Here is a 60948-nt window from a genome sequence, read left to right on the forward strand (position 1 = left end):
AGAAAACTCTTTGAGGCAAATCTTTAGATCTCCTTTCCCAATCAACATTACAGTCAATTTCCCCTGCCCCACCAAGTAGACATCTGGATAGTTAGTCTCTGGAGGGGGAATTGGGAAGAGGGAAGTAAGACAGAGGCCAGCCATGTGGCAAGAGGTTGAAGCTTTAAAGAAAGCTGGTCAGTGCGGAAGTCTCAGGAATTTAAAGTAGCCTTGGGGAACACCTGAGAAAGCTGATGCATGTTTTACAGAACTCTCTATTTTCCTTTATTTAATTTTATTTTTTAATAAACTTTTTTTAAATGGAAGTATAATATACAGACTGACAACTCTTAAGTTATGTGAAAGACTGTGAAATGGACCAAAAGGATTATTTGGTGTCTACAGGAGAAAACTATGTGTCTAGAGCATGCCCTTCCAGGTTATCTGATTCTATAAGGTATGAACATTTCATTATCTTTGAGCTATTTTAAAAGTTTGTAAGTTTAAATATCAGTAGACAGCTGAAAACAATACAAATTATTCTTTTCTGTACACTGGCAAATAAATTGTCTGGTGGAGCGACAACTGATTTCCCTCCAGCCCCCCGCCCCACACACACAAAAAAACCAGTTCTGTATCTGTTTATAAATTCATTTCACGTCTTTTGCATCGTTTGTAACTTTTTGTTTGTTCCCTCACTAGTTAACTTAAAATCTGTTCATTTTATACCTATATGACAGTCATAATTTTACCTTAAAAAAAGAAGCCCTATTCTTTAATAGCATACTGCTTAATGGGTCATCACAAGTTAACACTGCTATATAACTGTAACCAAGCAGGACCCTATGGAACCTTCCTGGGACAGACCCCTCCCCTATATCCTCTGCTGTAGCTCCTCTCTGAAGTACCTCTATAATAGTATCTGATGCACATTTCCTGAGTTGTTTTGCAAATGCTAAAACCCCTCCAAATGGAAGAAATTAACTACCTGATGACCATGAGCATGTTGCCACCAGGCCTACTGGCGGCTGAGGATTGGTAACGTTAACCCCAGTGATACCACCCTGTTACCTCACCATCAACCAATCAGAAAATTGTGCATGAACTGATCACAGACCTGGGACTCCTCCTCCCTCACCTTGCCTTTAAAAATGTTTTGCTGAAACCCATCCGGGAGTTTGGGCTTTTTGAGCACTAGCTGTCCCAGACTCCTTGTCTGGTGCCTTACAGTAGACGCCGCACTTTCCTTCACCACAACCCAGTAGAGCAGATTGGTTTACTGCCTGCAGGCTAGCAGACCAAAGTTTGATTCCATAACACAACCACCACGCAGCTATATAACTGCCATCCAGGGAAATAGAATGTTTTCAGTACTCCAAATACTCCCCCCATGCCCTCCCAACAACTACCTCATCCCTTCTACCCAAAGGTAACTGTTACTAGACACTATTGGTCCCTCCTTGGGGTGCATAGCCAATGAACACACCAAGTACTTTCCATTAAAACAGAGGCATTTATTACTTTTGACAAGTAAGGAGACAGGGACATAACTCTCCATGAACAGCTGGACAGGGGAAGTTTTAAGCCTGGGGGTATCACACATATTCATGAAAGGGTAGGCATGATCATTATAATGAGGCAAAGGTTACGCTAGGTTGCCAAAAACTGCAAGCAAGCAGGTTCTTGGTTGTTCGTTAGCACTGTGGTATCTTGACTGGAATGCACTGTAACCTTTTTGGAACATGGTGTGTTTCTGCCATTTAACTGATAGTTTCTGCAAAACAAATCACACTCTGGTTTAACTCTATCCTTTCCCTACTGCTGCCTAGCTAACATGACCACTATCTTGACTTCTAACACTGTAGATTATTTTTGCATTTTAAAAACTTTAAATAACTACAGTATACAGTATATATTCTCTTGTGTCTGGCTTCTTTCATTCAACATTATATTTGGAGATAAACTCATATTGTTGTATATTGCAGCCCATTACTCTGTTATGTGAATACATCATAATTTATTTATCCCTTCAAACATTTGGGTTGTTTCCAGTTGTTGGATATTAAGAAGAATGCCGCTATGAATATTCTTTCACTTGCCTTTTTGTGTATATATATATAAAATAAAACTTGATCCTTTCCTTATCTTATTCACAAACTTAATAGTGTTGTTGAACCCTAGTTAGTGTACTCAAAACACAATAAGCCCAAACCAAAACATCGGAGTTTGGAGCAGAGAAAGGTTTACTGTAAGGGCCAAGCAAGGAGAACAAGTGACTTGTGCTCAAAAAGATCAAACTCCCCAATAGTTTTCAAGGAAGAGTTTTTACAAGAAAAAGTTGAGGGAAGGGCTGCAGGGTGTGTAACCCTCCTGATTTGGTTGGTGGTGAGGTAACGGGGTGGGGTTCCAAGAATCTCAATCATCAGCCTCCTGGTTCCTACCAGTCTGGGCCCAGGTGCTTGTGCTCAGCCTGAAGTTACCATCCTCCACCTGGTGGTGGGGAGGCTAGTTCCTGTAGAAGAACGCAGAGACATATTGTTATGTATATTCCTTGAGGAGGAACCAGGACCCTGCCCCATGCTGTACTCCCGTTTCTTTCTGTATTCTTTCATTGCCCTAATTAGTAACTATTTGATAATGCTCTTTGGAACTCAGGTAAGGTCTAGGAGGCTGAAAACCTTTTTCCTACAAACCAGAAACAGGGGACACAAAGAGTCTTTTGGGCCCAAGAGGGCCCCACAGGGGCCTGCTCAGTTTCAACCCCCGCCCCCCACCTTTTCTTTGATACTCTTCAATCTTGAGGGGAACAGGTGTTGAAAAAGAAAAAGAATAACATTTTGGATAGAGAGGTTAATCATAAATTTGTCAGCGGAACTCGATTTTAGGAGGACTCAGTTTCAATAGTATGTGGATTATAGATCTAAAGGTGAATGGTAAAGAAATGTAGATTCTAAATCAGTGCTGTTCAATAAAACTTTCTGTAATAGACATATCTTACACCTGCACTTGTTACCGAGTCCAAGCTTGCTCTGCTCGCCGCAGACAGGCCAATGAATCGGAGACGAGGTGTCGATGTTGCCGAAATATCGGCTTCCCTGTGCACCGATGCCGAACAGAAACACGGAGGCAGAGATTTTGGAGGAAGAGAGAGGTGGCTTTATTTTTCTGCCAGGCAGAAGGGAAGACACAGCAGGCTAGCGCCGCAAGAACTGTGCCCTCCTGTCCTGGGGAATCACAGGGTGTCTTATAGGTGGAACTCGCAGTCCAGGATAAGTGATAAGGATCAAAGAGGTGAAGGTCTTGCATTCTTCTTCTTCTTGCAGTATTTTAAAACAGTCACTGCTGGCATCAGGCAACCTGGTAATTGGGTCCGTTTATCTCTGGGTTATGGCCTGAGTAAACAGTTACAAGGGGTGATTTGCTAAGAGAATGCAGCTAGGGTAAATGCTAGAGGCAGGGAACAATTCATATGGAATCAGAGTAATTAGCTTTGTTTAGCTTTGTGAAGTACAAGTCTAGTTACAAGTGTTCATTAGTAGTAACAGCTAAAGAATAACCAAGATTGCTTAACTCTTTCAGGCCTGTTTATGCGGTTTTCCCAGCCTGTTCACTGTTGCTTGTTTTCCTTGTTTATCAGAAAAGTCTCATTTCTATTTTTGCTGCAACAAATTCCCCACTGCTAGTTCATTCCCTCCATATCAATGGAGGAAGGGAAACGGGCGCCCTTCTTGTCTGACTGAGGACAAAACTTCAGTTTTGCTCCATTTGACAAACACCAGCTGTCCAGCCCAGAGGCCAATCTATCTTCCATTTCAAATCCCCCCTGAGACATGAACCCCAAGAAATCTTTATTGGGAGGATGAGGGACTACGGTCTGTCTTCTGTAGCTTCATCAGGCTGGCAAGGGGCTCATAGACCCCACCTAGTCGGGGTCATGGAGCTCTTGCCCTGTTTTATAAAGGGGCCCCACAGTGACTTCTGCTGTTATTTTGGCAGGATCTGTTTTTAGAAATAGCTGGAATCTTTGCATCATCATTATCTTGATGTGAACCTGTTGTACTCTGGAGGAGACAGAATTTAACAAGTAGTTCAAAAAAAAAAAACAGGCCAAAGATTAGTAAAAGAATTATTGTAACCAGGGGCCCAAGCAAGCCTAAGAGCCACGTTTCGTTTGGTAGTAATTTTGATCCTAGTCCAGATAAAGTCAGCACTTGTGTTACCCTGTCCAAAGGAATGGAGCCATTTGGCATGGTCATGTACATTTTTTTTTTTTTTTTTTTTTTTTTTGCAGTACGCGGGCCTCTCACTGTTGTGGCCTCTCCCGTTGTGGAGCACAGGCTCCGGACGCGCAGGTTCAGCAGCCATGGCTCACGGGCCCAGCCGCTCCACGGCATGTGGGATCTTCCCGGACCGGGGCACGAACCCGTGTCCCCTGCATTGGCAGGCGGACTCTCAACCACTGCGCCACCAGGGAAGCCCTTGAGCGTTGTTTTAAGGTGATTTTGAGGTCAGCCATTCTCTCTGATAAGGGTCCTTTCATCCAGGTTGGAGATAGTCCTTTAAATTGTGTCTTTTCCAGTATGTCTTTTCCAGTATGTATAATCCCCTGGTTGTAAGTCATAGGGCATCCGATCTTCATCTAAAGACTACTGAGATAAGCTTTACAAACAAACTTAAGAGTTTCCTTTAATAATCTAATTAAACTTTTAGCAATATAACATAACAGCAAGGAACTATCTGGGAAGTGAGTCTTGGTAAACACAGACGTTAATTAACAAAACTAGAATTTAATATTTAGTGAAACATAATTTTTTTTCCATTGTGAGGGCATTAATCTTGTAGCCAGGGAAGGCTTTATTCTATCAAGTAAAATGAGATTTATCAGGGAGACAGAAAAAGCCAAGTGGCCATCTTGGATTTTCCATAGCCCTGACTGTTTAATTTACAGCTATTGTTTACCCATTTTAAACTTTCTGACTTAGGATAGACCGTTGCCATGCTACAAAGACATCAGGATAGCAAAAGTCTGACAATGAGGGGTTAATTTGTGTAGAAGCCAAATGAACTTTACGTGTGTCAAAATCTTCATAGATCATTGTGAAATAATACTTATTAACCAAAATAACGAGAGATTTTAAAAGCACATACAAATCACTTGAAGGCAAAGAAATTTACATAGTCTGTTATTAAAAGCAACACTCCAAGAAAACTTTGTTCTCTTAACAGAGAGAGAGAACCAAATTTCAGTCTGGTCTCAACAAACTTGGCCTGATGATTTATATAACTGTAATTGATCATATAGGCTTTTTTGCTTGCTGAAATTTTTATAAGGGGTCTCAGAGTGAACTTTTAAAAGACCTCTCAGGAAAGTCACACCAAGGGCTTGTCACAGATTTTGCTTACCAGATCTAGGTGAATTCCTCCCTTTTCAAGTTCTCCGAAATACCTTGAGGTTTCTGTACCTGTGAGATAGCTTTCCTAATTTATCTGATAAAGCTGCTGGGGACCTAAGAGTTTCCAATCTCTGGAGGGAGCAGATAGAGAGAAAAGATAAATGCTTTAATTTTACACACAGATGTAAATTACCAAATTATTGTAAATCATAAGTAGCTTGAGGAGAAGAGCTTCTTTATATCCAGTTTATCATTATGGTCTGAAAGTCAGAAACTTGTGTTTATGCAAAAGTCCTTTTTATAAATCTTCTTGAAGAGGAAGCATTTTTGCAAAGGCATCAGAGTAAAACTGTGTAAGTGTCTATAATGACAAAAGACTTAAGGCACGTTTAAAATCTGATTACAATGTAATTAACAAGGTAACTTGGTTACTGTTGAGACATATGACACTTAACGATAATAACTAGAATTATAACTGATAACATTTTACCACGACATATCAGAGTTTTTTGAAATTCCATATATAATTTCTAGAATATCTGTATTAGTAACAATTACCATACAATATAACCTAAGAAGATTTATTACACATTTGACAATACTTCCCATGTACTTTTAAAATACCAAATGAACCTAATTAGTGTAATATCTCTCTTTGGGATGTTTCAGGGGCCCTTTGAAGCATCCCAAAGTTAGCTAGAGGTCAAAGAAACTCCACTACAGTTTGGTTTGGGAAGTTTTATCAAAAAAACAAAAGGGTTTAGAACACTCAGTCAGATAAGATCATATGTCACTGTGAAACAACAGTTATTCACTTAGCCAAAGTAACAGTAAAAGATTTTAAAGGTAAATATAGACCTGATCACTTAAAAGGTAAAGAATTAAAATCTGTCATCCAAGGCAGTTCAACATCTTAAGAAAACTTGTACCATGCACAAAACTCTTTTCTTGGGGTCCACTTTCCACAAACTTTTTAAATCACTTTCTGTATCCATCACTTTATTTTCCCATTCAGAAACAGCCACCTGTAAGTTAGTCCTACTTCCTTTTTCCTTAATAAAATGCAATTCCATTCCTCATACCTTTTTTAAAAATAAATTTATTTATTTTTGGCTACATTGGGTCTTCGCTGCTGCACTTGGGCTTTCTCTAGTTGTGGCGAACTGGAGGGTTGCAGTAAGCAGGCTTCTCATTGCGGTGGCTTCTCTTGTTGCAGAGCACGGGCTCTAGGTGCGCGGGCTTCAGTAGTTGTAGCTCGCTGGCTTCAGTAGTTGTAGCTCACGGGCTTCAGTAGTTGTGGATCGCGGGCTCCAGAGCGCAGGCTCAGTACTTGTGGCGCACGGGCTTAGTTGCTCCGCGGCATGTGGGATCTTCCCGAACCAGGGCTCGAACCCGTGTCACCTTCATTGGTAGCGGATTCTTAACCACTGTGCCACCAGGGAAGCCCCCTCATACCTTTTTTACTAAAAACATACATCCTACTTTCCTTAAGCAACCATGAACTATCCTTTATATCACCACTCTGTAGGTTGGTAAATATACATCCAAATAATAATTTTTGAAGAATGTGCTTTCTTATAGAAAACATCTCAGTGTGGCACCAAACACATTTTTTAATAGTTCTAAACCTTTTGTTTCTCTGTAAAAGGAAGCCAATGTTCAGTAATTACAGTTTCAGTATCTTATTTTATTTGGAAATGGACTAGTTATTTAATAAACTTCCATCCTTCAACTTAATTTAGCACAACTCTAAATGTTTTAAGTTGTCTTATATCTAGAGAGATTATTCTTAAGTAGACGTTCCTAAAGCATAATTATTCCTAAAAAGTTCACCCAAGGCTCTTATCTTATTTGCATTTTTTTGTCTTGGAAGTTTCTTCATATCGAGTTATTTTCATTGTTGACAAATTAGTAACAGATATAATAAGATCTTATTTAGTTTATATTAAACCTAGGCACAATAAAAGTATTATACTTAATGTTGCTGGCTCTAAAGACATGTCTATATTGATTAGATCAACAAACTTAAACATTAATACCAGGTATTAATTTAATATTGAATATCTCCCAGGTCACATGAACCTGAAATTTATTTAGCCTAATTTTTCTTGTATTTAGAATTGTTTACTTTTCTTTTAAGCCAATTAAATAGAGCTCATTTACAAATTAACCTCAGCAATATTATCCAAAGACAAAAACACACACTGAGACATACACATATATCCAGACAGAGAGAGCTCTCATAGTTTTCACCTGAGATTTAAAATGTCTCTTTGCCTCTTTTTTTTTTTTTCTTCTTGGCTTGAAGTTCTACTAATTAACCCAAGGCTGAAGTCTCAGGTAAGTGGGCTGTGTTTGTAGCTCAAGGACATGATAAGAGTTAACTTCAAGCTTTGTCCTAGGTATATTTTTGTTCTCTCAGGGTCAGAATTTTGAAGAGAAGTAGTTTAACAAGGTAGCTTTTTCTAATTGCACATGCCAAAAGGACTGGTTTTTGCAATTTTAAGAAAAAATTTATTTTAACCAATTTTCTCTGGAGTCTAAACAATATTGTGGCCATACTGTCGAAAATCATCTTTCTCTTTCTGTGGTCATGGTTTCATAGCTAAAAGTTAAACCAGATAGTGCTCAAATTGGCTCTGATAACAGGGGCAGACTGGTTGATAAAATGTTGTCCCAGCAGGGATTTTCCCTCTGGGGAGGTGGGGTCTTAGTTTGATCAGAAGAATCTGAAGGAGTAAGGGAACTTGTAGGAGTGGGGGAAGCTTGGTTCCCCCATCCTGAGAGTTGGGAGAAGTTAGAAGGGGATCATTTAGAATGTCAGGAGAGTTGGGTTTTTTTTCCCTCAGGCTTTTGATTATGCAGCCACCCAGAGCAGGATTATAATAAAAGGGACATAAATTCCTGAACATAAGGGAAACTCAGTCCATTTTCCCATCCTGTGGCAATAGAGATTTAATTGTAGGAGACCCATTTTCAGGTCATTTTTCTTTGTCATTGGATCATAGCTATAGGTCGACCAGTCATTTAAAATTTTCCCCAAGCGTTCCCATGTTGGGGTGGAACCTTAGGGGAAGCGCTTCCTGTTTTGGCTCGAGCAGTTGGTAACAGACGTTAGATGTTAGCGCGCTCAAATCAAAACATAAACCTTCACCTCGTCAGCTGGAAGTCGCACATAAAACATAAACCGTAAAAGGAAACAGCAAAGGGATGCTCAAAAACAAAAAGGAGAAACATATGGCGGAGACGCACCCAAACGTGACTTCCGAGTCCCACTCAACCTGGAGCGTTGCCCCAAAGCGGCGCCTTACATCAGAATCTCCCTTTGCAAGGAGAATTCCACATCAGAATTTTCCCTTTGCAGGGAGAATTCCACATCAGAATTTTCCCTTTGCAGGGAGAATTCCACATAAGGATTTCCCCTTGCAGGGAAATTCCCAAATTGGAACCGAAGTTCCCGTACGGGGACAGTCAAAGGTCATGGAGTGCACTCCGGGAGACTCACCGTAGGTGCTGACAGGTGCGTCTCGACTTCCAAACGCCCTCTTTCTGATCCTCCAATATTTAGTGTGTTCTTGGAGTGGAAGTCCAGGCCGACGCGGGCATGAGAAGAGAAGGTGTCCTCAAGGCAAAAGGAGCCTCGGCAGCTGCTAGGTTAGCCTCTCCCCCATTCTACGCCGCAGCCTCGGAGTTCCACAGCCGAGTCGGCGGGCGGGGTGTGACCCGGGCACAGCCCTGTGGCAGGGAGTCCCTGGCAATCTGGACTCAGAGATATTCTCCGACCCTCTGCTCTCCTGAAGGAGGCTGGCGTAGACAGAGATCCCCGAGCTTCCGATCAAGCCCAGCGGCCCTGTGGGGCAACCTGCCCGTGAGCAGATCCCCATGTTACCCTGTCCGAGCTCGCTCTGCTCGCTGCACGACAGGCCAATGAATCGGAGAGGAGGTGATGAGGCAAGGAATACGACTTTATGCGGAATGCCGGCAGACCGAGAAGATAGCAGATTACTGTCTCTGAAAAACCGTCTTCTCAGGGTTTGGATGCCAGTTTCTTTTATAGCACAGAGAAGGGGAGGAGATGAGGAAGTAAAGTAAAAAGGCCATAAGTTTTGCAAATATCTCCTGGATGGCCAGCCTCGGTGAGGGGATGTGTAAATTTCTTCTTTCTTGCAGCCATCCACAGGTGGGCGGGGTCAGATTGTCTTCCGGTGATCTGAACAGAGGCACTTTAGTTTAACATTCAGGCAGAGGGGCAGGGTTCCCTGAGGCCGGCCATTATGTATGATTATAATAACAAAAGCAACGAAAAGCAAAGGTTAAAGTGAAAGAAACAGATCACATAGAGTCCAATTTAGCTCTTCCTTGTTACAATTCCCCACAGTCAATGTCCAATCCACAATCTTGTGGAAAAAGGGGTGACAACGCTTTAACTGCTCAGTAAGATGGATCTTCCTGGGAGTGTTTGCCATTGGTGTCAGAGTTCCAAATGTTGAGATTTGTCTTTTGTTCCGCTTTGGAAGAGTCTACTTTACACCTGTAGACTTAAAAATATTTACAGCCTAAAAGTTGAGAGTTAACAGAAATTTTGAGGGCTTCTAGCTTAGGAGGCCACATCTCAAGTTAAGGAATTTAGCATTTTTCTATGTATGGGAAGATGCAAGAGTCTGGGCTCAATGAAATCATTCCTTTGATATATACCACAGCTATCTGGGACCTGTATCCTGTATTTTCATATCCTGAGTTTCCTCAGGACTCACCATAGGGAGTGGTTGCAGTCTGATGGCTGCTAGATGGCAGGTATTCTTCTCCTTCCTGAGTTTTCTCAGGCTTCACTGGCTCACGTTGGAGGGCTGCAATCCCTGATAATTGATCTTCTCCTCTTGGTCAGGAATTTGACCAATATTTGGGAGACATTTTATGACCAAATTTTGTCCCACAGTGCTGGGAGGCTTATCCGAGGTCAGGTGAAAATTCTTGATATGCTACTCCAGGTGATAATTTTCGGATTAGGCCCTATTGATAATTAAAGAGTCTCTGGATCCTCTGTCTAATTATGATCCAGAAGACATTTTCCCTTGTTGCTTCTTCCCATACCTAGAATCACATTATTACAATTATTTTATGTTATAAATGTGATCTATTTCCTTAAGATGTTTAGCCATAGAAGAAGTTTTGTTGGAGGCCTGGTTACACACTAGGTACTACAAGAGGCAACAATCTTATAAAATAGACAGGATATAAGTAATGTAGCTAGTAATATTGACAAAGACATAGTGCAGCAGGGAGACACAAAGCACAAACAATTTGGAAACAAAGAACAAATTAAAACAATAATTAGCATAATATTAAGTCCACAGGAGAGCCAGCTAGAGACAACAAATTCTGGCAGGATCAAGTAGAGAGAAAAAAAAGGTTTCATCTTTGTTTACAAAGGCATACTTTATCAACTTGTAGGTCATAGCATAAGAGAAAAGGTTTTTCCGAAAAACAAAGATTAAAGCCAGTATATTTCCCAAAGTCATAAAGTTATAAATCATATTTACCAGTTCATTCAGTGCCATGTAATTAATTCCCATTGATCTGGATGAAATAATCAGGTTTCCCATTAGTCTTGTCATTTGTTACCCAGTCCAGTGATATTATCTAAAGGCTAACAGAAACTTATATTTGTTTAAAAGTTCATTTTTTATCAGCCTTCTTGAAAATCTTCATTTTGTAAAAGCATCAGGACAAAACTTAAAATAGCATAGTTAAAGATTGGAGTACAATGCAATTAGCAGGAAACTTGGGTATACCATTTTAGAATAACTAGTATTATGGTTGATAACATATCAGGATATATCAGATGTTAGGGATTCCATATAAATTTTGGAATATCTATATAAATGACATTTATCCATACACTATAACCTAAGATTCATCTCCAATCACTTGACAATGTTTTTGAAGTAGTTTAACATACCAAATAAACCTAGTTTGACATTTCTCTCTGAGATGTCTCAGAGATGTTCTTTCGAAGTATCCCATAGTCAGCTGGAGGCTAAAAAGCTTAGATTTGATATTTGGGAAGTTTGTTAAAAATATCAAAACAGTTTTAAAACACAACAGGTCACTGTGAAACAATACTTATTCATTTAACTAAAGTCACAAAACGATTAAAAGAAAACAAATACGCATCACCTAAGGGCACAGAAACTTACATAATCTGTTATCAAAAAGAGCACGTCTAACAGAGAGAAATCAAATTCCAGGCTTGTATTAGCTTACTTAAAAAAAAATCCACTTACTTAGTTAACTTCAATCTAAATTTAGTTAATCCTGACCAGGTACAAAACTTTCTCAGCAAAATGTAATTCCATTTCTCATACCATCTTAATGGAAAACACACATTCTACCATACTGAAATATTTTATTATTTTCAGTAGCTTTAATTATGTATTTAAATTAGAATCCCCTACTCTTAAAAACCTTGATTTCTAGTGACAACCAAGAGGCAAGTAATAGTTACTAAAATCTATGTCCATTGATTTTAGTGTTTTTCTAGATATGAGAAGATGCAAGAAATTGGGCTCATAAAATCTTCTCCTGAAAATATCTAACTATCTGAAGGCTTATTCTGCCGGTTTTTTCCCAGAGCACAGAGTGACTTATTCCTGATCTCCACCCTGAACTCTTTTCAGAGTGTATTGAAGGTCAGTGACTGCAGTGGCTAATGACCCAATTCTTGTAGAGGCAGATGGCAAGTGACAATTTTTAGTTGGCACCACCATGCGTTCAAATTAGAATTTTCTGTTTATCAAAAGATAGTTAAGGTAATTCAAATGCAAGACACACAATGGGAAGAGATATTTGTAGCACACTTAACTGACAAAGGACACATCCAGAATATATGAAAAGCTCCTAAAAATAAATGAGAAAAAAAGCAGAAAATCCAATTTAAAAAGAACAAGTAATTTGAACAGAAAGATATCAAAATGGCCAATAAACTTTTTTAATTATCAGGGAAATGCGAATTTAAATCACAACACAATATTACTACATCCCCAGCAGAATGGGAAACATTAAGACTAACAATATCTAGTGTTCATGAGGATGTGCAGTAGCTGGCTGGATACAAAATGTGTATTGTACAACTTCTTTGGAAAACTGTTTAGCTGTAACTACTCAAATTGAACATTTACATCCTTATGAGCCAGCAATTCCATTAAGATGTCCATAAGATTCTTTGATTTTTAATAGTTTGAGTCTGTCACCAAGGGTATGCTCATTTTTGTTTGCCCTCAGAAAGTCAGTTTGTGAATCTGAAAGAGAACTGGACTCAAATCTGGAAATGCAGTTAGAAGCTGCCTCTAAGAAGGGCCTTCAACAACAACTAGCATCCCTTCACCAGAAGTCCTCCAAAAGGTAACCTAATTAGTACTTGAGGAAGTGGGCAGACAACTAAGATAATGAGAGGCAGGCAGTTGAGTGGAGAAGATATTTGTAATACTTAAATATCTACAAAGACTTGAATTCATGAAATATAAAGGACTCCTAGAAATCAGTAAAACAACAGACAACCCAATAGAAAGATGGGCATGAAACATGAATACACAAGAAGGATATCAAAATGGAAAAAAAAAGTAGGATATCCAAATAACCAATAAACATAGGGAAAGATGCTCAACTTGATTAGACACCAGGAAATCATAAAATAAAATCACAATGAGGTACCAATACACACCCACCAGATCCATTACAATAATAGATAGGCAACACCTTGTTTGCAATGATAAGGGAAATATAAATTGGTACAGTCACATTATAAAATTGTTTGGCAGTATTTATTAAATATTAAAGCTGACACATGTCTACCCTACTATTCAGCAATTTCACTCCTATTTCCAACAGATATGGATACCTATACTCTCCAAAACACATGCAGAAAAGTGTTTTGTAGATCTAGTCCTTTTATTTTCTAGGAGGATAGTAATTAATCCTCAGTTAACATCAATTGATATTGGGCTTTGATAAATACTAATGCATGTGGTGCATTTGTAGGCTAATCACTAGAATAAAAATGACAGTAACTTCTGCTTGGAAGAGAGAAAAAAGATAGAATGATTAAAAGTTATTAATCCAAAAGAATTCAAGGATGGGGCTTGCCTGGTGGCGCAGTGATTGAGAGTCTGCCTGCCAATGCAGGGGACACGGGTTCGTGCCCCGGTCCGGGAAGATCCCACATGCCGCGGAGTGCCTGGGCCCGTGAGCCATGGCCGCTGAGCCTGCGCGTCTGGAGCCTGTGCTCTGCAATGGGAGACGCCACAACAGTGAGGGGCCCGTGTACCGCAAAAAAAAAAAAAAAGAATTCAAGGATGGAGAAAAGAGAGGGGACACAGAACAGATGGAACAAATGGAAAGCACAAAGTAATATGGCCTATTTAAATATAAACGTATCGGTACTTATGTTCAATGTAAGTGTGTAAGTGGACCAAATCTTCCAGTTAAATGACTTATTAGAGTGGAAAAAGTAAACAATATTTAATTATATGCATTTTATAAGCAAAACATCTAAAACAAGAAATAAAAGTTGAAGTTGAAAAGAGATTTGAGGGACTTCTCTGGTGGCACAGCAGTTAAGTATCTGCCTGCCAATGCAGGGGACACGGGTTTGAGCCCTGGTCTGGGAAGATCTCACATCCCACGGAGCAACTAAGCCCGTGTGCCACAACTACAGAGCCTGTGCTCTAGAGCCCGCAAGCCACAACTACTGAGCCCGTGTGCCACAACTACTGAAGCCCACATGCCTAGAGCTCATGCTCCACAACAAGAGAAGCCACTGCAGTGAGAAGCCCGCATGCTGCAACAAAGAATAGCCACCGTTCATCACAACTAGAGAAAGCCCACATGCAGCAACAAAAACCCAATGCAGTAAAAAATAAATAAATTAATTTTTTAAAAAAGAAAAGAGATTTGACTGAAACATTAACAACAACACATAAAGCTTGTGTATCTAAATGAATAGACTCGGAATACCAATTCTGGAACCAGCTGCCTTTGCTGGGTTCCCCAAAGCCAGCAGGAAGACAGCAGGAACATTGGATGTGTGCCCTGTGGCTGCAGGGGTTGCTGTGCCTAAGACCACTCTGGCCCTGACTCTGACACCAGTGTGGACTTTGAACTTTTAAGATTTCTGTCATATGCTCTTGCATTTGCCACCAGCTCTCCTAGCAGCCACTCTTCTCTACACAGTGGGGACCTATGCCCGAGTTGGAGCACAGTCTCTATAGGTGATGGCTTTGATGCTCATCAGCTGCAATTATTTGTGATTATAAAAAATAAAACCTTTAAACAACAAACAGTATCAATAACAAAAATTTCCACTAAGAGAACATTGCCTGTTCTCTGGGCAATAGAATAGGCCTTGAAGATGCAGAGAAAAGAAATACAGACTGCTCTCCAGAATTTCAGTGTTAAGTGCAGCTGAAATCTCAGCAATAAAGGAGGTAAAATAGAGCTATCTACTTACTCTGCTTATGGCAGGTCACTGGCTTATGTGTCTTTCAGTTATTTCATATGTATTTATACAGCCCTGAAATATCTTCTATGTTTATAACAAATATTAAGTCACTTGTTTTCATAGAAACTTACAAGGAAGGTATTATTACAATCCCTATTTTCCAAAATAGAAAACTAAGGTCCAGCATGTTTTCCTCACTGGAGCAGGACTCCACAGTTGTAATTTTCAGAGCTGGGACTAGAACTTGCCACTTGGCCCTGGAGTGCATGACCTTAACCACTGTGCTATGCTACCATTCTAATTTTAATGAGAATGTGAAGGTGCTTTGATTTTTCAGCTCAGTTTATGTCTTTCACATCTCAGTTATTTATGTAATAGTTATTTTCAAGTCCTTGTCTACTAATTCTTTTATAAGTATCACTTATGGGTTTGTTTCTATTGACTGGTATCTCTCCTTGTCATGAATTGGACTTCTTGCATACCTTGTAATTTGGGCCTGGAGGCTAGACATCATTAATTTTATGTTGGTGGTTGGTAGACTGTATATATGTGTGTGTGTGTGTGTGTGTGTGTGTGTGTATTTGTATTAGTCAGGGTTTTCCAGAGGACCTATTATATGTAATATACATATATCCCATTGTTTCTGTAACCAATATTATATTATATATAAAAGGAGATTTGTTATAGGAATTGGCTCACACAGTTTTGGAGGCCAAGAAGTCTCATGATCTACTGTCTGCAAGCTGGAGAACCAGAAAAGCTGGTGGTATAATGCAGTCCAAGTCCAAAGGCCTGGGAAGCAGGAGCTTGGATGTTCAAGGGCAGGAGAAGATGAATGTCCCAGGTCAAGGAGGGAGAAAGAAAATTCACACTTCCTCCACATTTTTTGGTGCTATTTCGGCCCTCAACAGATTGAATGATGCTCGCCCACATTGGTGAGGGTGGATCTTCTTCACTGAGTCTACCATACAAATGCTAATCTCTTCTGGAAGCATCGTCACAGAGACACCCAGAAATAATGTTTGACCAGCTATCTGCGCATCACTTCATCCAAACAAGTTGACACATAAAATTAACCATCACAGAATTATTTTAAATATTTTTAGACTTTTTAAAATGATGCAGTTGCTTTAAAGAGCTTGGTCTTTTGAGGATACTATAAAAGCTTTGTAAGGCAGGACCAGGATAGGCTAATGTGGCTTTGCTAGTGGGGCAATACATTTCTAAGGACTCTATAGCATGACCCACCAGGTAGGAGGTTTTACATTCTGACTTCTGCGGACACAGAATGACCCACTTGAGTGACCCCGGGGATTGTTCAGCTTGCTCCCCTATCCATGGTTCTTATCCAGCCTGGATAGTTTCCTCATGTGCATATACTCATTAGTGCCTGTGCAAAGAGTTCAGCAAACACCCATGAAGATCTCCAGAGTTCTCTCTGTGTGCAGGAACCTTCTCTTTATACTGTGGCCCTAGATTTATAGCTGCCTTTCCCTCCTCAAAATTTTATCCCTGTTTCCTTAACTTAATTCACTCTCTGCCTGGATCTCCTCATCACTGTATCCTGGAAGCTCTGCAGGCTCTGAGCTGGGGCAGCTTTGGGCCTCCCCTCACTTGCTACCTGCCTCTAGACCACTGTCCTGCGCTCTTCTCATCCAGTGTCTGAAATATTTCCTTTACATAGTTCATCTGGCTTTTTACTCATTTGATGTTGGAAGGAAGTCTGGATCTTATTATTTCATTAAAGGCAGAAGGGGAGGCTCTGAAAGGATTTTGAAATAAATTCTTGATTATTAACTTGGGACTGAGAATCTTTGTTACTTTTTTTAAAAAAATAAATTTATTTATTTATTTTTGGCTGCACTGGGTCTTTGTTGCTGCATGCAGGATTTCTTTAGTTGTGGCAAGTGGGGGCTACTCTTTGTTGGGGTGCGTGGGCTTCTCATTGCTGTGGCTTCTCTTGTTGCAGAGCATGGGCTCTGAGCATGGGCTCAGTAGTTGTGGTTCGAGGGCTCTAGAGCACAGGCTCAGTAGTTGTGGTACATGGGCTCAGTTGCTTCATGGCATGTGGGATCTTCCCGGACCAGGGCTCGAACCCGTGTCCCCTGCACTGGCAGGTGGATTCTTAAACACTGCGCCACCAGGGAAGTCCTGTTACTTTTATATAATGTAATTCTAGCTTACTTCTTAGTGTTAAGAATGTTAGATTTTTATTTTCAATAGTGTGATTTTCCATATTTTAACAGATTCACAAGCAAGGATTGTGAATTAATAGTGATTACCTCATGTTAAAATATCTTCATTTTTAAAAATTAGGTGATGACTGAAATATTAAAAATTTTAGGTCATTAAGAAAGAAAAGAAACTCAGGGACAAGAGAAGCTTTCTGGTTACAACATTCTATCAGTCACTTTTCTTTCTCTCTAAACTTTCTGTCTCAGCCTCAGGGCCTGCACCAGCTCTAAATTCCCCTCCCAGGCCCACAGGGGCATCTCTGAGGCTGACAGGGCCTGTGGCTTCCTGTACCTACAGCTCCGTCTTTGTCTACAGAGTGGTAAGCAGAGGGTAATCAAGGCCCCTTCTGAGGATAGATTACATTCCTGAAACAAAGGATGAGCCCTTTCAGGCAGTGAAATACTTAGTCAAAGTCCTTGTGTTCTGTGAGTTTTCAGATTTCGTTATTCATTAGTGAACTTGAACAATACCCAGGCACACAGATGCTTCCTGACAAGCCCTTGAGTACAGGGATTGGACATTACTTTTCCCAATGATGCTGGGTTCTGACCTTCTTGTTAATGTTTTATCCTCTCCCGCTGACAGACACAAAGGCATGTGTGGGCCTTGTCAGTGTAGGGGGAGGGTCTCTGAAAACCACTCGAATATACAGAGTGAGTCATGCCAAGGTGCATCCACATTTCTCTGTCCCTTCCTGGCCAGTCCTTGCTGTAAGAATGGGGAATCCTTTGGAAGTTTCATCTTGAGTCAAGGAAGAAGAATCATGTACAGCAAAGACAACTGCCCAGAGTCTCAAGCCCAGGGCCACAAAGAAGAACTGGAAACAATGTCCCCAGATTAGTTTGTAAGACTTGAATATTCAAGAGGCCAAGTGAACACTGGCCCGTCATTATGGAGAAGCCTTACAGCAGAACCTGGGCCAGATTGGGAGGAACATATCCCCTCAGGTGTATGTCTCTTCTATATTCCACTTCATGATCCTTAGGTGATCAACATGGGCTGGCCTAGCTCATCACACTGCCCGGAGCAGAGTAGAGAATTATGAGACCAGCCTCTGCCCATGGTCCTGTCTTCACAAGACTGGAAAGGACTTCACACACTGAGCTTGCCCTGCCTCTCTCTCCTAGCTGCTCCTCAACAACTGAGGCCCAAAGCAACAATGCTGAGGGAATCATCTGGGGATATTGTGTAGAATGTTCATGGCCCCTGAGAAAGGCAGGTTCAGAGGCAGAGAGCCAAGGAGTAGGTCTGGGCCACCTAACCCAGCCCTGATGGTGTTTGTTCCAGCCAGCTCTTTCCTGTGCACATGGCCACCTCCCACTTCCCAGGACCAGCTCCAGGCTTGGTCCATCCACATTTCTGAGGGTCAGAGCTCTGGATCTGCCCCCTCAAAAGTGAACTATATTGAGACACTCGAGTACTGTTATGGGTTCTGTGAACCTTGGGTCCTGTCTGGTAATCTCGACACCCATTTCCTGGTCTTCTGTTGACAGACCTCAGGCCCAGCAGCAGTGGTAGACTCCATCTGATTCTGAACCAGATCCTGGTCTTAAAGACAGGACTTAAAGTCACGTAAATCTGGATCCCAATTCTGTTTGAGAGACAAGTGTTGCATCCATTGAATTGTATAATATCAGAAGGTTAACACTGTGAGTGGGGTGTGTGTGTGTGTGTATGTGTGTGTGTGTGGGGGTAGAGTTTGCTAAAATAATCCAGCCAGTCATTAACAGTATAAATATGAACATAAAAGTAATGATCTACAGGTATTAGAAATACTCCAAAAATACAACAAAAGATATTCCAAAATACAACAAAAGATATGAGACACACAAAAAAATAGAAAAGCATGGCCCATACGCTGGAAAATAAGCAGGTACCAGAAATTGCCTGTGAATAGATGTTAGATGAAACAGAAAAATACTTCAAAATAGCTGAAAAAGTACAATTGAGATGAAAAACTTGCTAGAGTGTCTCAATAGATTTGAACTAGTAGAAGAAAGAATTAGCAAACTTGAATGTAGATAATAAAAATTATGTAATCTGAAAAAGAGAGAGAAGAGAGAATGAAGAAAAATGCAAGGAGACTCACATAAATGTTGGCCATGGTTAAGTACACCAATGAATGCATAATGGGAGTATCAGAAGGATAGGAGAGAAGGGAGCAGAAAATTATTTTGAGGAAACAATAACTGAAAAATAACACAAATTTATTTAAAAAACACAATAACCTACACATTCAGGAAACTCAACAAACTCCAAGTAAAATAAATGCAAAGAGAGCCACAACTATATACATCACACTAAAAATACTGAAAGCCAAAACAAAAACATAATCTTGAAGACAGCAAGAGAATAACCCCTTGTCACTTATAAGGGAAACCTAATAAGAATAACAGTTAACTTCTTATCAGAAACAATGGAGTCTAGAAAGCAGTGGGATATTCAAAAAGCTAAAGGAAAAAAAAAAACAACCTGTCAACCAAGAATCATATATTCAGCAAAGCTGTCTTTTAAAAAATGATGACAAAATAAAGACATCCCCAGATAAACAAAAACAAAAATTTGTTTCTACCAGACCCACCTAGCAAGAAACTTAAAACTTAAAACAAAACTTAAAAGGAAATTCTTCAGATTGTAGTTCAAATTCAAATGAAAAAAACAAAGCACTGGAAAAGGTAATTATGTAATTCTAATAGATAATATATATACATATTTCTTATTTGTCTCAACTGATTTTAAAAAGTAGTTGAATAAAACAGTAATCATGTAATGTATTGTCAAGCCTAACATTTAGAAAGGTATTATATTTGTCAATTATAGTACAAAAAAGGTGGGTGGAAACAAAGCTGTATTGGGATAAGAAGATAATTCCAGATGGTAATCCACAGGAACAAATGATGAGAACCAGAAATGATAAATAATGAGGTTAATATAACAAAAGCTACAAACATTTACTTGTACTCCTTTCTTTTCTCAGCTTCTTAAAAGTCAAAACATTACATAAGATAATCATTATAACAATGTACTGTTGGGTTTGTTATATTTATAGATGTAATATGTATAACAATAATACTGCAAAAGGGGGGGAAGAGAATATAATTATATAGAAGTAATGTTTCTATACATCACTGGAATTAAGTTAAAATAAATTTGAAGCTTATTTTGATAAGTTAAGATGTGTAAGGTAAGCCCTAGAGGAAGCATGAAGGAAACAACTTTAAAAATTATAATGAAAAAATCATAGAAATTAAAATGCTATTATGGAAAATATCCACTTTAATGTAAAAGACAGCAGTGTAAGAGGAATAGAGGAACAAAAAATACCTGAGACATAGAAATCCAAAAGTAAAATGTAGTTTGTAAATAAAATATTTTACATATGAGTAGATTACACAAAACATAATAAAAAGGCAGAGATCATCAGTCTAGATAAAAAAACAAGATCTATCTATATACTACCCATAGGAGACAAATGTTAGATTCAAAGATACAAAAAGATTAAAAGTAAAAGGATGAAAAATATATTTCATGCAAAGAATAAAGATAATTGCTGGAGTGGCTATACTAAAACCAGACAAGGTAAACTTCAAAACAATAAAGTTAGTAGAGATGAAGAGGACATTTATAGTGATAAAAGAGCCAATCCACTGAGAAGATAAAATAATTCAAGGTGCGTGAATCATTTTTAACCCCTCAGCTGTGTGAGTGTTCTATTGTACTATATCCTTGTCTGCACTTGGTATTATCAGTTTTTAACATTTAAGGCATTCTGGTGTGTGTGTGGTGGTGTCTCATTGTGGTTTTAATTTGCATTTCTCAAAACTTGCCTCCTTAGCAAAGTAGGCACTGTATCAGTCTCATAATTTTCATTTCTCCAATAACTATTTTTGAATAGCTTTTCATGTACTTAATTGACATTTATGTATCTTCTTTGGTAAAGGGTTCAAATAGTTTTTTAGGGGTTATTTGCCTTCTTATTTAACTGTGAATGTTCTTTATATATTCTGTGTTAAAGCCCTTAATCAGAGAAAAAGAAAATATAATAATTCAAAACATATATGAACCTAATAACAGAGCACGAGGCTCAGAGACCTCAGGGACAACATTAAGCACACCAACATCCGAATTATAGGCATCCAGAGGGAGAAGAAAAAAGAAATGGTCTCAGAAAATATGTGAAGAGATTACAGTTGAAAATTTCCCCAACATGGGAAAGGAAAGTGTCAACCAAGTCCAAGAAGTGCAGAGTCCCATACAGGATAAACCCAAGGAGAAACATGCCAAGACATAAATTAATCAAACTAACAAAAATTAAAATCAAAGAAAAACATATTAAAAGCAGCAAGGGAAAAGCAACAAATAACATGAAAAGGAATCCACATAAAATTAACAGCTGATCTTTCAGCAGAAACTCTACATGCCAGAAGGGAGTGGCAAGATATATTTAAATGATGAAGGGGAAAACCTACAACCAAGACTACTCTACCCAGCAGGATCTCATTCAGATTCAATGCAGAAATCAAAAGGTTTGCAGACAAGCAAAAGTTAAGAGAATTCAGTAACACCAAACCAGCTTTACAATGAAGGTTAAAGGAATTTCTCTAGGCAGGAAACATAAGAGAAGGAAAAGACTTACAAAAACAAACTCAAAACAATTAAGAAAATGGTAATAGGAGCATATATATCAATAACTACCTGAAATGTAAATGGATTGAATGCCCCAACCAAAAGACACAGACTGGCTGAATGGATACAAAAACAAGACCCATATATATGCTGTCTACAAGAGACTCACTTCAGACCTAGGGACACATACCAACTGAAAGTGAGGGGATGGAAAAAGATATTCCATGAAAATGGAGATCAAAAGAAAGCTGGAGTAGTTATATCTTCTTCTTCAATCCAAGAAGAAGATATAACAATTGTAAATATCTATGCACCCAACACAGGAGCACTTCAATACATAAGGCAAATGCTAACAGCCATGAAAGGGAAAATCAACAGTAACACAATAATAGTAGGTGACGTTAACATCCCACTTACACCAATGGAAAGATCATCCAAACAAAAAATAAATAAGGAAACACAAGCTTTAAATGACACATTAGGCCAGATGGACTTAATTGATATTTATAAGACAGTCCATCCAAAAACAACTGAATACACTTTCTTCTCAAGTGCACACGGAACATTTTCCAGGACAATCAAATCTTCTGTCACAAATCAAACCTTGGTAAATTTAAGACAATTAAAATCGTATCAAGCATCTTTCCTGACAACAACTCTATGAGACTAGATATTGATTACAGGAAAAAAACTATAAAAAATACAAACACACGGAGGCTAAACAATATGCTACTAAACAACCAAGAAACCATAGAAGAAATCAAAGAGGAAATCAAAACATACCTAGAAACAAATGACAATGAAAACACGACGACCCAAAACCTATGGGATGCAGCAAAAGCAGTTTTAAGAGGGAAGTTTATAGCAATACAATCCTGCCTCAAGACACAAGAAAAATTTCAAATAAACAACCTAACCTTACATCTAAAGCAATTACAGAAAGAAGAACAAAAAACCCCCCAAAGTTAGCAGAAGGAAAGAAATCATAAAGATCAGATCAGAAATAAATGAAAAAGAAATGAAGGAAACAATTGTAAAGATCAAAAAAACTAAAAGCTGATTCTTTGAGAAGATAAACAAAATTGATAAACTATTAGCCAGATTCATCAAGAAAAAAAGGGAGAAGACTCAAATCAATAGAATTAGAAATGAAAAAGAAGTAACAACTGACACTGCAGAAATACAAAGGATCATGAGAGATTACTACAAGCAACTATATGCCAATAAAACATACAACCTCGAAGAAATGGACAAATTCTTAGAAAAGCACAATCTTCTGAGACTGGACCAGGAAGAAATAGAAAATATAAACAGACTAATCACAAGCACTGAAATTGAAACTGTGATTAAAAATCTTCCAGCAAAAAAAAGCCTAGAACCAGATGGCTTCATGGGCGAAATTCTATCAAACATTTAGAGAAGAGCTAACACCTATCTTTCTCAAACTCTTCCAAAATATAGCAGAGGGAGGAACACTCCCAAACTCATTCTACAAGGCCACCATCACCCTGATATCAAAAGGAGAAAAAGATGTCACAGAAAAAGAAAACTACAGGCCAATATCACTGATGAACATAGATGCAAATATCCTCAACAAAACACTAGCAAACAGAATCCAACAGCACATTAAAAGGATCATACACCATGATCAAGTGGGGTTAATCCAAGAAATGCAAGGATTCTTCAATATGTGCAAATCAATCAATGTGATAAACCATATTAACAAATTGAAGGAGAAAAACCATATGATCATCTCAATAGATGCAAAAAAAGCTTTCGACAAAATTCAACACCCATTTATGATAAAAACCCTGCAGAAAGTAGGCACAGAGGGAACTTTCCTCAACATAATAAAGGCCATATATGACAAACCCACAGCCAACATCATTCTCAATGGTGAAAAACTGAAACGATTTCCTCTAAGATCATGAACAAGACAAGGTTGTCCACTCTCACCAGTATTATTCAACATAATTTTGTAAGTTTTAGCCACAGTAATCAGAGAAGGAAAAGAAATAAAGGGAATCCAAACTGGAAAAGAAGAAGTAAACCTTTCACTGTTTGCAGATAACATGATACTATACACTGAACAGCCTAAAGATGCCACCTGGAAACTGCTAGAGCTAATCAATGAATTTGGTAAAGTAGCAGGATACAAAATTAATGTACAGAAATCTCTTGCATTCCTATACACTAACAACAAAAATCAGAAAGAGAAATTAAGGAAACACTCTCATTTACCACTGCAATAAAAAGAATAAAATACCTAGGAATAAACCAACTTAAGGAGGCAAAAGAACTGTATGCAGAAAACTATAAGGCACTGATGAAAGAAATCAAAGACGATATAAACAGATGGAAAGATATACCATGTTCTTGCATTGGAATAATCAACATTGTGAAAATGACTATGCTACCCAAAGCAAGCTACAGATTCAGTGCAATCCCTATCAAATTACCAATGGCATTTTTCACAGAACTAAAGAACTAGAACAAAGAATTTTACAATTTGTATGGAAACACAAAAGACCCTGAATAGCCAAAGCAATCTTGAGAAAGTAAAACGGAGCTTGAGGAATCATGCTCCCTGACTTCAGACTATACTACAAAGCTACAGTAATCAAGACAGTATGGTGCTGGCACAAAAACAGAAATATACATCAATGGAACAGGATAGAAAACCCAGAGATAAACCCACGCACATATGGTCACCTTATCTTTGACAAAGGAAGCAAGAATACACAATGGAGAAAAGACAGCCTCTTCAATAAGTGGTGCTGGGAAAACTGGATAGCTACATGTAAAAGAATGAAATTAGAACAGTTCCTAACACCATACACAAAAATAAACTTAAAATGGATTAAAGACCTAAATGTAAGGCTAGACATTACAAAATTCTTAGAGGAAAACATAGGCACAACACTATATGACATAAATCACAGCAAGATCTTTTTTGACCCACCTCCTAGAGTGATGGAAGTAAAATCAAAAATAAACAAATGGAACCTTATGAAACTTAAAAGCTTTTGCACAGCAAAGGAAACCATAAAGGAGACGAAAAGGCAACCCTCAGAAATGGGAGCAAATATTGCAAACCAAGAAACTGACAAAGGATTAATCTCCAAAATATACAAGGAGCTCATGCAGCTCAATATAAAAAACACAAACAACCCAGTCCAAAAATCGGCAGAAGACCTAAAGAGACATTTCTCCAAAGAAGACATACAGATTCCCAACAAACACAGGAAAAGATGCTCAACATCACTAATCATTAGAGAAATGCATATCAAAGCCACAATGAGTTATCACCTCACACAAGAGTAGCCATCATCAAAATACCTACAAACAATAAATGCTGGAGAAGGTGTGGAGAAATGGGAACCCTCCTGCACTGTTGGTGGGAATATAAATTGATATAGCCAATATGGAGAACAGTATGGAGGTTCCTTAAAAAACTAAAAATAGAACTACCATAATACTATGGTAGTTCTGATGGTGCATTCTCTATGGTATAAAAATAGAACTACCATGAGCGGCCATGGCTCACAGGCCCAGCTGCTCTGCGGCATGTGGGATTTTCCCGGACCGGGGCACGAACCCATGTCCCCTGCATCGGCAGCTGGACTCTCAACCACTGTGTCACCAGGGAAGCCCTGTTTCAAACATTTTTGAAATTGCTCATCAAAGTATTTTTATGATGGCTGCTATAAAAATCTTTGTTATATTATTTTAACATCTCTGTCACCTAATTCTTGATGTTTACTAATTGTCTTTTTCATTCAAGTGATCTTCCTGGTTCTTGGTATGATGAAAGTCTTTTGTTGAATCCTGGAAAACTTGGGTATTATGTTATGAAACTCCAGATCTTATTTGAATCTTTTGCTTCAGCTGACTTGCTTTGATACTGCTACAGCAAATATGGCATTATGAAATTCCACCTCATAATGGCCATGTGGGGTAGAAGCTCAGCTTTCCTATTTGGCCTCCCTAGACACCCAAGGAGTTAAGGGATTCCTTTTTATTCCTTGATGAGGGTGGGATTTCTAGTTCCTCACTAAGCCTTCACTGATATCACTCTGGCTGAGACAGATAAGAGTGCCTTGTTTGCTCCCTAGTTGGCCTCCTATGGCACTATGGGGTGGGGGTGTGGCCTCATCACTGTTGGGCAGTGGTAAAAATTCTGTCCCTACACTAGGCCCCCTCTGATACCACCCCAGCAGGGAGAGGATGTGATGCTCTTAGTACTGAGTGGAAGGGAGGGTGGTGTCCCAGTTCCCCATGTAGTGTCCACTATTATTGCTGGGAAGAGAGGTTATTACCACCGGGCATGAATGAATGTCCTAGCTCTTGGCACTACACACACCAGCAAAGTTTTATGGCCCCTCTTTACAGCCTTATAAGGGTGGAAGTCTAGGCTCTCCATTCAGCCTTTGCTGGTGTGTGTAGTGATGGGACCAGTTTTTTCCGTGTTGTTTGGCTGGAGTAGAGTGTTATTACCTAAGAGTTTTCTGTCTTGCTAGGGCACCCTGTTCCTGGTCCTTTGGCTAATGAAAGTAGGCTTTGTTGGGGTTTTGTAAATTTTTTTGTGTCTATGTCTCTTGCTGTTTCTGGGTTCCTGCTTCTTCAGCTCTACACTTGGGATATATGAGGCAAAAAGAACTACCGTTATCACCGGTCCTGAGGTTCCTAGCTGGCCTATATGCTTCTCTCCATTCTTCAGAATCTTCTTATGATTGTTTTAAATATAATATACAGGGGTTTAAAATGTACTTAGTGGGCAAATAGCAAAAAGTATATATCTGCCTACTCCATCTTCCTAGAACAATTTGATTTTTAGATTGAAAATTTTAGTTTGTAATCTATAACTTGATTATTTTATCCAACAATATATGCTAATATTGTTACTAATGATGTTTCTACCCCCAAAATACATAAGATGAACATTTAAAAATTTGTGTTAATCTATACCATTAGGAACCATGGAAAAACACAGTGGAATTTCTAGGGTTGAAAAGGCCAGGGACTATGTAACTTGAACCAGAATGGGGGCAGGAAAACACACGTCTCTTGACTTTTTGTCCAATGCTCTCATTAAAAGTTCTCTCTCTCAAAGAAAACAACAAAAAAAACCTTAAAAATAGTTCTTGAAAGTTGTATTCCTTAAACAACTGTTTTTATAACCTGAAGCATACTGACTTACAATACTAACTGAAATTATATGTTCTCATTTTGAAAGCATAACTGCACCTTAATTAAAAAGAAAATAACACTGTCAGCTTGAAGAATTTTAGCATCTGTTGTATGTCAGTTTGTGCAGGACAATTGTCAAGCACTAAGAGCAGAGCTAACCTCTGGTTTTGTTTTTGTTTTTTTATCTTCTCACTAAACATTTCTCACAGACTGTCCCAAACTACTATTCTCAAGAATCCATCCTTCAGCCAGTTTCTCAAGCCAGAAACTTTGAACCTTCTGTCCCATCAGTCTTCCTAAAACAGGTTTCAAATTGGCCATTTGCTCCTCAGAAATATACTGATTTAATATCTGAGGATCATATCCAAATTCCTGTACTCTCAGATAGCATTTAAAGTTTCTAATAACCTAACTCTAGTTTTCATTTCCAATATTATTTTTTCTTTTATCCTACCAGGAATCCTCCACATCAGCAAGGCTTGTTTACCTGCTGGTCTCTACAGATGCTACATACACTCTCCTTCTGAGCCTTTTGCTCCTGTGGTACTCTTGTCCTTGCCATCCCCTTCCTCTCTCTAGGTATTATGATTCCATTCATCCTTCAGATTTGGATGATAAAAAAATTTGCTCTGAGTTCTTAAACACATATTGGTCACTTCATCAAGCTTCTACTTATTAAGGAAGAAACCTGATCTTATAAACACATACAACGTAGATGATGATGTATCATGACCAGGTAGAATTTATTTCAGGAACACATCGGTTAGCATAAAAATTCAGTCCATATAATCACCTATTAAAAGTGTGAAGAGAGAAATTATGATTATTTCACTAAATGTAGAAAATAAATATGACAAAATACTACTCCCATTTATGATAAAAACTCACAGCACACTGGGAATACAGGGGTATGTTTCTATTTTGATAACAGATATCCACAGACAAATTAAAGGTAGCATCATTAAATGGTGAAAAATGAATGCCATCATTCATATTCAACATTGTACTGGCTTGTATATAGTACTATAATGTAAGAAGAAAATTTTAAATGTATTACAACTAGAAGAGAAAAATAAAATGGTCATTATTTATAGATGATCATTGTGTTTGCAGAAAATTCCAAAGAATCTACAAGCTATTAGAAAAAGTCAATTTAGCAAGGTTATTGGCTATACGGTCAATATATAAAAATCAATTTGTTTCTATGTACTAGTAACAAATAATTGGAAAATGAAGTTTAAAAAATACTACTTACAAGAGTACAGTGAGGACATCATGTCCTCTTATGCTTCCTTTCCATTGCACAAACCTTTCCCCTATGTGAATGTCTTTCCATCTATCTCCACACACTTGTTGAACTCCTATAATCCTTTCCAGTCTCTGTTCAGACTTATCACTCTTTTAAAGCATTCTTTCTTATCCTAAGTACTTTTTAAACTTTAATTTACCAGCAAATTCTTTTCTTAAAAAAAAAAAAACACAAAAAGTAACACAGATATCAAACATATAGAATAAAAGTGGAGCTTTCTTACTGAAACATGAGTATAGAGTGAACTCAGAGCCATGACTTCCTAAAAAGTCTCCAGAACACAGATTGAAACTCATTAACATTTTTAAGCACCCAAAGATCCAAAAATTGCTACTATAGTCAACATCTTAAAAAAGTGAAATCCTTCTCCGGCTTTACAGAAAATAAGGTCGATAGAAATTCCTTCACCTTCAAATTAAACAGAAACTTATCTGCATTCCTATCTTTCTGTAGGCTACCTTTCTCTCCAGCCTAAGGTAAATTCTTCCACCTATGCTCTAATTCTTTCAGAATCTCTCAGAAAATATGTTCCACACAATGATCTCATTAGTTCATCTTCAACATGTGTATACATTGCCTCAATTATTAACACAGAAATGCTCCCTAAGTAATTTTGTCCCTTCTAAATGCAACCCTCTTTTCTTCCCTTCATTTAAACTTCTTGAAACATAGTGTAAAACAGCCCACTAGTTCTCATCTTCTAACCTAGAATAATGTGGCTTCTGTTCACCCTAATTAACAGAAATTGCTCTTGCCAAGGTCTCCAACATTCTAGCTACCAATTCCAATTTACTCTGTTATGTGATCTGTGGCACCTGACCCTACAGAGATTCAGTTCTCCTTTGGGCTCAGTAACATCACTCTTCTGGCTTTTCTCCTACCTCTAGGGCCATTACATTTCATCTTAGTTAAATTCCTTTTCCTCTACCAACTCCTTATTTACTGATATTTTTTGTGGGGTTTATCCATGATCCCTGCTTCTCATTCTAATCTGTACACTCTGCTGGCCAAGTTCACATAGTGTGGTTTTGACTACCAACTGTGTATTTTAATTACTCTGAATTCTAGTCTTCTGGCTCTAGTCTTCTAGGTTTGTCTGTTCAGCTGTCTTCAACCTCCTAAATTCAGTCTCTACACCTTACTGCCAGAATAATTTCCCTTATATAAAATCTTTCATTGGTTCTAGAAATTTCAGAATCAAATTCAAGTTCTTTAGGATGGCAGTAAGACCTTCAGTTCTGCCTTCTTCTCAAGCTTCAACCTGTCATTCTCACAACTTAACAGATGTTCTACAAACATGTCATGCTGTCACCCACCTTTACCTTTGCTTATGTGGCTCCCTCCCCTTGAAGCACTCATCTCACTCTCTGGAGAATTCCCATTATTCTTCCAAAATTGGGCTCAGGAATGACTGTCCCTGCTCCTTTGGGGCTCCCTTCGTTAGGTCCATTCCTTCTTTCCGCATCCTGCACAAATCTCTACAGTATTTGTGTTCTGTAACATAGTATCATTGTATCATCTATTTCTCTGTGAAAACTACTCTAACACATAGTAATTTACTTACTTTGTTACCTCTTCAACCCCCTCCTTTCGCCCCTCAATTCATGACTTCTTGAAGGCCTGTTCTTTTCTCCTGAACAATTTCCACTGCCTGGGATAATACCTGGCTCAGGGGTTAAAGAAACATTTACTGAGTAAACTGGCTTTTAAATGGTTTAGAATTCTTTCCCTTCTTTTATTTTCCTTTGGAGTCTGAGATTTTTAAAAATTAGAAAACCTCAAGTGGGGAAAACATGCTTTTATTTCATGAAGTTGATCCCTTTTTAAGACTTTGCTACAGGTGATAGGTTCTTAGGAATTCTTCTGCAGTGAACTAAAAAAATAGCTTTAACTTTAAAGTGATTACCTAATCAAAGTGTATTTTTCCTACTTAAATTAGCATGCTGTATAGAACATAGCAAGTACAGTTATAGAATAAATATGACTTCAGTACAACAAAGAAAAATAATTCTAAAAACAAAATTAGAAATTGCATAAAAATTTGGGAAACAGGTGTAGTTTGGAAGTAACTAGAAAAATAAAGGAGGAAGAGAACAGAGGGTTTTGTTTTTGTTTTGCCTCTTTTTTGATGAAAACCATGTACAAAGTTTGACAACAGTTTAAGAAAAGGCAAGTTCCAGACTGAGGTAGTTTGCAGTTTATTTTTATCTATTATTTGGTCCTTGGCTCTATAAATGCATATATTTTAAGATTTTGTTTGCTATTAAAATGTTAGTTGTAATAAATATGCTATTAGCTTATACAGTTGGTTTCTAATGAGAAATCCAGCACCCCTGCACCCAAATTTTTGTTTATATGTTGCATAAAGTGTATAATGCTGTATAAGAGAAAAACCTTACCTTTTATCTTACAAATGGCCAAAATCAATATTTGGTGATTTGTCTCAGGATATTTAAAAAAGTGACTGACAGGTATGAAAGTGTCCCACGTATTTATTACACAGTTAAGGTTTATCCTTAGACTTTAATAACTGTGAGGACTAAATTAAAATAGAAATTTTATCATATTCATTACATTTACTAAATCATTCTCTAGTATGTATACAGTTGTCCCTCAGTATCTATGGGGGACTGTTTCCAGGACCCCCCCCAACAGATACCAAAATCTGAGGATGATCAATTCGCTTATATAAAATGGTGTAGAATTTACATATAACCTATGCACATCCTCTCTAAATCATCTCTAAATTACTTGTAATACCTAATACAATGCAAATGCTATGAAAATAGTTGCCGGTGTGTGGTAAATTTAAATTTTTGGAACTTACTGGAATTTTTTTTCTGAATATTTAAAATTTGCAGTTATTTGAATCAGTGGATGTGGAGCCCAGAGATAAGCAAGGCCAACTGTATTCTAATAAGCTTTGGTTTAAGGATTTCACACATGCAAATCCACTTTGAAGGAGTTCTCTTCAATGTGAATTTTATAATGGTTAGTAAGGGACGACCTCTGGCTGAAGAGTTTCCCACATGCATTACATTCATAGGGTTTCTCTCCAGTATGAATTCTTTGATGCGCAATAAGTGATGAGCTCTGCCTAAAAGTTTTCCCACAGGTACTACATGCAAAGGGTTTTTCTCCTGTATGAATTCTTTGATGTTGAATAAGAGCTGCACTTTGGCCAAAGGATATCCCACATTCTAGACATTGATACGGTTTCTCTCCTGTATGAATTCTCTGGTGATTACTAAGGGATGAGTTACACCTGAATGTTTTCCCACACTCATTACATTTATAGGGTCTTTCTCCAGTATGCATTCTCTGATGTTGAATGAGAGCTGAACTTTGTCTGAAGGCTTTCCCACACACTTTACACTTACATGGTTTCTCTCCAGTATGAATTCGCTCATGAATAATGAGTGTCGAGTGGGAACTTAAGGCTTTACCACATTCATTACAATTATACAGTTTCTCTCCCGTATGAATTATTCGGTGTCTATTAAGTCGTGAAATAGAAGTGAAACCTTTTCCACATTCATTACATCTATAAGGCTTTTCTCCAGTGTGAATTCTTTCATGTTGAATAAGAGATGCACTCTGACTGAATGCTCTCCCACATTCACTACATTTAAAAGGTTTCTCTCCTGTGTGAATTCTCTGATGATAACGAAGAGATGAACTAGACTTAAAGGTATTGCCACATTCATTACATAAATAGGACTTCTTTCTGAGATGAATTCTCTGACATCCAGAAGGGGATGTGCTACAACTGGATGCCTTCCTTCCTGGGTTATATTTGTGGGGATTTTCTCGAGCGTGGATTTTTTGATGTATAAAAAGGGTAGACCTTTTGCTGAAGGATTTACCACATTCTTTACATCTATAGGATTTTTCCACAGTATGGGTTCTTAGGTGTTTACAAAGGGATGCACTATGGCTGAAGGCTTTTCCACATTCTTTACATATATAGGGTTTCTCTCCAGTATGAGTTCTTTGATGTTGAATAAGAGCTGAACTTTGGCTGAAGGCTTTCAAACATTCTTTACATTTAAATAATTTCTCTCCAGTATGGTTTTTCTGATGTTTACGAAGGGATGAATTGTGAATGAAGGCTTTTTCACAAATGTTACATTTATAGCGTTTTTCTGCTGTCTTGATTTTTGGTTGGTTAAGTAAATTTGAATCCTGCCTGAAGCTATTTCTTTGTATTTCATATTTTGAGGGTGTTTTTTCTCTAGCAGTCTTTTGTTGCTTAACAAACACTGATTTCAGGCTGAAATTCTGGCCAAAGTCATTATTTTTATGGCTTCTTTCTACAGTGAGGATCTTTGTATGGGTGACTGAAATTATTTGTAAACTTTCATTTTTGTCCTTCTGTTTCTTTATTCTGTCTTCATATAAGCAGGATTTTTCTGATATGAAGTTCCAGGGTTCATTTTTTTTGAGTCTTTTCCTTACTGGCCCCCAAAATGATGAGTCTTGAGTTTGAGTTGACTTTGTGGTTTTAGGACTGCTCTTACATCCTGAAGAAAACAAAAAAAGAAAGAAATTGCCAATGATCCACATGATTAGCTGAGACTAAATGTGTAGAAGGACTAAATATTAATGATATCTAAATAAGGCATTGCTTTCTGGCTAAAAGAAACTAGCAAGAGGAAAAAATAGGAAAGTAACAGTGTTACCGTATAAAATAATAATGGATGAGAGCTGGAGTACTAGGGTGAATAAAACAAAGATGCTCATTTAAAGAAGGTGAGAGTATACACATTACCAGGAGAATGGAGAGAAGGCATCAGAGGAGGAGTATGAATTGGGAAATGCAGTCTAGTATCCAAAGCCTATGACAGACTCATACATTATCTCCATGACATCACTCTCATTTCTGTAATTATTTCTAATCTTGAATGTCTTCCCTACTTTTCCTACATGTCAAACTTCTCTGTAGCCTTCAGATTCAGTTCCAGTGTTAAGCTCCTCTTTGCACCCTTTCCTGACTCTGAGCTCCAAAAATCTATTCCCCTTATTATACCACTTAACCACAGTATATTATAATATGTACCTAAGGGAAAAAATTATGAGTATAGAGATAATGAGAAAGCCTTAAAAAAATTCAGCACCACTGATAATAAAAATATTCAAGAAAAACAGGAATTGAGGGATGCTTCCTCAACAAGATAAATACATATACTTCAGTCCTAAAGCCAGTATCTTATTTAATGAAGAAACTCGAGACATTTCCACTATGATCAAGAACAAGGCAAGGATGCCCATTACTTTCACTTCTGTTCAACATTGTACTAGATGTATCAACCAATACAAGTACACAAGCAAAATCAATTAGAGGCATAAGCATGAGTAAAGAGGAAATAAAACTATCTCTATTTGCTGATGATATAATACTATAGCTGAAATTAAACCTCAGAGAATCAATGATAAACCTTGATCAGTGACATACCAAGATATAAAATTAACACACTAAAATCAATAATCTTCATTTATACAAAGATTTAGGGAAATGAATTCACAAGAAATATGAAAAACTTATATGGGAAAAAATTTTAAAGTCTTTAAAAATTTTTTTTAAGATTTTTTTTTATTGTTGTTGTGGACCATTTTTAAAGTCTTTATTGAGTTTGTTACAATATTGCTTCTGTTTCATGTTTTGGTCTTTTGGCCCCGAGGTATGTGGGATCTTAGCTCCCTGACCAGGGATCAAACATGCACCCCCTGCATTGGAAGGTGAAGTCTTAACCACTGGACTGCCAGGGAAGTCCCTAGAACAGTCTTGAATAACATTAAAGTCACCTGAAAAACCTCTCCTATTCTTGGATAAAACACTTCAATGTTATAAAAATATAAGGATTAAGAAATATATATATAAAGATATTTTAAATCCTGCTGTAATTAACAACATAACTTTACAACTTAAGGAACTAGAAAAAAAACCAAACTAAACCCAAAGCTAGCAAAAGGAAGAAATAATAAAGACAAGAACTTAGATACATAAAACAGAAAATAGAAAAACAGTAGAGAAAAAAATCAACAAATGCAAAATCAGTTATTTGAAAAGATCTACAAAATTGACAAACCTTTAGTGAGACTGACTAAAAATAAAAGAGAAGACACAAAGTACTAAAATCAGAAATGCAAGTTGGCAATATTACCACGGAGTCAAAAGAAATAAAAAGGATTATAAGGAAAAACCATGGATAACTGTATGACAAAAAATTGTATAGCCTAGATGATATGGACAAATTCCTAGAAACACAAAACTTACCCAAACTGAATTATGAAGTAGAAAATCTGAACAGACATATAACTAGTAAAACAATTGAACCAGTAATCAAAGCCTCCCAATAGTAAAAATGCTCTGTACCAGATAGTTTTATTGTCTATCAAATATTAAAGATGAACTAACACCACTCCTTCTGAAACTCTTCCAAAAAACTAAAGAGGAGGCAATATTTCCTAACTTATTCTATGGGGCCAGCATTGCCCTGATAATAAAGCCAGACAAAAACCCTGTAAGAATAGAAAACTAAAGACCAATATTCCTTGTGAATATTGATTTTAAAATCCTCAATAAAGTACTAGGCAAAGAGAATTCAGAATATTAGAATGATTATACATCGTGAGATTTATCCTTGGAACGCAAGAATGGTTCAACATATGAAAACCAATTAAAGCAACACATCACATTAACAGAAAGAAGACACAAAATCACATGATCATCTCAAGTGATGTAGAAAAAAGCATCTGACAAAATTCAAAATTCAACACCTTTTCATGATTAAAAAAACCCCAAAACACTTAATAAACTGGGACTGGAAGGAAAATATCCCAACACAATAAAGACCATCCTTAAAGAACCCATAGTTAACATCATACTCAATGGTTAAAGACTATAATCTTTTCCTCTGAGATCAGGAACAAGATAAGGATGCCCACTTTTATCACTTCAACCCAACACAGTATTGGAATTTCTAGCCAGAGCAATCAGGCAAGAAAAATAAATAAAAGATATCTAAATTGGAAAGGAAAAAGTAAAATGATCTCAGTCACAGATGACATGATCTTTCTTAAAAATTTATTTTTTTGAAGTATAGTTGATTTACAATGTTGGGTTAATTTCTGTTGTACAGCAAAGTGATTTGAGTTACACATACATACATTCTTTTCATATTCTTTTCCATTATTTATGGTTTATCACAGGATATTGAATATAGTTCCCTGTGCTATATGGTAGGATCTTGTTTATCCATTATATATACGATAGTCTGCAACAGATGACAACAGATGATCTTATATGTAGAAAATGTAAAGGTTCCACAAAAAAATTGTTAGAATACACAAATTCAGCAAAGTAACAGGATAAAAAATCAACACAAAAACAGTTGTGTTTTTATCCTCTAACAATGAACAAGCCAAAACAGAAATACAGAAAAGGATTTCATTTACAATAGCATCAAAAAGAATAAACTACTTAGGAATTAACTCAAAGGAGGTAAAAGATTTGTACACTGAAAACTACAAACACTGCAGAAAGTAAAGAAGACATAGGTAAATGGAAAAACATCAGGTATTTACAGACTGTAAGATTTAATACTCATAAGATGGCAATACTACCTAAAGTGATCTAGAGATTAAATGCAAGCCCTTCAAAATTCCAATGTCGTTTTTTTTGCAGAAATAGTAAAACTCATCTTAAAATTTATATGGAATCTCAAGGGACCCTGAAAAGCCAAAATAATCTTGAAAAAGAAGAACAAATTTGGAGTACTCATACTTCCTGATTTCAAAACTTATACAAAGTTACAATAATCGAAGCATTGTGGTACTGGCATAAAGATGAACATATAGATCAATAGAATAGAATAGGAAGTCTAGAAATAAACCTTCACATATATGGGCAAATGAATTTTGCCCATAAAAAGGTGCCAAGGCTATTCAATGGGGAAAAGACAGTCTTTTCAACAAATAGTGCTGGGAAAGCTGGATATCCACTTGCAAAAAAAATGAAGCTGGACCCTTTACCTAACACCATACACAAAAATTAACTCAAAATGAATACATGACTTAAATGTAAGATCTAAAACTATAAAATTCTTAGACAAAAACATAGGGTAAAAGCTTCATGACCTAGGATTTAGCAATGATTTCTGGGATAGGATACCAAAAGCACAGGAAACAAAAGAAAAAAATAGACAAATAATTGGATTTCATCAAAATTAAAAGCTTCTGGGGGAATTCCCTGGCAGTCCAGTGGTTAGGACTCAGCACTCTCACTGCCAGGGCCAGGGTTTTATCCCTGGTCAGGGAACTAAGATCCTGCAAGCCAAGCAGTGTGGCCAAAAAAAAATGAAAAATTAAAAATAAATAAAAGCTTTGGTACATCAAAGAACACTATCAGCAGAATAAAAAGGCAACCTACAGAACAGGAAAAAATATTTTCTAATTATGTATCTGATAAAGGGTTAATATCCAGAATATATAAAGAATACCTACAACTCAACAATAAGAAAACAAACAATCCAATTCAAAAATAAGCAAAGAACTTGAATAGACATATCTCTATAGAAGACATACCAATGGCCAATAAGCACATGAAAAGATGTTCAACATGTCAGGAAATAAAAATTCAAACCACAATATTCCACTTCACGTCTGTTAATATGGCTAATATATATGTGTGTGTGTATATTTTATATACATGTGTGTATGTGTGAGTGTATACACACAGAAAATAACAAATGTTGGCAAGGATGTGGAGAAACTGGAACCCTTGTGCACTGCTGTTGGGAATGTAAAATAATATAGCCACAGTGGACAACAGTATGGCAGTTCTTCAAAAAGTTAAGCAGAGAATTACCATGGGATTCAGTAATTCCATTCCTACAGATATACCCAAAAGAATTGAAAGCAAAGACTCAAAGAGATATTTGTATACCCATGCTCATAATAGCATTATTCACGGTAGCCAAAAGGTGGAAACAACCCAAATGTCCATTGACAGATGAATGGATAAACAAGAAGTAGTATATACATATAATGGATTATTATTCAGCTTTACAGAGAAATGAAATTGTGATAGATGCTACAACATGGATGAACCTTGAAGACATCATGCAGCATGATATAAGCCAGACACAAAATGACAAGTGTTATATGATTCCAATTCTGAGGATTCTAGAACAGTCAAATACAGAGACAGAAAGTAGAATAGTGATTACCAGAGGCTGGGGAGAAAAGCAGATGGAGAATTATTATTTAATGGGTAGAGAGTTTCAGTAAGGGATTATAAAAAACTTCTCCAGATGGATAATGATAATGGTTACAACACTGTGAATGTACTTAATGGCATCAAAGTGTATACTTACAAATAGTTAAAATGGTAAATTTTACATTATTTTTATTTTACCACAATAAAAAAAATAATTAGGGGACAATAAAATGTTTTGTTGAGAATTTGGGTAAACTGGAACCTACATACATAGCTGGTGGGGATGTAAAATAGTAAATACAACTGCTCTGGGAAATAGTTTGGTAGTTACTTAAAAAGTTAAACATAGCCTAAACATATGACTCAGTAATTTCATCCTAAGTATACACCCATGAGAAATGAAACATATGTCAAAATAAAAACTTTTACACAAATGGTCATAGCAGCATTATTTGTAATAATCAAAAATGGAAACTCAAATGTCCATCAACAGATGAATGGATAAACAAAAGGTGATATATCCATACAATGGAATATTAGTCATCCATAAAGAGGAATGAGGTACTGATACATATTACAACATGAATGAATCTTGAAAATATGCTAAGTAAAAGAAGCCAGATAGAAAGAGCTACATATTATATGATTCCACTTACATGAAATGTCCAGAATAGTCAAATCCACAAAGACAGAAAGTAGATTAGGAGTTCCCAGGGGTTAGGAGGATGCAGGAATGTGGAGTGATTGCTAATTGGTACAGGATTTCTTTCTGGGGTAATGAAAATGTTCTAAAATTAGTGGCAATAGTTGAAGATCTTTGTGAACATACTTAAAACCATTAAATTGTACACTTTAAAAGCATGAATTTTATAGTATGTGAATTATACCTCAACACAGTTGTTTAAAAGAGAGAGAGAGAAAAAGCAACAATTCCCAGCATCATAGCCCTGTATGCTCCTGATCCTCACTTCCCCAGGTAAAAGGCTCTGTGATGAGCAATGGTAGACTGAAAAAAAATGCCAGAGAAAGGAAGAACTCTAGCAAAGAGCCTGAAGAAGAGCTGAAGTGACCACCAGAAAGATTAATCCCACTTTGAATTGAAAAATATGAAAAAAATAACCAAGAAGATCGGAACAGGAGCACAGGAAACATAAAGTACAGCTTAATTTAAATTCCCAGCTCACAACACTAGAAAAACTAAGTAAATGGAAAGAAAGCCATGGAAGAAAAAAGTAAGGATAAAAACAGGAATTAATAATGAAGAGAACAGATATCTCTATTCAAATCTATGAAAACCTATACGAAACAGATAATTCTCTAGAGAAATGCAGGTTACCAAAACTGACCCCATTACAATTAGAAAGCTGGGACAGACCAATTATCATTGAAAAAATTAAGTTATTAAAGAGCAATCCTATAAAAAAGCACTGGAGAATTCTACCAAATCTTGAAGGACCAGATAGTCCCAAGGCTCTATAAATTATGCCAGTGCATTTAAAAGAAAGGAAAAGTTCCTAGTTCCTTTTATGAAGGAAATATAATATGAAAACAAACCAGATAATAATACAAAGAAAGAAAACTACATAACAGTATCAGTTATCAATATCAGTGCAAACATTCTAAGAAAATTATCTTTAGCAAACAGATTCCAACACTGCATTATTCCAGGAATGCAAGCAAAGTTGCTTCAATATTAGTATATCCATTAATATCATATAGTTTTCTCTTCTACCTTGTGGGTTATGACCAGAAATCATCTCCTACTCACTATAAATTCCTCAATATGACACTCAAATTACAATTTTTGTTTTACTAATCTTCTTTAAACACAGTTTTTTAATCTTTTTGAACAATGTCAAATACTCTTAGTTGATATACACACATTTTTTAAACTCATATTAGAAATTGTATTATAGAATAGTTGGGTTGTGGGGAGGTTTCAGGACCAATCCAAGCAGGGAAACAGGTAGGCATTATTGAGGTAGTGTATGGAAGTGTCAAAATATAAGATGAAGCCAAAAGTTGTGAGCTAGGAAAAGCCAGTATGTGCCTCAAGCAAGAGGCAATAATGAATTGCATGCAATACTGAAAAGTCAAGAGTCAGTAATATGGACAGCCAAGGACAGAAGGAGGTAAAGGAGGGCTAACATGGTAATAGTAAAAAACTGAATTCAACTAAAATTTTATTAAGGCCATAATTCAATGATTTCAGCTAGAATATTTATATGGTTCACTGAACTATAAAAGATAGCACAGGGTTTCCCTGGTGGTGCAGTGGTTGAGAGTCCGCCTGCCGATGCAGCGGACACGGGTTCGTGCCCCGGTCCAGGAAGATCCCGCATGCTGCGGAGTGGCTGGGCCCGTAAGCCATGGCCGTTGAGCCTGCATGTCCGGAGCCTGTGCTCCACAACGGGAGAGGCCACAACAGTGAGAGGCCCGTGTACCGCAAAAAAAAAAAAAAAAAAAGATAGCACAGTTATAGTTTACAAAAAGTCAAATTTCAATAGGTAAGTTTTAAAGTAATGTTGGAACTAAAATGGAAAATAAAATATCCTGTAAATAAATCTCTGGCTCTGTTTTCTAAAGGAGCTCTAAACAATATCATCCCACCAGTACATGTGTGTTACAGTCTTCAAGATTTTGATCTCTAACACTAAAATGAGTGAGGACTCCTTAGAAGGATGGCTATTTCCTTTATGGCCTATGAGAGGTACAAAATATGTCTGAGATTTCTTTGTATGGGCTCTGGAAGGTGGTACACAGTGAGTGTGGGACATACTGATATTAGTAGAAAGCAAGGATGCTAACAAAATTTATAAGGTTAGTAAGATACGCATTAAATTCATTAGCATGTTTGCTTATCGTGGTGTGGGGTGAGATAGGGAATAGGGAAGAGAATGGAGTAGAAATATAAGAATGAAAAAATGGGCCGTGTAGACATGAGTGTAAAAAATGTGCTACTAAGCAGAGTATGGCTAACTCAATCCTCTGCCCTTGAGATTCAAAAACATATATACACAAACATATACGTGTGTGAGTGTGTGTGTCTAAGGGCTGTGTCAAGGGACATAGGACCTGCTTTAAAAGAGTTCCTGATGACTAAGTCGACAAGCTGTATCAAAAATACTACATCATAAAAAGCCATGAGTTCATAATGATAATAGAAAGAAAAAAATATAATTCTTAATTTAAAAAAAGAACTATAACTAGATTAATATTTTTGAGAAAATTATTATTCAGTTTTAAATATGTTATCAAGATTGACAGATGACTACCCACACATAAAGACTTGTATATTCATCATTAATAAAAAGTTTGAAGGAAAAAAAAAGCTTCAAAAATCTAAAAGGAATAGTGTCAAGGACGCTCACTTTATATGCCAAATTATAAAGGTGTAGACTATTACAAAGCATTAAAAAACCATATCAAGACGTTCCATTCAGATAAGAGGCCCTATCAGTCGGCTTGGATGAAAAAAGGTCATGATCTGCAAGACAGGATGACAATCTTGTAAGCCTAGCTACAAGGTGCTGTATCAGTTCTACTCATCCCAACTACACCATCAAGTGCTAACACCAGAGTCCTAAATTCATGCAAAGAAGAGCCTTGGACCATGCCCCTGAAGCAAAGAAGAGCCTTGGACCATGGACCTCCTAAGTGTTCTTTATGACCAGCTTAGGGTTTTCTTCCTTTTATTTTGGTTTTAGCAAGGCCTACAAATCTATCTCCTGAAATGCAGATCAAACATTGGTCTATCTTAGACCAAGCCTGAGCTACCTCATGAACAAGTCAGAAATTTATAGATACCAAAATGATCTTGCTTATCTCTCCTCTGCCAGGGGGCAGAAAGTCTAACAAATGACAAACAGTTGTCATCTGTGCATGGTTACCACCCTGACTAGTTTCTGTCATTAGGTCTAGATTCTCTCTCCTTGGCTCTTAAGACTCTGAGATTCTATCTTCAACCTTCTTCTTTCCCTAGTTGATTTTATCCACTCTAAATCCCGCTGCATGAATGACTATCCCAACTTTCCTCAAAATACTTTAAGTGGTATTTCTAACTGCCTACCAGCATTTCCATTTTAGTATTTTTCTTATACTTCAAATTCAGTCTGTCCAAATCTGAACCTGGCACATGCTTTTTCAAACCTTTTTACTATTTTCCCTCGTTCAGAATGACATCATAACCTTACAGTTGCTCTGCCATAAGTTCTTAATCCCATCTCAAAACTTTCTGCCCCCCCCATTCCAAGCCTAGTCACCAAATGCTCTTAATTAAATTCCATCACTGAAATGTCTCTAACAGCCATCCCTAAAGTATGCCTAGGTTGAGGGTCTCATTACCCTATAATGGTTACTGCTACTGACTCTCACTATGTTCCTTTGATCCCAGTTCCTATCCATCCAGTATTATTTTCCACTGTTTTTATCCTTAGAGAACTCATCTTGTGTATTAGTTTCCTATGGCTGCTGTAACAGAGTATCACAAACTTGGTGGCTTAAAACAACGCATTTTATTCTCTTACTGTCTAGAGGTCAAAAGTCTGAAATCAGTTTCACTGGGCTGAAACCAAGGTGTTAGTAGAGCTCAAGGAGAGAATCCACTCCCTTTCTTTTTCCAACCACTAGAGCTGCGTTCTTTGGCTCATGGTCTCTTCCTCCACCTTGAAAGCCAACAGCATAGCATCTTATTTCTCTTTGCTTCCATCATTATACTACCTCCGCTTTCTTGTCAAATTTCCTTCTGCCTCTCTCATAAAAAGTCAACTGTGATTACCCTTGGGCACCCCTAGATAATCCAGGATAACTTCACCATCTCAAAATCCCTAATTCAATCACATTAAGGTAACTTAAGGCGATATTAAGGTAACATCACAGGGACTTCCCTGGTGGCGCAGTCATTAAGAATCCACCTGCCAATGCAGGGGACACGGGTTCGAGCCCTGGTCCGGGAAGATCCCAAATGCCGCGGAGCAACTAAGCCCGTGCACCACAACTAGTGAGCCTGTGCTCTGGAGCCCGTGAGCCTCAACTACTGAGGCCCACGCTCCTGGAGCCCATGCTCCGCAACAAGAGAAACCACCGCAATGAGAAACCCATGCACCCCATCGAAGAGTAGCCCCTGCTCACCACAACTAGAGAAAGCCTTCGTGCAGCAAAGAAGACCCAACACAGCCAAAAATAAATAAATTAAAAAAACAAAACAAAACAAAAGGTAACATCACAGGGTCCCAGGTATCTTTAGGGGCCATTATTCAGCCTATCACATTCTGTTATTTAAAAGACACTGATTACTCTTTATTTTATTCATTCAACAAATATTTACTGTGTTGCTACAATGTGCCAGACTCTATTCTAGGCACTGGTGCTCTGTAAGACACCAGAGATCTAGTAATGAAAAGAAATAATTCCTTTCCTCCAGGAGCCTAATTTAACATTAGAAACGAATAATTCAACATGCAGTCACAACACAATGTGATCATTTCTACAACAAAAACAAAAGATAGAAACAGAAGCAAAATGTGAGCTTTGAATAGTATCCAAACTATCCTTAGATAGTGGAGGATGTAGGCAGGAAAGAGGTACAGGCAGTGGTTACAGTTTTCTAGGATTTTAGGGGATTGGCAGTTTGCTAGTGAAAACTTAAAAATTGAATGTTCCCTTTTGCCAAAAGGGAAAGATATGTGCCGCCACCCCTGCCCTTTTTCTTAGAATATTCTTTGAGAAAATTTGTATTTGTAAATACTTCCTCTATGCCTTTGATATGTATGTAAACTTGTAAAGCCTTTGTCAGCATTACAAACCAGGAATGTTTTTCTTGAGAGCCTGGGAGCCATCTCTTTGAAATGTAAACATCAAGAAAGATAGTGATTCTATCTCCCTGTCATTGTGGAAGTTTACCTAGTGCCGAACTCCAAACTGTTACCACCTGCTCATCATACTATACCAGTTTTCTTTTCACTAGCACAGATAGCCCAACTGCCAGGTGAATTTAGGATAAATATGAAAGAATGTATAGCTAACTGTGTTGTCAGTCCCCTTAAATGAGGACAAATTACAATTAACCTCGAGAACATGTATATAATTGCTCAGCTACATTACAAAAACAGAAAGAAGGCTTCCCTGGTGGCGCAGTGGTTGAGAGTCTGCCTGCCGATGCGGGGGGCACGGGTTCGTGCCCCGGTCCGGGAAGTTCCCACGTGCCGCGGAGCGGCTGGGCCCATGAGCCATGGCCGCTGAGCCTGTGCGTCCGGAGCCTGTGCTCCGCAATGGGAGAGGCCACAACAGTGAGAGGGCCGAGTACTGCAAAAAAAAACAGAAAGAAACCCCACCCTCTTTTAATCTCATCAGCAGGTTACCTATGATGCATGCGGAAATTTGGTTTAATGTTTATTCAATAGTAACTGTTTTCTGTCTTTTGGAGAGGTTTCTCTGAGTTGGCAGGAGATAAAAAAAAACTTTCCCCAATACTACATGAAGGAATACGGGTGAGGGTTGAAGGCAGAATATTTTTTTTACCCCAAATGGCTTTTTGGCCTTATTTCCTGAAGTATTTCCCTGATTTATCCAATAATCAGTCAGATTCAATGTCATATCTCAATAAAAATGTGACTTTAATTGGTACTCTCACGGGGCTTTCTTGAGAACCAGAGGATTGAAAGACTTAAAATTGGTATGCTGGGAATTACACATAACAGTATAATTATAGATGGGTGCACATTTTGTGAACATCCTGTGTCTTACTGAAAAAAGGAATGCTGGTCTAGACAATTTGTTTTTTGTAACTCCAATTTTTAAAACTTTTTATTATGGAAAAATTTCAATGTATACAAAAACAGAGAGAATTGTACAATGCAACAACAACCACCAACACTTCATATATAAGCTCTTACTCCTCCTCCATCAGACTGGCTAAAGCAAATCCTAAACATCCTATCATTTCATCTAATAATGTTTCCAAATGCATTTCTCAAGGATAAGGTCTTAAAAAAAAAACAAAAAAAGCAAAACATCTCACAGCCAATGAACTTAACACTACTCACTAGTAGCATCTTATATACATGGAAGTGTTTGAACTTCCCTAATTGCTTCATAAATTTTTTCAATTAGGAAACAATCAAGGTTCACCCACTGTATTTGGTTGGTATGACTCTTAAATCTCTTAGTCACTATGTTATAAATGTGATCTGCTGAAGTGAAGGTCATTTGGCCTCCCAGAAAAATATCTTAACCTGATAAAGAGCATCTGCAGCAACCTAGAGCTAACAGTATACTTGATGGTGAAAGGCTAAATGCTTTATACTTAAGATTGGGAACAAGGCAAGAATGTCTGTTCTCACCACTCTTAATCAGTATAGTACTGAAAGTCTACTTAGTACAATATGGTAAGAAAAGGAAATAAAAATCATACAAATCAGAAAGGAAGAAATGAAACTATCCCTATCTTGAGATGATAGTACATTAAAAAAATCCCTAGGAATCTACAAAACATTTCCTAGAACTATTAGGAGTTTAGGAAGGTCACAGGATATAAGGATAAACATACAAAAATCAATATTATTTCCATATACTATGGACATGTGGACACTGAAATTATATTTATAATACCATTTATAATTACTCAAAAAATACTTAGGTGTAAATGTAACAAAATATGTACAGGACTTGTATTCTGCGAACTACAAAACACTGATGAAAGAAATTAAGTAAGAGCTAAATAGGGAATTCCCTGGTGGTCCAGTGGTTAGGACTCAGCGCTTTCACTGCTGAGGGCCTGAGGGCCCAGGTTCAATCCCTGGTCGGGGAACTAAGATCCCATAAGCTGCACATTGTGGCCAAAAACAAAAACAAAAAAGAGCTAAATACATGGTAAGATACACCATATTGATGGATTGGAAGATTCAGCATAGTAAAGATCTCAACTGTCTCCAAGTTTGGTTTACTGCAATATCTCAGCAAGATTTTTTCGTAGATATAAATAAGATTATTCTAAAATTTATATGGAAAAGCAAAGAAACTAGAATAGTTAAAGCAACTTTGAAAAAGAATAAAGAAATAATCAACCTATCCAATATTAAAGCCTATATATAGCTACAGTAATCAACACTGTGTGATGTGGGTGGAGGGATAAACACACAGATCAGTGAAACAGAACACCTAGAAACAGACTCACAAATGGGCTCAACAGCTTTTTGACAAAGGTGTAAAAGAACTGAGTGGAGGAAGATAGCTTATTCAACAAATAATGCTGGGACAACTGACTGTCCATAAGCAAAAAAAAAGAATCTTGACCGAATCCTACATCTAATACAAAAATTAGATGCAAAAGAATCACAGAAATAAATGTACAGTGTAAAACTACAGCATTTTTAGAAAAAACACAGAAGAAAATCTATAAGATCTGAGGATAGGCAAAGAGTTCTTAGACCTGACAACGAAAGGACAATCCATAAAAGGAAACACTGATGAACCAGACCTCTCAAAATTAAAACTTTTGTTCCTCAGAGACACAATTAAGAGGATGAAAGGAAACTAAAGACTAGGAAAAAATATTTGCAAACCACATATCCATCAAATGACTACCATCTAGAATATATAAAAAACTCTCAAATCTCAACAGCAAAAAATCAAACAATTAGAAAATGGACAAAAGACACGAACAGACATTTCATCAAAGAAGATATACAGATGGCAAAAAAGCACATGGAAATAACATCATTAGAACTTAGGAAGATGCAAATTAAAATCACAGTGTATATCACCATATACCTATCAGAATGGCTAAAATAAAAGTATTGACAACACAAAATGTTGGCAAGGATGCACAGAAACTGAATCACTCATATGCTGCTGCGTTGCTGGTGGAATGTAAATTGGTACAGCCACTCTGGAACACAATTTAGCTGTCTTTCAAACTAAACATGCAACTACAACATGACCCAGTAATTGCACTCCTCCACATTTATCACAGAGAAATAAAAACTTACTTTTGCACAAAAACCTGTACACAAATGTTTATAGCAATGTTACTTGTAATTGTCAGAAACTGGAGACAACCCATATGTCCTTCAACAGTGAATGGTTATGTAACTGTGGTATATGTGTTTTACAAAAAACTATTCAGCAATCAAAAGGAATGAAATATTGATAAGTAACAAGGAAATACTGACAAGGAACTACTTGAATAAATTTCCAGAGAATTATGCTAAGTGAAAAAAAAAAACAGTCCTAAAAGGTTGCATACTGTATGACTCCATTTAAATAACATTCCTGAAATGACAAAATTATAGAAATGGACTAGTGGTTACAAAGGGTTAAGAATAAGAGGAGGTGAGGAACAGGGACAAGGAACAAGATGAAAGTGGGTGTCTAAAAATGAGTAATAGGAAGGATCCTTATGGTGACAGAAGGAATTCTTCCATATCTTTGCTGTATCAACATCAATATCTTGTTTGCAGTCTTGAACTATAGTTTTGGAACTGGGTAAAGGACCAATGGGATCTCTCTGTACTACTTCTTATGTGAATCTAAAATTATCTTAAAATCAAAAAAAATTTTTTAAAAGTAAAATTCCCTCTAAAGTAAAAAATCAAATTGGTATCATTCCTCCAAATCTGATCTCCTACTACCACTATCTCAGGAATTATATCATTATCCATCCCTGAACAAGTCACAAACCAAGCAACCATCCTTGACAACTCAATCTCCTTTATCTTCCATATCCAATTCATCTTTAAGTCCTGCTGCATTTATCTCCTGAATGTCTCTGAAACTGGTTCTCTTCTTTCTGTGTCCATCACCACTAACCTAGCCAAGTCATTCATGCATTCATTAACTGGAAGCCAACTCTGACCGAGCACTATTTTAGGTACTGGAGAAATGGGTACAAATGAAACAGACAACCCAGCACAAGAGAGTTTATAATTCAGAGGAAGAGCAGATTATAAATAAATATGTACTATTTTGCAGTGATAAGTACTCTGAGCGAAAATAACACATGGTGAGGGCATAAAGACTGTGGAAGAATGCTGGAGAGGGTGTGGAGAAAAGGGAACCCTCTTACACTGTTGGTGGGAATGTAAATTGGTGCAGTCACAATGGAAAACAGTATGGAGGTTCCTCAAAAACTAAAAATAGAGTTGCCATATGATCCAGTAATCCCACTCCTGGGCATATATCCAGAAAAAACTATAATTTGAAAACATACATGCACCCCTAGTGCCCACTCTTGCCATTAATATTCAACATAGTTTTGGAACTCCTAGACATGGCAATTAGAGAAGAAAAAGAAATAAAAGGAATCCAAATTGGAAAAGAAAAAGTAAAACTGTCACTATTTGCAGATGACATGATACTATACATAGAAAATCCTAAAGATGCCACCAGAAAACAGCTAGAGCTAATCAATAGATTTAGTAAAGCTGCAGTATACAAAATTAATACACAAATCTCTTGCATTCCTATACACTAACAATGAAAGATCAGAAATAGAAATTAAGGAAACAATTACATTTAGCATTGCAATAGAAAGAATAAAATACCGAGAAATAAACCTACCTAAGGAGACATAAGACCTATATGCAGAAAACTATAAGATACTGATGAAAGAAATCAAAGACTACACAAACAGATGGAGAGATATACCATGTTCTTGGATTGGAAGAATCAACATTGTGAAAATGACTATACTACCCAAAGCAATCTACAGATTCAGTGCAATCCCTATCAAATTACCAATGGCATTTTTCACAGAATTAGAACCAAAAATTTTACAATTTGTATGGAAACACGAAAGACCCCGAATAGCTAAAGTGATCTTGAGAAAGAAAAAGGGAGCTGGAGGAATCAGGCTCCCTGATTTCAGACTATACTACAAAGCTACAGTAATCAAGACAGTATGGTACTGGCACAAAAAAAGAAATATACATCAATGGAACAGGATAGAAAACCCAGAGATAAACCCCCACACATACGGTCACCTAATCTATGACAAAGGAAGCAACAATATACAATGGAGAAAAGACAGCCTCTTCAATAATTGGTGCTAGGAAAACTGGACAGCTACACGTAAAAGAAGAAAATTAGAATACTCCCTAACACCATACACAAAAGTAAACTCAAAATGGATTAAAGACCTAAATGTAAGGCCAGACACTATAAAATTCCTTGAGGAAAACATAGGCAGAACACTCTTTGATATAAGTCATAGCAAGATCTTTTTTAACCCACCTCCTAGAGTTATGAAAAGAAAAACAAAAGTAAAAAATGGGACCTAATTAAACTTAAAAGCTTTTGACAGCAAAGGAAACCATAACAAAACGAAAACCCTCAGAATGGGAGAAAATATTTGCAAATGAAGCAACTGACAAAGGATTAATCTCCAAAATATACAAACAGCTCATGCAGCTCAATATCAAAAAAAAAAATTAAAAATTAAAAAATGGGCGGAAAACCTAAATAGACATTTCTCCAAAGACATATAGATGGCCAAAAAACACATGATAAGATGCTCAACATCACTAATTATTAGAGAAATGCAAATCAAAACTACAATGAGGGGCTTCCCTGGTGGCGCAGTGGTTGAGAGTCCGCCTTCCGATGCAGGGGACACGGGTTTGTGCCCCAGTCTGGGAAGATCCCACATGCTGCGGAGCGGCTAGGCCCGTGAGCCATGGCCGCTGAGTCTGCGCGTCCAGAGCCTGTGCTCCGCAACGGGAGAGGCCACAACAGTGAGAGGGCCGCGTACCGCAAAAAAAAAAAAAAACTACAATGAGGTATCACCTCATACTGGTCAGAATGGCCCATCATCAAAAAAATCTAGAAACAATAAATGCTGGAGAGGGTGTGGACAACAGGGAACCCTCTTGCACTGTTGGTGGGAATGTAAATTGATGCAGCCACTATGGAGAACAGTATGGAGGTTCCTTAAAAAACTAAAAATAGAACTACTATATGACCCAGCAATCCCACTGCTGTGCATATACCCAGAGAAAACCATAATTCAAAAAGACACAGGCACTCCAATGTTCACTGCAGCACTATTTACAATAGCCAGCACATGGAAGCAACATAAATGTCCATCAACAGAGGAATGGATATAGAAGATATGGTACATATATACAATGGAATATTACTCAGCCATAAACAGGAGTGAAATTGGGTCATTTATAGAGACTTAGATGGATGTAGGGACTGTCATACAGAGTGAAATAAGCCAGAAAGAGAAAAACAAATATCGTATATTAACACATATATATGGAATCTAGAAAGATGGTATAGATGATCTTATTTGCAAAGCAAAAATAGAGACACAGACATAGAGAAGAAACATAGGCATACTGAGGGGGAAGGGGGAGTGGGATGAATTGGGAGATTGGGATTGACATATATACACTATTGAGACTATGTATAAAATAGATAACTAATGAGAACCTACTGTATAGCACAGGGAACTCTACTCAATGCTCTGTGGTGACCTAAATTGGAAGAAATCCAAAAGAGAGGGGATATATGTATACGTACAGCTGATTCACTCTGTTACACAGTAGAAACTAACACAACATTGTAAAGCAACTATACTCCAATAAAAATTTTTAAAAAAAGTAGACAGCTAGCCCTCCCCTCCACAAAAAAAGGAGTCAAGCCACTGAACTGTAAAGGAAATGAACAAAATTAAAACTATAAGTGAAATGGAGATTACATCACTAAAATTCATGTCCACATTTATTTTTTAGCTCTCTGAGAATGGAGACCTTCTTATAACATTTAAGTCTGTTGCTTGGATTTTACACATTTAACTTGCATGCATGTTTTAAAGAATGCATTAAGTATAAAAATGTTGTGTTTCCTTTGTCAAAAAAAAAAAAAAAGAAAGCAAGAGGCGATACATGCACCCCTATGTTCACAGCAGCACTATTTACAATAGCCAAGACAAGGAAACAACCTAAATGTCCATCAACAGATGAATGGATAAAGAAGATGTGGTATATATACAGAATGGAATACTACTCAGCCATAAAAATGAATGAAATAATGCCATTTGCAGCAACACGAATGGATCTAGAGATTATACTAAGTAAAGTAAGCCAGAAAGAGAAAGACAAATACCATATGATATCACTTACATGTGGAATCTGAAATATGACGCAAATGAACTTATCTATGAAACAGAAACAGATTTGCAGATATAGAGAACAGACTTGTGGTTGTCAAGGGGGAAGGGGGTGGGGGAGGGTTAAATTAGGAGTTTGGGATTAGCAGATGCAAACTATTATATATAGAATGGATAAACAACAAGGTCCTACTGTATATAGTACAGGGGACTATAATCAATATCCTGTGATAAACCATAATGGAAAATAATATGAAAAAGAATACATATATGTATAACTGAATCACTTTGCTGTACAGCGGAAATTAACATAACATTGTAAATCAACTATACTTCAATAAAATTTAAAAAAAAAAGAATGTGGAGGACAGAGGGCCATGTTCAGATGTGCTGTGTCTAATAGACAAAGTGCCATCTGAACAGAAACCTGTGCAACTCAAGGAAGTCAGTCATGTGGGCTTGTGGCTCAGGAAGAATGGTCCAGGAGAGGAAAAAACAAGTGCAGAGGCCCTGAGGTGGCCTGTCTGAAGAACTACAAGGAGACCAGGGGATTAGTTCTTGAATGAAGGGCAGAGAGGAAGGAGGTGAAGGTGAAAAGGTAGCCAAGACCAGACCACGAAGGCCACACTAGGGGCTTTGGATTGTGTTCTATGTGATAGAAGCTACTAAAGGTTTTGAGCATGGGAGTGAGATAACCTGATCTACCTTTTAAATAGACCATTCTGGCAGCTACAAGGACAACAGATGTTGGTGGCAGGGGATGAGAATAAGACTAAATCAAACATATTAAACAGGACTACAGAGCATTTGGGCTCAACTTTCACCTTGTAAATTAACTCTTTAAAACCACTGCATGTTATGTTAAAACCACTGCTGCTCTAACCCCTACAGCACCTTTCTGCAAATTAAAAAAATTTGCAGATGCAGCCTCATCAAATCTTGGTGGGTGGAAGGCAGCCCACAAGGGACCCCTCAGCCAACCACCCTGCCAGGTTCAGTCTGCCCTGAATTCTAGCATAAATATAACAAAGAGAAAAAGACAAACACTTTTTCATTGGAGGTAATTTACTTAATCATCCCTGAATTTTTAAATTTTTGATTTTAAGAATATTTTCACATTGGGTGTCAACCAAACTCATGAGACGTTCAAGTTGATTTAATCACATTATCCATATTATATATATATGTATATATGTATACATATATATATATACATATAAAATATTCCAGAAAAATGATTAGACTTTGGGTTCATTTCTTTTCTCATTTTTTTTTTTTTTTTTGTGGTATGCAGGCCTCTCACTGTTGTGGCCTCTCCCGTTGCGGAGCACAGGCTCCCGACGCGCAGGCTCAGCGGCCATGGCTCACGGGCCCAGCCGCTCCGCGGCATGTGGGATCTTTCCGGACAGGGGCATGAACCCGTGTCCCCTGCATCGGCAGGCAGACTCTCAACCACTGCGCCACCAGGGAAGCCCTGGGTTCATTTCTTAAGGAAGAGACTCAGATGAGTCTCTTTGAGCCATTTCCTCCCATTTCTCAATATAAAACATACAGAGCCAGGGGTGACACAGTTTGTTTTTTCTGTTCGTTTTATTTTTCCTAGTTGTAAATAGTTTTGATGTGAAAATAATATTTTAAAAGCACATTTGGAGGCAATTAGAGGTTCTAGGAGTCCTATCCTGGAAGCATAAGCTTTTCCGTCACCGGCTGTTCAAAGGGTCGGTTTTTGGTTCTAGTCTAGAGTTAATGATCAAGGTGCTTCCAAGAACATCCAGATCCTTCACCTGAGCTCAGAGAACTGAGCTCCCCTTGGAAGGGAAACTGTTCTGAGGGCACTTTGGTCCAGGCAGATGGGAGACTCGCCAGGGTTGCAGGAGAGACACAACCACAGGCCAGCACTCCCAGGACGCTCCATCTGACTGTCACCTTTGACCAAAGAGAGGAGGTTCATCCCATCAAGAGAAACGCACACACTGGTTGGCTCTGATGTCCTTACTTCCTCCAGACACCCAGAGTTTTCCTTCAGGGACAGCTTCCCAAACCTGAGAAGGACTTGACATCACCACTAGGTGTCTTCAGGGTCTCTCTGGACAGCTTTCGACTCCAGTCATACTTTCTATTCAGTTTAATCCAACTAACACTTCACTCAGGAAGGGGGACTCCTCATGGATCAGAGGCTCCCGAGGCGAATGGAAAGTGAACAATTCTTCCTTCTCTTCCTTTGATCTTCCAAGCCATACTCAGTCCACACCTGACGCTCCTCCTAAACTCTCCACTGGTTCCCTGCTGCCTGCGTTCTCTGTTTACTTTGTGGTGGTCTCCAGCAGTTCCCACAAAATTAGAATATTTCTCCCAAATGACAGTTAAAAGATATAAGGAGAGATAAGTGTGGTTCCCACCTCAAAAGATCTCACCTTATACGGGGAAGAATGAGCTCTACTAAAGGTGTGGGCGCTTTAGGGATCGAGACAGCCTGTCCCACAGCCCTTCTGCTGGGCCCCCACTGTGAGGGGTCATCACTGACTCGTCTGGACCCAACAGCAACCTCAGACAAGTCCCACCACGTCTATGCCAGGTGGCTCCACATTGGTTGCAGGCTGATCCTTGCAGAATATAAACCTGGGCCCGTGGCCAGGGTACTTCAACTCCTCAGAGGCTGTGCCTGGCTCTCAGGTCCCGGCCCCCTCTCCCCGCTCCCGTCTCTACACGCCGGCTTCCTTTGTCTGGACTCTCGGACATGCTCTTCCTGTGCCTGAACGCTTCTCACAACGTGGGATCCGGCCCTTCCTCGGGAAGCCTTGCCCACAGCACCCCTCCTGTTCCACGTTCTCGCAGCACCTGTGGCTCTTCTCCCGAGGTCCTCACCGGAGTCTGTCATTCCACAGCCCTGTGTGCACTTAGCCTCCCCCTCCACTGAGCTCCGCCAGGGCAGGACCTGCGTCCTTCTGTCCAAGGTTGCACTGCTGTTTATCACGGGACAGGAAAGCAGTGGGCGAGGGTTAGAACCTGGCTCCCCCAGAGCCCTGGCCTCCCCAATTCAACAGCTCTCAGTCCTCAACTTCCATGACAGCCGAATCTGCCAGTTTTCTCCTCTGGTGACTTCTTCTCAGGCTCAGCCACAGATTCTTCCTTCTTAACTCACCTTATAAACACTGAGGTTTCCTGGGACTCTGTCCTCTCCTCCGTTCCCTCGTCTGCTCAGCTCAAGGTTTCAAATGCTACCTTCTCACTGACGGCTCCCTGACCTCCCTGTTGAGTTCCAACCCTGTATACCTTCTATAGCTGTCCACTGGCGACCTCTACCCATATTTCACTCACATCTCAAATGAAACCCATGCCACACCGAACTCGTCCTGAACCCTTAACAAAGGGACCTCTCCTTTTTCCTTTTTTTTAAAAAAATGTTATATTTATTTATTTATTTATTTTTGGCTGCATTGGGTCTTTGTTGCTGCGCATGGGCTTTCTCTAGCTGTGTCAAGTCGGGGCTACTCTTTGTTGCAGTGCGCAGGCTTCTCATTGTGGTGGCTTCTCTTGTTGTGAAGCTTGGGCTCTAGGCACGCCGGCTTCAGTAACTGTGACGTGTAGGCTCAGTAGTTGTGGCACACAGGCTTAGCTGTTCTGTGGGATGTGGGATTTTCCCAGACCAGGGATCAAACCCATGTCCCCTGCATTGGCAGGCAGATTCTTAACCAGTGCGCCACCAGGGAAGTCTCTCTCTCCTCTTTCCTGAACCCACTGCAAGTGCCTTCCTGCAGGTAACGTCTTGCCTGCATTACACAATAATCTCCAGAAGGTTCCCACCTCTAGTTTTTCCTCACTTCAAATCTAAGACCAACAGTGTTTCCAAAGTGACCATTCTTATTAAATTGAAATTGCATAATAAGGACTTTATGAATATATTCTCTGTGAAAATTTTAATAACATTACATGTAAATAAAGTCCCCTTTCATCAATACTCATTCTCGATCCTAATCCAAATGTAACTAGTTACCACCTTAGGTGTCCCGCGACCTTTCTCTCAGCACTTACATGCATATTATGCATACAAACACCCACGTAATTTTCTTTACACATAAATGGCGACATGTCATAATCATGCACTGTAACTAGCTTTAGTCCTTCACGTGCCTTGGAGCTCCACCCACACCAGTGCTTCTTGTTTCTGACTGTGGTGCTGTGTGCCAGTGTAGGGACCCACCTCAGCTTCTTTAGCTATGCCTTTACTGAAGGACATTTAAAGTGTTTCAGACTCTGACCATTTTTTCTAAAATATCAAGGACCATGTAATTCTTCTGCTTAAAATCCTTGAATTATTTCCAGTCACCCACGGACAGTTCCCCTCTCTAAGAACTGTACCAAAGCACTTCAGAGTGTGGCCCCCATCTGGCTTTCTGATCTCATTTCCTTCCTCATCTCTTTCTTTTCCCACAACCCTGGGCTTCAGTCAGAACGAATTATCTGCAGTTCCTTAAATGGACTAAGTTTGCTCAGTGAATACATGAAAATGCAGCCCTCCTCCGAAACAAGAGGAAAGAATAAAAATCCTGAGAGATTTACCTGTGAAGTGATTATCAGACATGACGCAGAAGTTTGTGACCCTTCTCCAAAACTTCTTGAGGACTGAGAACTTGGAGAAATTTCCCTGACCAACATCTCCAAGTTGCACATGCACTCATTTACCAGACTGCTGCCTGCAGAGATTCCCCACCCACTCACCTACAGAGGAGCCTCCAGGGCTTTCTTTCTCTACCTTCCAGGGATCTTCTCCTTGCTGCAACAGGGAGATCACCTCAGGTTTGGAAAATAGGAGTCCTGCTCATAGAAAAAAAAACAAAAAAATAAAAACAACAACAAACTTGGTTTTGACACGAAGAGGTATCTGAGATCTGAGTGGAAACTTACAGGATGATATAAAGAGCTCCTTAGGGTGCTCAAGTTCTGCCCCCATGATGTGAGGGGTGTGTTAGGGAAAAAGCAAGGGACTTGTAAAACATAACAATGTAATAATTAGTTGCATGTTAGGAAAATACATAAACATGTACCCTTGAAATAGGGTACCATTAGCTTTCTATAAAAGAGGAAATATATGAGATGTACAGACTAAATTCATATTTATAAACAGGTATCTATGGAGAAGATACCAGGTAGACTGTTTAAAATGAGAAAACACTATCTGGTTCCCTTTCAAATATGGATTATACAGTGTTCATCTAGCTGGAAAAGTGAACGGGAAAGGCAAGTGGTGGGTCAAAGAAGAGGGATGAAAGATGCTCTCTGCTTAGAGATGAGCAGACACATCATAGAACAATCATAGTGGGAAATGCCTGAACTATGAGGGAATTTCTAATGTGCAGCTCTGTAGACTGTCCCATCCGTGGGGCATGAGGCATCCATGCCTATTAGCAGGAAAAAGTTTTTCAGATTTATTTGTGGAGATCCAATTTGTACAGTGCTAAGGCAAAACTCAGCTAAAGTTTTGATGATCCATGGCTTTTACCCAGGGAATCAGATGCTGAGTTATCCCAATTTCTAAACAGAGGAAATTTCCTTACCCAATGACACCAAGTTGCTATAGTTCTCCAGCATCACATCTTGGTACAAGTTTCTCTGTGAAGGAGCCAGCTTTCTCCACTCATCCCGCGTAAAGAGCACAGCCACATCTTCAAACGTCACTGACAGCTGTAGAGACAGGCATCCCAGCTCACCCAAGACCACCCATCACACAGGGTGAAGAGGGCGGCAGTGGGAAGTAGACAGGCTACCATGAAATGCTTCTATATTATTCTAGGTTCTTAAGGTTTCAAGTCACTGGTTTAATGAACACTTGACCTGTGACAAATACATACTGAGTACCATGAAGTATGAACCAGGCCCTGTGTTAACCACACAGAGATGTGTGGAGGTATTAAGACCATTAGTGGGAGTGTTAATTAGAATAATCTTTCTAATAGCAATTTGGTAATACATATTAAGAGCTTTAAAATGTGCATACTTTTTAACTCTCCAATTACTATATTTGTTTGATAACGAACAGTGCAAAAAAATGCACACAAAAGGACATTTATTATGGTGTTAGTTAACAGCAGAGAAACAGAAACTCCTACAACCTAAATAATCACTGACAGAGGCTTGGTTAAATAATTTAAGGCACTATCTGTGTGCTCTCTGCAGCCTGAGGACAGTAATAATGGAAATTAAAACAGCTATCATTAACTGAATGCTTTCTTCAGGACAAGTACTATTCTTAGAGCTTTACATTAATCTTTAGTGTAAATCTTTATTTTACCTTCACAACAACGCTAGGAAGAAGGTACTATTACTGTCCTCATTTTACACAAGAGAAGTCACAGAGAGGATAAGAAATTTCTCTAAAGTCACACAATTGGTCAGTGGTAGTGCTGGGATTCCAATTCCAGGTGGATGTCTAAGGCTCCATTCTTAACCGCTCTGTAAAACTGCCTCTCAAAACCTACCAAATAGTTAATAAATAAATGAAATAATCCATACAATGTACTTAAAACCATACATGGCTCATATTAAAGGTTCAGATCTTACCTATTATCATGTCAATATGAAGTACTATGAATCATTAAAATTGATGGTGTAAGTCAGTATTTTTGACTTAAAAAGGCATTCATAATAATGTTAAGTATAAAAAGCAAGTTACATATCAGTATGTATAGTTTGGTCCCATTTTTGATAAAAAATTTTATATGTACATAGCAAGTGATGCTGAGAGATGCATAACAAATGGCTGACAGCGATCATCTCCAGATGGTGGGATTAAGGGTGATTTTACTTTTTTTTTGCATATACGGAAAAAATATATAGACAAATACATGTACATACACACATCTATGCACATATGTACATTTACAAGCATATATACATATACCCATATATATATATGCGTGCATGTTTTATTCTCTATAAAGTTTTTTGCCATGATCATGCAATATTTTTATAGTAAGAAAAGGCATTAAATTATTGGCACATTGGGAGGAATACAAGAAATGATCTCTGCTCTCAAAGAACTTACAATCTAACTGGCAGACAAGAAAAGTGCATGAAATTGAACACTAAAAGGAAAATGTGTAGCTGGATAGGACCATACACCATATCTGCTAATCCTCATTTTAGAGACGAGGAACACAAGATCCAGGACAGTCAAGATTCCAGGTCACATACTTTATTAATGGCAGAGACAGGATGATAACTAAAGTTTTCTTCCAACACAGCACTCGGTATACTCTCTCTCTTATCTTAAACATCCTATTACTGAGTTTTACACACAATTCCACACAGCAGGTGAGGTTAGGGAGAAATGTCACATAGGACTCACACACAGGGACAGAGAAAATTCTGGGCAAGAGAGCAGCTTGGCTCTGTTGGAATGGAATGTGAAAGCCTTAGAAAAAAGCAGTCCAAATATGCAAAGGCAGGTCCTAGCCGTAGCCTCAGAAGATCAACCACCATGACATTTCGTGGGTCCAAATGATATACAACATCGCACTGCAGAGAGCTCTGGTAACACAGGGGCTGGGCCTGCCATGTGTTCTGAGAGATGCACCAGAGGAATGGCTGGACAATAACCAGCATGAACTCAGAGGCCAGACATACCTGGGTTTGATTTCAGGTCACTTGACTTCTTTAAGCCTCAGTTTCCTCATGTGTAAAATGGGGGTAATAACTGCTGCGCTGTTATGAGAGTGAGAACAAAGGTAAAGCCCTCGGGATATTCCCCCAGCAACATTAACTATTATTGTTAGATGAAAATGAGTACAGAATGAACAGTATTTTCTGGGTCCTAAAAACACTGTACAGTTAATTTTTATCTATCAAGAGTAATAGTATCATGTACTAGAATAATATTGTTCAGCTACCACAACCACCACATATTCAACATCAACTATGTGCCCGGCCCTTACTGAAACACTTGCCATGCTGCAATTCCTCTCATCTACCCTATGAGGTACGCATGGTTGTTATTCCCATTCTACAGGTGAGGAAACTGAGGCACAGAGAGATGCAATTGCCTAAGGCCCATAAATGGTAACAGAAGATATGGGTTCAAACTTGGCTGTCTGGCTTGAGAGCCCCACTTCTAACTGTACACCCTGTATACCTTGCTTCTCCACTACTGATATCCCACAGCACCCTCCCTGCCACTTCCTGAGGAGTCTTCTCTCAGCTCTTAAAGTCAAGAGACCTCTCCATCTGTGTCCCCACCAAAATGGCTATCCTTTGTTCACACACCGCCTCACCTGGATGGGGTCCCACCCTCATTCCCACAGAATAAAGATGACAATGGCAGGTCAAGATCAGTTTTCAAGAGAGTGATAGAAGCAAGGCACATGATCCAGAAAGTTAAGAGGGAGAAAAAACTAAAAACTCTGGACTGGGAAGAGCCTGGGTAAGGTATCATGAAGATTCTCGGGGTGGAAAGAAAAAGAAAAGCATCCTGGCCAAGGGTAGGGAGGGGGACATGACTGAGCAAAGGAGGCAGGCCAGAAAGGAACTCTGCCAAGTACGCATGTTTATTGTTCTGACCCCAAGTGGTATAAGATATGTGGCATCTTACCTGTCAATTCAGTAATCATACAGTGAATTGAGATTAATGAATAAAAGAGTGTCTATCAGAAAAAAAAAAAAAAGAGACACAACACATGGATTGGGGGGTTGGAGGCAAGCAATCCCTATGCAATCCACCATCTACCAGGATGGACCAACTCTTCAAAGGGAGAAGGACATGGGCTCCAAAACCTGGCGAAGACTGTACTGGGGACAGAACTTCAGTTTGAGGGTTAAAAAACAAACCTATTTGTCCGTAAGACTTGAGATGGTAACGCACTCACCTGAGACCTTGTTTCCCTCTGTTCAGTAGCCATGTCCTCTTTCTGGGCAGTTTCCCCTTAGGATGGGAGAAGTCTCCAGAAGCCAAATCTGAGAGAAGAAAATGGGAGCCAGGAGGAAGGCCCTTCTGCTTTGCACCCCTCAGAATCAGCAGCTCTGAAACCTTTACACCACCTGAGAATGATGCCATGTGCCCTCAGGAAGGAAGTCAGGAGCTAGGAGTAGAGAGGACCAGAGAGAAGGGCTGGGTCCTGGTCCAGGCCCAGCTCTTTCCCTGGCTCAGAGGAAAAGGTCCTAGGACTCCATCAGCAGTAGCAGCAACTCCCTGAGCCTCACCGCGTGCCAGGCACTACCTATCAATACATCATCGAGTCCCACAGCACAGTTGGCACTGTCAGCACCCCATTTTATAGATCAGGACACTGAGGGCAGAGTGGGAGCAACTTGCCCCAGTCCACACAGCCAGGGAGGGTGGCACCAGGATTCCAAGCACCGCGGGCTCCAGAGCACCTGCTCTAACCTCCCTGCGTGCATGTGACAACTTTTCTCCACCTCAAGCCTTCCCACCCAATTCCTCCCCCTCCTATCAAGGAAACAATTTCCAGATTTCTAGAGAAAGCTGCTTCGGAAAGGGAAAACATCAGCTCTCCTATGGCGGGGAGAGGGCTGCTGTCTTGAGGAAAGGGCACAGAAAACCAAAGACCTGGGTTCCAGTCCTGGCTCTGCCACTGGGGGAAGCCGGCGACTCACTTCTCGCGCAAAACAAGCCTGTCACTCGGAAGTGCAGGAGTGATGGTAAGGGTGAGGAAATTTCTCACGTTCACTGCCAGCCCGAAACAAATTCAAATGCCGTAAGGCGCTGGGCAGGTAGCGCACTGGGAATGGGTCGGGAGGAAGCAGAAGGGTGGCTGGGTCCAGCCAATGGGGACGAAGTGCCCGACCTGTCTCGTTCAGGGGTACTGTGGGATGGCTGGTGGCGGCAGGCGGACAGAGCCGGGGTGCCCGGCCCTCGGCCCGCCGGCGCCCACAAAGGCCCGGCTCGCGCCTCCTGGGCCTTTGTCCCATACCCCGGCGCCGCATCCTCCCGAAGCCCGGTCCTCCCTCCCGCATCCTGCCGAGCCTCCGCCGCTCACCTCACCCAGGCCTCGGGTGTTCCGCGGGCCGCAGGCAGGAAGCTCCGGAACTGCCACGGCCTAACAGCAACTTCGGGTCGGGACTCCCCGGGGTGCTGTCTGGGCCGACCCCAGCCCAGAACGCCGCTCACGCCAGCGACAAACACCCAACTCCCTGTGCAGGTCCGGAGCCGGGTAGTGAGGTGGAGGCGGGGGAACGGTCGCTAACCCCCTGAGAAATGTAGTCCACGCGAGAACCCAAGGATTCTGGGAAGTGTAGTTCTCCGCGCTTGCTGCGTGGAGAGGCCCGGCTGAGCCTGTCATGTGCCCGGGTACTCATTCTGGGCTAGTGGCCGCGCTCCGTGAGTTGCCGGCTCCTGGGTTCCCGGTTCTTCCGAGAGGAAACGGAGTTTCGCCGAGG

At 38.8% G+C, this 60948-nt stretch overlaps 1 protein-coding gene across 3 annotated transcripts; it reads right to left on the minus strand.

The window, feature by feature from the left end:
- Nucleotides 1-27820: 27820 nt before the first annotated feature.
- Nucleotides 27821-60735, minus strand: ZNF354B (zinc finger protein 354B). 3 transcript variants are annotated; one of them, XM_082651071.1, is made up of 5 exons: nt 60549-60735; nt 59418-59505; nt 56115-56241; nt 55279-55374; nt 27821-32751 (listed from the first exon to the last, which is right to left on the minus strand). In XM_082651071.1, the coding sequence occupies exons 2-5, from the start codon at nt 59448-59450 to the stop codon at nt 31166-31168; spliced, it is 1842 nt and encodes a 613-aa protein (XP_082507197.1). In that variant the 5' UTR covers nt 59451-59505; nt 60549-60735; the 3' UTR covers nt 27821-31165. The 3 variants fall into 3 exon arrangements, with proteins under 3 accessions (XP_082507197.1, XP_082507196.1, XP_082507198.1); XM_082651070.1 differs by having other exon boundaries at nt 59418-59630; XM_082651072.1 differs by lacking the exons at nt 59418-59505; nt 60549-60735 and adding an exon at nt 58183-58231.
- Between the last annotated feature and the right edge of the window lie 213 nt (nt 60736-60948).

The sequence above is a fragment of the Grampus griseus genome (assembly GCF_964374135.1).
Source record: "Grampus griseus genome assembly, chromosome: 3".
In the NCBI taxonomy this organism is placed as follows: domain Eukaryota; kingdom Metazoa; phylum Chordata; class Mammalia; order Artiodactyla; family Delphinidae; genus Grampus; species Grampus griseus.

Excerpts from the sequence above, each read along its gene's own strand:
- ZNF354B (XM_082651071.1), bottom strand. The coding sequence starts at position 59,450 with ATGGCTACTGAACAGAGGGAAACAAGGTCTCAG. Across the intron at positions 55,375-56,114 it reads TAGCAACTTGGTGTCATTGG|GACTCCTATTTTCCAAACCT; the intron begins GTAAGGAAATTT and ends TTCTATGAGCAG. Across the intron at positions 32,752-55,278 it reads CCCTGGAGGCTCCTCTGTAG|GATGTAAGAGCAGTCCTAAA; the intron begins GTGAGTGGGTGG and ends TGTTTTCTTCAG.